Source organism: Dermochelys coriacea, chromosome 13 (assembly GCF_009764565.3).
Source record: "Dermochelys coriacea isolate rDerCor1 chromosome 13, rDerCor1.pri.v4, whole genome shotgun sequence".
Classification (NCBI taxonomy): Eukaryota; Metazoa; Chordata; order Testudines; family Dermochelyidae; genus Dermochelys; species Dermochelys coriacea.
The window spans coordinates 28,175,518-28,247,059 of record NC_050080.1 but is presented as its reverse complement, the minus strand read 5'-3'; the positions used below and the strand labels follow the sequence as shown (position 1 = coordinate 28,247,059).

General features: G+C 45.4%; 2 protein-coding genes and 1 long non-coding RNA gene across 3 annotated transcripts; 2 read left to right on the top strand and 1 right to left on the bottom strand.

The window, feature by feature from the left end:
* Positions 1-13,417: 13,417 nt before the first annotated feature.
* Positions 13,418-26,540, bottom strand: LOC119841965 (perilipin-3-like). Its single transcript, XM_038369811.2, has 8 exons — positions 26,411-26,540; positions 22,696-22,772; positions 21,202-21,397; positions 18,469-18,548; positions 16,977-17,232; positions 14,636-14,823; positions 14,247-14,375; positions 13,418-14,137 (listed from the first exon to the last, which is right to left on the bottom strand). Exons 2-8 carry the CDS (start codon positions 22,753-22,755, stop codon positions 13,778-13,780), a joined length of 1,269 nt encoding a protein of 422 aa, XP_038225739.1. The 5' UTR covers positions 22,756-22,772; positions 26,411-26,540; the 3' UTR covers positions 13,418-13,777.
* Positions 26,541-30,297: 3,757 nt separating this feature from the next.
* LOC119841946 (perilipin-3-like) lies at positions 30,298-38,597 on the top strand. Its single transcript, XM_038369780.2, is given in 10 exon segments — positions 30,298-30,321; positions 31,156-31,236; positions 31,669-31,864; positions 35,852-35,934; positions 36,483-36,711; positions 37,253-37,420; positions 37,423-37,442; positions 37,694-37,795; positions 37,797-37,841; positions 37,927-38,597. Coding segments are annotated over 9 exon segments (1,278 nt in total). The 5' UTR covers positions 30,298-30,321; positions 31,156-31,170; the 3' UTR covers positions 38,296-38,597.
* Positions 38,598-43,253: 4,656 nt separating this feature from the next.
* LOC122456447 lies at positions 43,254-46,564 on the top strand. Its single transcript, XR_006275382.1, has 3 exons — positions 43,254-43,468; positions 45,246-45,372; positions 45,470-46,564. It is a non-coding gene; the product is annotated as an uncharacterized LOC122456447 (long non-coding RNA).
* The last annotated feature ends 24,978 nt before the right edge of the window (positions 46,565-71,542 follow it).

Below are 71,542 nucleotides of genomic sequence, written 5' to 3'. Positions count from 1 at the left end.
CAGGTAACCCTCCAGGGATGCAGGAAGCCATCTTTCTCTAGCTGGGGCCTCCTGGCAGGGAGAGGACATGGAGAACTCGCTGGCAGTTCCACGTGGGCTGCCAGGGGATTGTTCACAGGTTCCATCTCAGGGTAGGGATCAAGGTGTATGGAAGGTTCCTGGAGTGACTCAGCAAATTGACATGGGTTCCAATGGGCTGGTTCTTATATGTGAGCACAAACAGCACATTTCTCTGCTCTCTGTTGTAGTTGTTTGCTTAGCCCAGGCCTCCAAACAGATTGTTAAGCTCTGTGCAGCTTCCCTGCTGTCCTCGCTGGGCTGGAGGATTGATTCTCTGTTTTCCTTTCTCCCTCTTTCTCTCTTGCCGGGGTCTGCTGTGATCTTTTGGGTCTTTATTCAGTCCTGTTCTGATACCTTGTACAGTTCACAGAGACCCAAGGCACCAGGGTGGAAGTGAATACCAACCAACCTACAGTAACTCCTTACTTAACGTTGTAGTTATGTTCCTGAAAAATGTTACTTTCAGCGAAACGATGTTAAGTGAATCCAATTTTCCCATAAGAATTAATGTAAATAGGGAGGTTAGGTTCCAGGGAAATTTTTTTTGCCAGACAAAAGACATTATATACATATACAGTATAAGTTTTAAATAATTTTAAACAAATTATGTACTACTGTACTCACTAATGATGATCGTGAAGCTTAGTTGAGGCGAGGCATAGTGGGGTCGGGGCGTGGGGACTTGCCCCACTCCACCTGTCTGGAGCGCCTGCCGGGGAGCGGGGTCGGGGGCTTCTCCGCTCCCCAACTGGAATGCCGGGTGGGCAGAGTGGGATAAGCCCCCGTGCCCCAACCCTGCTCCCCAGCTGGAATGCCAGGTGGGCAGAACAGGGCAAGCTCCCTCTCCCCGATCCCGCTCCGTGGCAGGAGTGCCGGGCGGGTGGAATGGGGCAAGCCCCAAGGCCCTAACCTCGCTTCCTGGTAGGAACACTGAGCGGGCAGGTGGAGTGGGGCGAGCCAAACAACCTTATGATGGAATGTTGCACTACCTTAAACGAGTATGTTCTCTAATAGATCAGCGACCTAATAACAAAACAACATTAACTGGGACGACTTTAAGTGAGGAGTTACTATACTTCATTTCCTGCTTGCACAGGCTTATGGACTCCCTGCTATGTGTCCCCTAATTGATCTATCTTGTCATAGTTAACACCACTGAAACAGAAACCCTTATCACTGTAACCTTTCAGAATGGGTAAGGTGTTACTAGGGAGATTGGGGCAGTCTAGGGGTCTAGAATAAAATAGTGCCACTCCCATACAAGCTGCATTAGCCTCAGCCTGGCATGTGCTGACATTTTCATGTAACTTAAAATGAAAATATTTTGGGGCAATCATCATTTCTCAAAGAAAAGGAAACATTTCCTTTGCTTTCTCCTGGCCTATTTTCCCACTATCAGACCTACTGAAATTTAAACCTATTTTGGGTAGGGGAGGAGGTGTCCCAAAGAAATGGGCTCTCCTTTTTGCCTTGCTGTATTGAGGAAAAATAGAAAATGCAGCTTTGCTTCCTTTATGATTCTCCATGCTTGATTCCAGTACATGCCTCTTGTGTATTCTATAAAGCAATTAGCCCTGCTGTTGAAAAGGCATCACAGCTCAGCAAATGCATGACTTGCTAAGGCAAACAAGGTATTGGGTGGAACTAATTCAGAAAAAAAGAGACTGTCTGGTCTCTTTTCTGCTGAACTATCTGTGCTGAGGGTTTTGGTCTCCCTTGGTTGCACAGAAGAGCATGTGATTTATAGAAACTGGAAAGCCTTGCAGAGAAAAAAGCTGTGAGATTATTTTGTATCTGACACTATCATTATTATTATTATTATTTATTCTGTATCCGGGCAGAACACTTATAAACTACCCAACAAAGTGCTAAGGAGTCTGACTGAAGATCTGATTTCAGAACCTCTTATTGCAGCCGATTCCTTGATGCTCTGCACATATTTCATGCTCCAGAATCTTCAGGTGTAAGTGAAGCAAAAGGAAATTTTTTATTGGTTTAGGGTCTCTGTCATCTCTGATTGACAGATGACCCTGTCATTGATGTTTCCCTTTTTTTTGTGTTTAGATTTTTTTCTCCAAATAGTGGCCTAAATTCCCTGCGAGACGAATTGCAAGCAGCAACAACTGAAATGACTGATGCGGTCTGAGCTGATAAGTTAGAGAGCAGAGAGACATTCTTCCCTGTTAGTTTATGTTGCTGCGGTGCTGTAACCCGAGACTCGTGCAAAGTCAAGTGGGATCACGTAGACCCTCGAGAGGCATTTCCCAGTGCTATAGTACATGCAAGCCCTTCAACAAGGACTTTGCACCCAAGTCAACCTGAAGAAGCAGATTGTTTATACAATGAGAGATAATAGAATTGTTTAGGTGTTTAGCTTATTCCCTCTGCAATCATTCTCCTTCACAGCTTTCTCTCTCCTTCAGCTTCTTCCAGCAATTAAATCAGAACCCTGTGTTAGTACGAATTCCAATCCAGTTAGATGGACTGAGAGTGGTTACCAAGTGACAGCAAAAGTAGCCTGTGGGAAACAAATTGTTGGCATTGTACCCAGCTATGTTACTATAGATATATGGGCATATGCTAAATAAGGTATAGGTATGGATTAAGGCAGTAATGCAAAAGCCTACAGGTTTCAAATCTGTAAGGACAATAACTTAGCCAGAGCAACTAAGGCCCAAGGCCTAAACACTTGACATAAGCAACTAACCAGTGTGTGACCCTGTATCACAAGATGTTGCAAGATAGAGTGCTGGTATAAACAAGTGGTGTTATATGGCTGATAGGGAGCCACAAGATGCCAGTTTATACCAGTTTTGGATATTTTAAGTTAGGAACATCAGCAGAAGTCTGACTTTATGGATGCCATAGTAACTAATTGACATACATACTGATAAGCTTGAGGTAAAAGGCCTGGTGACCTATGGCAGAAGGGCACCCTGACATTAGTAGGCTGAGGAATTACACATAAGAAAAGAGACACAAGAGACCCCTACTGAATATGCGTTAGGCGTAGTGGGCGTTACTGTAATCTGTGATAAAAAGTAGCACTCGGCCCATGCACTTACAGGGCTGGAACTAGCTACCAGACAGATGCGTCTGCCTTTGCAGCCATGACCATCTGCAACAGCTTCTATTCCACTAGAATCACAAAACAGACAACCAAAAGATGAGGCTTGTGAATGGATGAGCCAGAATCTTCACAGAACATTGTAGACTGAGCCCAAACTTATCCCCCAGAGATAAAAACAACCACATTGGGTTCAGAACCAATTTCATTTCTTTGAATCAGTTTCCCCACAATGAGTTTATGATGCACGCACAAATAGTCACACAACCCCGCCTTTCCTCCCAAGATCTTACAAACTACGCTATTTCCCCTACAACCTGGGAGCCAAGACAGAGATCATTATTGTTTTGTTTTAAAATAGTTGGGATGTTTTGGATATTATGACAAGGAGGACTCCATAAGTATGACAAAGAGGGATTGCTGAATGGAGAAGGTCAGTGGATTTGTGTTCCATCTGACAAAGTCTGTCCTGGTATAAACACCCTTTTCAGAATCTTTCTTTGAACTAGATGTGCAAGGGGATGGAAGGAAGTCCATCCCTTTTTTTACTTTGAGCATCAGCCACTTATTCTTCTTTGGTCACTGGTAGCAAATTATTCTACTTAAAGATTCACCGCTTCTGGGGTTGGTAGAATGCAATAGCACATGGCTCCTGTTTAGGCACAGAAGGCACAAGATTTAGCAGGTGTGATGAGGCAAGGCCTGATGGCTATAGAAAAGTAGTGGGAGATAGATATATTAGCTCCAGGCTAAACAAATCCCTGGTACCAGGATAAGTGAAATGGCAGCTGCTCCAGGTCAATTAAGAAAGCTGGGGCAAATTAAGAACTTTCCAGAAGGCAGGGAGAATGCTAGGTTGATTGGGACACCTGAAGCCAATCAGGGGCTGGCTGAAACTAGTTAAAAGGCTCCCAGTTAGTCAGGTGGGTGTGCATGTCAGGAGCTGTGGGAGGAAGTTGTGCTGTTGGAGAGGTTGAGTAGTACACACCATATCAGGCACAAGGAAGGAGGCCCTGAGGTAAGGGTGAAGTGGAGCTTGAGGAAGCGAGGTTTGCTGTGGGGGAAGTAGCCCAGGGAATTGTACATGTCATGTTTCTAAAAGGTCAGCTACCATAGCGGATACTATTAGGGTCCCTGGGTTGGAGCCTGGAGTAGAGGGTGGGCCTGGGCTCCCTGCCCTTTGCCCCTGATTAATCACTGAGACTGGGAGACAACAGAGACTGTGCAAGGAAGGATAACTTCTCCTCACCTTCCTCGCTGGCTTATGATGAAAATGGCTCAGTAGACTGTGACCCTTGTCTCTAGAGAAAGAAAGGTTACGTGGAGGGTCACAGTGAGCCTCTGAGGTTAGCGAAATCCACCAGGAAACGCGGGACCCACGGAGGCAAGGACAGAGCTTTGTCACAACTGGTGCCAGGAGTGGGACTTGGTTCACAGCGTGGCGGAAGAAAGAGATTTAAAAAAAAAGTGCACTGGGGTTTTGGATTTATTTTTTGGTTTGGTTTGTTTGTTTGCTTTGTACCACCATGGAGGAGGTGATAAGAGCTCTGGTACAAGCCACGGCAGCCCAGCAGGAGGCCACCCGGGTTCAGGCAATGGCACAACAGGAGTCTATGTGGCTACAGCAGGAAATCAATCAATTATTCATGAGCCACCCAAGATCGTGCCCTCTTGAGAGAGGTAGTGACCAGCTGAAGTTCCTCACCATCCAGGCCTGGGGGTCCAACGGGATGCAAACCCTGAGGGCCACTGGTTGTCTGCCAAAGATGATGTCAGGAGATATCTCCTCTCATTCGAAAGGACTGCTCAGCATGAGGCGTGGCCCCAGGAGTAGTGGGCCAGCATCCTCGCCACTTTTTTGTGTGGAGAGGCCCAGAAGGCCTACTTTGACTTGCCTGCCACAGATGCCATGACTATACTCGTCTGAAGGCAGAGATCCTAGGATGAACAGGGGTAACGGCAGCGGTAAGGGCCCAGAGGTTCCATGAGTGGAAATACCCAGAGAACAAACCCCCGAGGTCCCAGCTATTCAACCTCATACACCTCGTGCGGAAGTGGTTACAGCCCGAGGTGTGCAGGCTGGAGGAGATTTTGGAGACCCTGGTCATAGACCATTACATGCGGGGACTGCCGCCAGATCTCCGCAAATGAGTAGGCCAGAACGATCCATCCACGTACGATGAGATGATCATGCTGGTAGAAAGATAGATGACAGCCCGGGAACTGACCCGACTACCCAAGGAAGGCCCCTTTCGAAGCAAGCACCCAATCCCAATCCTGGAAGGTTGGGCAGCCAAACCCCCAGGGAGTCCCAGGTGGAAGAAGGAGGGAGCCGAAAACCAGCGGGGACCCCAGAAGGAAGGGATTGGCCTGAGTGGGGGGAACCCCGGGACTAATCTCCCTAATCCCTGGGATAGGGGAGTGATTAAAGTAATTATAGACGTTATGCATTTGGGGAGTGGGGACACATAGTAGCACAGAGTCCCAGCACCAAGGAGCCTATGCAATGTAACTTGGGGGATTGGGAGGTCCCATGTTCCCTTATCCACCTTGCAGGGGTCGCATTAGCCCTGCATAATTACACCAGGCCAGTGAGGATAAATGGAGCAGAGACTACAGTGCTTGTGGACTCTGGGAGTGCTATCACCCTCATATTGGGTAAGCTGGTAAAAAGTAGTTAGCTGCTACAAGCCAAATGCATTGCAGTGATGTGCGTGCATGGGGCCGAGAGCCATTACCCCACCATCCCAGTGGAGATAGAGGTTCAGGGAAACCTCACTGAGGTGACCGTGGGCATAATTCCTAAACTCCCATATCCTGTAGTCACTGGGAGAGACTATCCAGGGTTTGACTATCCCAGAGAGGCTGGAGGGAGGTGGGGACCCTGAGGACAGTGACTCGTCACTGGGGGAATGTCAACCCCCGATGTTCGCTGAGATTTCTCAGCATCTGTTCTCAGCCCCCCGAAAGACCCGGAAGACAAAAAAAGAGAGGAAGGCCTTGGGAACCCGGATCCTGACCCAGGGTCAGAAGACTTCCCTAATAGGCAGATGGACGTGAGCAGCCAACAGAGAAACTTCCACCACAGAACGTGAGCCAGAGGCCGCCCCCAGCCATGATGGCGGCGAGCCGTTGGAAGAAGCAGAAGCCGGCTCCTGGGAGCATGGGCAGGTTAGTCCCGGGAGAGAGACTTTTGGGCGGGACTAGGCGGAGGATCCCAGATATGATAATGCCAGGAAAGAGGTGGCCGAGATCAATGGGATACCCGTGGATGGGAAGGTCTGGGGTCCCGGACCTTACTTTATAGTGAAGAAAGAGCTCCTGTACCGTGTGGTGCAAATGCAGGAGCAAGAGATACAACAACTTCTGGTGCCACGAAAACATCAAAAAGCTATATTGAGTCTCGCCTACTGTCACCTGTTTGGAGGACACCTAGGGGTAGAGAAAACACAGGCACAGGTCCTGTGGAGGTTCTTCTGGCCAGGAGTACATGAAGATGTCCGGCGATACTGCACCTCTAGTCCGAAGTGTCAGTTCCATAGCCCTCACCCATACTTGTGGGCTCCTTTGATACCTCTTCCAATAATAGAGGTTCCTTTCGAACGGATAGCCATGGATCTGATCGGGTCCCTGGAGAAGACAGCTCGGGGCCACCAACATGTGCTTGTTGTACCGGACTATGCAACCCGGTACCCGGAAGCTGTTCCCCTATGCAACACTGCTTCCAAGACAATAGCTAAGGAGCTAGTACAGATCTTTGCCCGGGTTGGGCTACCCATGGAAATATTGACTGATCAAGGGACACCTTTCGTGTCCAAGTTGATGAAAGATCTCTGTTCATTGCTCCATGTACAAGCCCAACAGACCTCTGTACACCACCTGCAAACAGATGGCCTTGTGGAAAGGTTCAATAGGACCCTCAAGGCCATGATCAGGAAAGTGGTGAGCCGGGATGGGAAAGATTGGGATACCCTAGTGCCTTACCTCATGTTCGCCATCCGCGAGGTTCCGTAAGCCTCCACGGGTTTCTGTCCATTCGAACTACTATATGGGCGCCACCCTCGGGGTATATTGGATATAGCCAGAGAAGCCTGGGAAGAGGAGCCAAATCCTGGAAGGAACATAGTTGAGCATGTACTGCGGATGAGAGATTGGATAGCCCGAGTTACGCCCATTGTACGGGAACACTTGGAGAGAGCACAGGAGACCCAACGCACCCATTATAACCACCAAGTGAAGCTTTGACGGTTCCAATCAGGGGATCGGGTGGTGGTACTGGTGCCCACAGCAGAAAGTAAACTGTTGGCCCAGTGGCAAGGACCCTACAAAGTAATCAAAGCCATGGGAGAGGAGAACTATAAGGTGTGGCAGCCAGGCCACCAGAAATTGGAGCAAATTTACCACATCATTCTTCTAAAATCTTGGCACGATTGAGAGGCATGCTTAGTCATGCAGGAGACCCTTCCCCAGGAGGATAACTTACATGAGCAAGTGAGGATATCATCCGACTTGATGCTGATCCAAAAGATCGAGGCAGCCGACATGATTAATCGCAACCGAGATGTGTTATCTACAAAACCAGGGCGGACGACTGAGACCTATCACCATATCCGCATGATCCCCGGAGCCAAGGTAACATTGAGATCCTACTGAATCCCAGCGGCCAAAATAAAGAAAATGTTAGAATTAGGGGTTATTGAAGAATCTTACAGTCAGTGGTCTCCAGTCCAGTTGTTCTAGTGCCTAAACCTGACAGTGCCATGAGATTCTGTAATGACTTTTGCTGACTGAATGAAATATCCCAGTTTGATGCATACCCCATACCATGCATTGACGAACTGGTTGACCGACTGGGTAGTGCCTGATTTTTGACTACACTGGATCTGACAAAAGGGTACTGGCAGATTCCTCTGACCAAAGAAGCTAAAGAAAAGACAGCATTCTCCACCCCAAATGGGCTATTCCAGTACACCATCCTCCCTTTTGGGCTACATGGGGCCCCAGCCACATTCCAGCACCTCATGGGTAAGCTGCTGCCCCCCATACTAGTTATGCAGCTGCATACCTGGATGATGTCATCATCCATATGCCAGACTGGGGAACCCACTTGGAGAAAGTTGAGGCAGTACTGCGCACCTTAAGGCGGGCTGGCCTCACTGCTAATCCCACTAAATGCGCCATAGGGCTCATAGTGAAGCTCCAAACGAATAAGCTAGAGGCAATTCAAACCTGGCCCCGGCCGACCCGAAAGAGGCAGGTCCGTGTGTTCCTAGGTGTGGTAGGCTACTACCGACGGTTTATTCCCCACTTGGGCTAGTCCCCTAACGGACCTGGTGAAGGCCCAAGGTTCAGACATGGTAAAGTGGACCGATGCAGCAGAGGGGGCATTCACAGACCTTTGGATGGCCCTCTGTAATGACCCCGTACACACTTTAACAGGGAATTTATTTTACAAACCGATGCTTCCGAGGTGGGTTTGGGGGCAGTTCTGTCACAAATGGTGGGAGAAGAGGAACTCCCAATTCTCTACCTAAGCAGAAAGCTTCTCCCAAGAGAACAGAAATATGCAGTAGACAAGAGAGAATGCCTTGCTGTCAAATGGGTTATGGAGACACTGCGTTATTAGCTCTTAGGCCAGCGATTTACTCTTGTGATGGACTATGCACCCCTCCACCCTGCGGAATAAGGAAAAGAATGCAAGAGTCACCAGGTGGTTCTTATCCCTCCAACCATTCCAGTTCCACATATGGCACAGGGCTGGAGGCCACCATGGCAACACTGATAGTCTGTCACGAGCATACTGCCAGGTGTCCCAAGTTGCCCAACTCTATGGTGTTGAGTGGGGCGGGCGTGTGTGTGTGTGTGTGTGTGTGTGTATGTATGTGACAGGACAAGGCCAGATGGCTGTAGAAAAGTAGTGGGAGATAGATATATTAGCTCTAGGCTAATCAAATCCCTGGTACCAGGATAAGTGAAATAGCAGCTGCTCCAGGTCAATTAAGACAGCTGGGGCAAATTAAGAACTTTCCAGAAGACAGGGAGAATGCTAGGTTGATTGGGACACCTGCAGCCAATCAGGGACTGGCTGAAACTAGTTACTAGGCTCCCAGTTAGTCAGGTGGGTGTGCATGTCAGGAGCTGTGGGAGGAAGTTGTGCTGCTGGAGAGACTGAGTAGTACACACCATATCAGACACAAGGAAGGAGGCCCTGAGGTAAGGGTGAAGTGGAGCTTGAGGAAGCGAGGGCTGCTGTGGGAGAAGTAGCCAGGGAATCGTACAGGTCATGTTTCTAAAAGGTCAGCTACCATAGCTGATACGATTAGGGTCCCTGGGCTGGAGCCCAGAGTAGAGGGTGGGCCTGGGCTCTCCTCCCCCCTCCCCGCCCTTTGCCCCCTGATTAATCACTGAGACTAGGAGACAACAGAGACTGTGCAAGGAAGAATAACTTCTCCTCACCTCCCTCGCTGGCTTATGATGAAAATGGCTCAGTAGACTGTGACCCTTGTCTCTAGAGAGAGAAGGGTTATGTGGAGGATCACAGTAAGCCTCTGAGGCTAGTGAAATCTGCCAGGAAATGTAGGACCCCCAGAGGGAAGGACAGAGCTTTGTCACACATGGTTATGGATCTCATAGTGCTGGAGTCAAAGCTGATAACAGGAGTTAAGCAAGACTAGCCCATGGTGTCTTAGGGAAGACTTAGAGTAATTGTGGGTTTTATTTTGCATGTTTTTGGGGGTATAACTTTACAATTTATGTTTTTGAACAGCTCATTGAAGAGCAAGGCAAGTGATGGGGCTGACTAGAACTGTGACTGATGCTGGTAGGCATAGTCCAAGACTAGGAAGCACCTCAGTCCTGATGTGGGACAGTACTTGATCTTTTAGTCAAGATCCTTCAGGCATCGCTGCCAGTGAAGCGCATTTCCAAATTGCTGCACCCCCACTCTTGCTATTACGGACCCAAAGTAGCCAGTTGTACCAACTTCTGTGATTTATCAGCATTTCCTGTGACTGATCCCTCACTACCTGTGCAGGTAGATTCTCATGTCTCAACTCAGCAAGGCCCTTCAGCATCTGTGCAGTCCCGTTAAAGTCAATGGGTCTGCTCACACTTCAAATGTGGCATGCGTTCAAGCAGATTGAAATCAGAACCAAAATGAGCTCTCTTGTCCTAGACAGGAGCAAGGTTGGGGACAAAAGTTCTGATGGCCTCTGAGTCTAGTCACAGAATGTTCTTGAGTTGCTGGATTACAGATTAGCTTTAGTATGGCTCATAACAGTATCTTTCCAGTAGGAGCAAGGTAGTTTTCTATTAATACCTATCTTGCATACACTGCTTTTCACCCATAAATCTCAAAGTGCTTTACAAAAGGTCAGTACACTATCCCCATTGTATGGGTGGGGGAAACTGAGGCATGAGGTGGCAACTGGACTTTCCCAAGGTCACCCAGCAGGAGAGTGACCAAGCTGGGAAAAGAACCCAGGATGTGAGAGTTACAGTCTAGTGCTCTCTTCTGAGTCATATTTACAAACCATAAAAAAATTAAGGAATAAAAATTTAAAAACCCTTTTCAATCAGTATTTAAAATTTGATCACTATAGCAGGAGCCAAAGTCACTGCTGGTGTAAGGAGGACAACCCCAGATGGTGCTAGAGTTGTGCTCCTTTAAAATAGCAGAGAACCCAACTCTTTGTGCTCCTAACACCTTCAGAGGTCAATACAGTGAGGAAGCAGCATCTCATTATCTAACATCCCTTGGGTTTGTAATATACCATGGGAATCCCCAAGGACAATATGTCTAAGTAAATGGTTGGTTGCAGCCTTTCCTAGGTTATCTGGGCCTGATATGGTTCATTGGCTTCAATGGGAGCTAGAGCAGGCCTTTAGGACGATGCTTTATGTTGCTGGAAAGGCAGCCTTCCCTAAAAGTGAATTAAGGACTTAGACATAACCCGTGTCCTTGACCTCAATGATCTGACCATCTGCTTCCACAAGTGACAGACACTCAGCAGATTGGCACAGAGCTGACTAAAGTAAAAACATGTACAGAAAAGCAACTGGAGAATTTTAGCTGAGAAAATAAAAGTACAGTTGTTTGTCTAGAACTTTGAGATTGTAGCTGCCAAGTTGCTAATAAACCTACACTGACATCCTGTTCCTACCTCCTCTCTGAAGTAGAGGCAGGGACATGCAGAATGCTGCTACAGTGCTTGAATCATGTCATCTCCCTATCAGCAAGGAAGCTGGAGGCCTCCCTTTGTGGAGCTTGCTGCGTCTCTCCCTGGTTCAGACAAATCAATTCTGACACACTTTCCTTCCCGCCAGGAGAACTTACCATGGCTCCAGAGCCAACACAAAAACCTGTTCTGACAGCACACCTGGGGGTTGGTACATTTGGTGTTTACCTCATGCAAGAGCAACATAGTGGGAACAGTTACTCTGGGCCTCTTATGAGGAGGCCCAAGGCCTTTAATTAAGGGAACTGGTCAATTAAAAACTGAGCTGGTAACTCTGCCTGAAGGCAGTTTGGCCAAAACTGCTGTGGCTAGCACCAGACCCTGATTGAATTGTGTTGGAAAGGGACAGCATTCTAGTTGATCAGTTTGAACAGAGGTTAAACCCTGCTGGGCCCCAAATCAGAAGAAAAGCATCCCTGCTCCTTTAAACAAATCTAGGTCATGGTGGGTTTGAACAAACAAACAAACAAAAAAAAAAAACACCACACAACTTGGCTGTGCAGCCCGTCTGAGCAATGCTCAAACTCAGAGCTACTCCACTAGTCTATTCAAGATCATGGAGTGTTGGCATGCCAGCACCCACTGACATGGTAAGTGGCCAGCATCCCAGAGGGATTAGGAAATTGACTCTCAGGAGTACAAGGGTCAGTCAAAATTGCCTGGGCAAAGGATTTGAAACCAGGTCAGACTCAGCTGTGTTGAGAGTTCAGCTCAGGTACAAGCCTGGTGAAATAGAACATGACAAGGATTTGAACTGTGGATTGCAGGGGAAGAAGCCTGTGATACTTAAGCCAAATGCATCTGATGAAGTGAGCTGTAGCTCATGAAAGCTTATGCTCAAATAAATTTGTTAGTCTCCAAGGTGCCACAAGTATTCCTTTTCTTTAAGCCACTAATACATGCCTTTCAGCAGACTGTTGTGTCTAAACAGTCCCCAAGCTGTCCTACTCCTGCAGGGACTTTCCTCATATGACTGAAATATTAAAGCAAAAAAAATTAGACAAGTGAATGGGGGGGAAGGAAGGGGGAAGAGAAGAGGGCTTTGCAAGGGGGTACTGCATTGCCTACAAGTTGAGGACACCAAGGATTCTTTGGGCTTTTGAAAACTAGCTGCAGCAGCTGAAGCCTAGAGGCTGGACACAATCTTACCTTGCCTGTGAGCACTATTATGCTGTATTGGAATTCAAGAAATTAAGGAGCCCCAGCTGTGAGTCGGACAGACAAAGGAAATCTAGGAGTCTGACTCATCTCTGCTATGGAACAGTGGTTATGTGACCTGCAGAAGAGCAGCTCTGTAGAGAAAGGTTAAAGACTAAATTAAGGTTGCAAAATAGCCCTCTTGTTCTGTCTGTTGTGTTCTTATCTCACTTCAGAAAAGTCTGAAGGCCAGGAGCCATAAAGGGGAAGACTTAGTTTTCTGCCTCTGTTTTGACAGATCAGCTAGCATTAGACCCATGAATAGTGCAGGTCAGCTAGCAAGATTGCCACTAAAACTTCCATTACACAGGATGCAGGAGACCACTCTATCCATCCTTGGGAAAGCTTCAGCTTTATGGTTCTTTGCATAGAGGGTTACAAGTCAAAAAACTAATTTACAGGATTCAGACAGAACAAGCACACAGGTCTCTGCAGATTCCTCAAATGGTTTTTCTGTAAGCAAGAAACTAGTATCTTAGGGTCATTCTACCTGTTAGGTCCCAACAGAAGCACCCTTTAAAGAAGCCTCCAGTACTCTTTTAGAGCTGTAGAGTACAGACTTTTAAAACTGCCATTGGGACAGAACTAGCTATTGCCTGAATCATAGTTTGTTTATTGTGTAGTATGTAACCCCCCCCAATCCCAAACTAAAAATGCTGGTGGGTTCCCCTCTCCCCGAGGTTCCCCTTCCCCTATCTGAAGCTGCTGGGGCCATGAATGTAGGAGTAGTCAGGCAAGATTGTTTAGTGGGGAGAGCCCAGGTCAGAGGGCACAAGGTGTAGTTTCAATTAAGTGTTCTTACCAACATATGGCAGTATTTGGAGAATTAGAGACAATAGCCAAAGACTGACAGACAGCATTTAAACTCAATGCTTTATTTTTTATAATTAGAGATTCCACACCATACATGGTCTCTAGGAGACTTAGAGGAAGTTATTCAGTGTAAACCCTACCTACTTTTAAACAGACTTGAAGGGAGATTGCTATAAGACTGTTCTTGTGTCTAAGGCATTCTTGGGAGAAGAGCCATTGGCTAATAAGTTTAGTTACCTTATTAGCTCTTCCAAGGTATTCACCTGCAAACAGTCAACTGTGTTCAAGGTGTGATACTAGTGCTGGCCAGAGAAGTTAGTCCCCACTCCTCCCACAAAAGCTCTACCCTTTATACATTAGACACTTTCCAAAGACCTTGCTAGGTACAGCTATAACATGGTCCCTAGTCTTCCTCCTTCTGAGCCGGCTCCTCCTGTGATGTTACATAGGCTCTGCCAGATGGGGTGAAGGGTCCTACCAACCAGGAGAAAGGAGTGTTGTGCTCTACATACTCAAGTAGCTCATCTATGTACTCTTGGGCTTTGGTTATCTTCTCCTGGCTCTGGGTGGCACTTGGTAGGTCCTGGAAGGACTTGGCAGCAAAGAAGGAATTGTGGAGCTCTTCTATGTTCTTGAGAACCTGCTGCACCTTCTCCTGTAGGCTGGAAGGGAGGCCCTGGATGCTGGCCTTCAGGGTCTGACAGGTGTCCTGCAGCTGCTGAGTGATGCTCTGAGACATGGCCAGAGTATGAGACTCCACCTGCTGTAAGAAAGCAAGTTAACAGGTTTAGAAAACATGCTGAAGTGAGCTAGATCTATATTTTCTCTGCAGTGATGTCCTAGTCCAGACCTGCTCTCTAGTAGCCCAATACCTTTGGCTCTGTAGAGGCAGCATCATTACTTCCTTCTGGCTGCTCACTGCTCCAGTTGAGCCACATCTGGTGCAGCTTCTGCTGGCCATCATGAAGCTTTTGATCAACATTCTGCCTGATAGAGTTAATCTAGAAGGGGACAGAATCAGCAAGAAGCAAAGGATGACTACTACGAGAGCAACTTGCACATATTTTATGACTAACTGAGCCACTTATAAAGATGGCACCACCAGCATAAAGAGGCTGCTAGACACAGGAGTACTGCTGGGACAATACAGCTATTCTCCTGGATTGAGCTTCTTGAGGCCAGAGAAGCCAATAAGACCATTTTCCACAAAAGTAGCATTAGGACAGGATACTTAAGGAGATTAGGGAAACAGTGTTCCTACCAGGTCAAGGACTTCATGAAACTGTAGGAAGGTCTCCTGCATGCCCTGCTTGGCCTGTCTCATTTTGCCCAAGGAATGTTGGTAGGCACGTTGGCGGAGCTGAGCTGACAAGGAGCCCAACCGCACAAAGTAGCCCTGATGCTGGACAGCAGACCCTTCGTCTCCCTCCACAGATTCAGCTAAGCTTGCTGTAAGGAATGAAAACCAAGGTCAGACCCTATTGGATGAAGGGCATGGGGGTCAACATGAGCCATCTACTCTATCCAAGTCCCCACTGAGCTGAAGATCCACAAAATAGCCAGGAGCTTTGGTTTAGACATCTCACCCCCAAGAGAAGATTTTATTACCTTCAGCAGCTGGCTGGAGGCATCTGCCCCATGGGATTGTTTGGGACTGGCATGAGATCTTTTATACAAAGTTACTGCTTCCTAAATCATCTTTCAGGAGCATTTAAATTGCAAGTATACTTATGGTACCATGTATTGGAAACCTTGTCCATCACATCCCACCCAGAAGAAAGAAGAGTCATAGCTAAAGCCTGTGCTATAGGACAGGTGGAGTCACTATTTCAGCCAGGTGTTCTCAATGGACATGATCTCCCTTCATGCAGGGGTCCCATTGAAGTAAACAGGCCAGATACCTGGCATGAGGTGGGGTCTATACAGATAGAAATGCAGAGCTTTTCAGCACAGATAGGCATTTCCCTGGTAATAGGGAGTTCAGTATTGGTTTAACAATCTAGTCAATGGCCATCATCTTCAGGTTTAGTCCCCATGGAGACCCAGGTGGGAGTTACCAAACAGGGAAGATGACTGCATTCTAACTCTTCCCTGTTTGGTCATACCAATGGCACAGAATCAGCCTGCCTTCCATTCTCAGAGGAATGCACAAGATTAAAAGCAAACCCAGGAAGAACAGACATGTCAATCCAAGTGTGACTCCTTCTCCAGCCCTCTACTCAAGTGGTGATCAAAATCTCCCCACTGCAGGCTCTATCTGGTCTGCATCATATCTTTTGGGGCCTATCCACACAGCAATTAAACACCTGTTGCTGGCCTACATCAGCTGACTCTGGCTCATGGGGCTGTTTAATTGTGGTGTAGACATTCAGGCTTGGGCTGGATTCTGGGACCCTCACTTGCAAGCTCTGGCCTGTGCCCAAACATCTACACAGCAATTTGTAGCCATACAGTCTGAGTCAGCTTACCCAGGCCAACCACAGCCATGCTGTGGGTCTTATCCCAAGGACTTTTTCAAGTGTACATTTGCATTCATCAGTGTTATTTGTGAAGCGAGAAGAATCCAGATTTAGGCATCCAGAACAGAGGTCTGAATTACCCTCCTGTCAGTCACCTCATTTATCTGTTTTTAACTCAAGATGCTAAAAAAAAAAAGTCTGCCCCTCACAGGGAAACTGGCACACCAGATTTCTAGGTAGTTCTTCTAGTTGTGTCCAGTCACTTAGCTATTTGTACATGTGGCTAGAGGAAATAGCAGTGACATCTTGAATATTCTGTAGCTTTCAGCTTCACTCAGTGGGAACAAAACAATGGTTGCTTTACCAAAAAAAAGTTGTCACATGACAGTAACTATGGTGAAGAAGCAGTCCCTTTCTTTTAAGCACTAAAAGACCTTTTAGGGTCAAGAAAGCCATATTTTCCCTGAATTTACTTTGCTTCACTCCAGGGTCTCTACCTAGAAGGTTCTCCATCCCTCCAGCATTGCTTCCTGCTACAGATTTAGAGACAGTGCACACCCTCAAAGCTATTTAGCCTTCTTTCTGGAGTGACTTGAGGGTGCTCAGAGCCCCTGAGAATGTGGCCCTTTGGCCTAGTTCCACCTGCTATCTCAAAAAACAGGCCTTTTCCCCCCCTCAGTGACAGATCCAGAATGGAGTTTTGTACCTATCCTTAGCTTTGTGGGTCTAGCCCAGGAAGTACTATTAAAAAGTTGTGCCCACTCCAGAGAGAGTTTGGCCTCCTCCCTCCAAGAGGACCTTGAAAACAGGTGCATCATACAGGGCCTTTCCCCTACTGCTGAAGATTAGGGCAGGTACCCATCCCTATAGGGCAGCAGATATCAGTGTGGGAGTGACTATGCCAGAGCCCAGGTTAAACCCCTCACTAGCCTCATATGAGGTAGTGTTTCTTGAAGTTTAACCCGATTTAATCTGACTGCTGGTGCAGGTAACAGAGTGCCTGGGCCTTCATCAAGTCTGCTGCATTAATGCTTAAAATATCACACCTTCCCAGCCTTGTGTTCCCACTCCTTGTGGAAAAGCTAGTGGAGAGAGAGACAGAAGTGTACTATTTTTAGTTAGGGCTCATGCACATGTTCTGACCTAGTTCCTCATCTGTGATGGGGAGGTAGTGATCCACCAGATCCTCTGATTGCTCCAGCACAGCTTCCACTCCACTCATAGCAATCTGACCCACTGTGGCACCCATGACTGTGCTCATGCCACTGGTCACCATTGATTTTGCAGCCTCTACGCTGCTCTGAAGAGTCTCCTTGGTTACATCTACTACCTCGGTCATTCTGCTGCTCACAGCATCCACCTCTTTGGAGGACACCAGAGTTTTGGTGTCCAAGAGATCCTAGGGGAAGAAATAAAGTTTATAAAACTCCGGTTTCCACCTATGCCAGTGCTGTACTACAGGGGCCTAACCTTGAGGGGACTGTATCAACATCTCCATAGTTTGTTTTATATCTGGATGGGAGAGGAGTCTGGGCACCAGAATGAGTGGGAGCAAGTATTAGAGATTGTGGGTGGGTTTTTGACAAGCACTTAAGTGACTGACTGGGACTTGAAATCAAACTGGGAGGCACTTTCATGAGCAGTCAGGAGTACATTAGTAAATTTAACTTTGCTCCTCAGCTATATTCCCAGAGGATTTTAGTGGCAGGGATATTTATGGAAACAGCAGCTATGGAATATTTGCTCAGAGCAAGTGTCACATTAAGCTTTATAGCTTCAGGATCTCTGAAGACAAGTCATACACATAATTGATCAGGGATGATAAATATGCAATCTGACATATGCATAACCATGACAGCTTGTGTATTGAGTACTTCACATGAACTAAATCTAAGAAGTGTCCAGTAGAGACTAAGATGGGCTTGTGCCCTTTTGGCTGCTTTAGGATGCCTAAGAGGACTGAGGAGTTTAAAAAAAGAAGTAGGGTTTTTTCCTGAAATAAAAGGGAAGTTCAAGTCTCATCTGGCCTGAAAAGTTTAGTGAATCTCTGCAAGGCTCCTGGGACCTGAAGTTGTAGAGTTGAGGGGAAAATTTTTTTTTTTTTTAAAAAGAGTCTATTTAATGCTGAATGTTTTGCATCAACAGCTGCCTTCAAGTATTGATCCTGCCTTCCCCATCAAATGTTAGATCTCATGATCAGTCAACAATCTTCCAGCTAAAACTAACAGACTGTTTGATATAAAGGTAAAAAAAAAGTCTTGAGAAAAGCCTCAGTTCTTCATCCATTGTAAAACAGCAGGAGAGGGCACAAGTCTTTGCTGGCCAACTTTAACTCTGTAGGGAAGATAATCTCCATGTAATTTCAAGTAAAATGATCAAGGAACACTATTGTGGCAAATTCAGACAAGAACTAAAGTTTGCTAATTATGAATTATTTTTCCAGCTTCAACTAGCAGCTGAAAGGGCAGTGGTAAGAAGAGGAAGCCTTCTTGTGAGAAGAGCCTATTAGTCAAATTCTTTCTACAGAATAAAGTGTTTGCAGAGAATTACAACTAGCCTGAAGACTCAGAGGCAGCTCTGAACTAGATCTCTAGAACATTGACACCAGACCTCCCCACCCATGAGAGGTAATTACCTTATCTTCTGGCTCTTGGACTGGCAGCTTCTCCTCCAGTTTCTCCAGGCCCTTGCAGCCACCCACATTTGCAATTGCAACTAGAGACAAGATATGAAGCATGTAGTCTCCAGATTTATAGAGGGTACACGCTGATTTAGGCTAAAAAAGGTAGTCATTTCATATGTTGGAAAAGCATGTTTTGACCCCAGTTGGCATTAGACTAGGCTGTTTGAATAGAGCTGGTCAAAGTTTTCACTGGAAATTTTTCCTCAGGAAATGCCAGTTCAAACACAAATCAGAGTGTTTTGCTGAACAGATTGTGGAGTTAAAAACCCAACCATGTTTTGATAAGGATGATGCATTTACAGATTAGAAAATTTGCTGTAATAGTCAAAACATGCTTCTTTAGTCTCTAGTCTCTAATAAGGTAGTTTCAATATTTCTCAGAATTTCCTGCAGAAACAATTGACTTTTCATGCAATGATGCTTCCATATTGGAATGAAAGGAAACTGTGTCCCACATAACAGAACTGGAGTTCCATCAGCACACATGGCAAGTAAAAGACAGGCATAAATGGGCCATAAGGTAGGGAGCCACCCAGGGCAGTGTTATTTCAGGTAATATTTCCCCCCTCCATACAGGGTGTTATTCTTACCCAGCCTAATGCTGCTGCTCTGTTGTCTTTAGACTGAGTGGGTTAACGGGTCAATGCTTCAGACAGTCTGCAAAGAACTGCCTTTGAACTTAATGGAAGCTGTGTGGCAAGCAGCTATGGATATGGGACCCCAAGAGTGGGAATGTTCTTTATGCCTTGAGCAGCTGGCTAACCAGGGGTGTTTTAGGAGTGGTCATAAAAATAAAGGGAAGGGTAACCACCTTTCTGTATACAGTGCTATAAAATCCCTCCTGGCCAGAGGCAGAACCCTTTCACCTGTAAAGGGTTAAGAAGCTAAGAACCTCACTGGCACCTGACCAAAGTGACCAATGAGGAGACAAGACACTTTCAAAGCTGGAGGTGGAGGGCAGGGGGGAACAAAGCGTCTGTCTGTGATGCTTTTGCCAGGAACAGATCAGGAATGCAGTCTCAGAACTTGTTAGTAAGTAATCTAGCTAGAAATGTGAGAGATTTCCTTTTTTTTAATTGGCTGGTAAAATAAGCTGTGCTGAATGGGATGCATATTCCTTAACTTACAAGAAGTCACAAACAGGTTTTGCCTAGAGGGATTCTCCATGTTTTGAATCCGATTACCCTGTAAGGTATTTACTATCCTGATTTTACAGAGGTTACTTATCTTTTCTTTAAAATTCTTCTAAGAACCTGAATGATTTTTCATTGTTCTTAAGATCCAAGGGTTTGGGTCTGTGTTCACCTGTACAAATTAGTGAGGATTTTTATCAAGCCTTCTTCAGGAAAGGGGGCGTAGGGTTTGGGGGAAGATGTCTCCAAGTAGGCTTTTTGCCTTGTCCTTGAACCATATACTGCCACCACCAAGCATGTTAAAGAACAGGCAAAGTTTGTACCTTGGGGAAGTTTTTAACCTAGGCTGGTAAAAATAAGCTGGGGGGGGTCTTTTATGCAGGTCCCTATATCTGTACCCTAGAGTTCAGAGTGGGGAAGGAACCTTGACAGGAACCATCTCCAGAGAAAGGGGAGTGGTCTCCTCCTTAGGCAGCTCAGGTGTCAAGTGATCTTCATATGCCACTAGGAGCATTTGCTATCCTGAGAACCCTGTCAGCAAGGTCGGATGAGCAGCTGAGGAATTAGCCCTAACATGGGATGCCTGAAGCTAGAGCTGCCTACACCAGTGCAGTGAAGACCCAGAGAAAGGTTTGCCCAAGATATGCATCTAGGGCCAGATTTTTGGAAGAGCTCTGCATGCAGCAGCTCCGATTATTCTCAGTGGAGGCTGCCCAGCATTCAGCACTTTTAAAAGTCAGGCCCAGATGTGATGTTCAGCAGTTTGGATGTTCACCACTCCACACCTCCTGCCTCACCTCCAAAAACCATAAGTATTCCTCACCCCATATATGTGGGGCCTCCCTTACTGCACCCTCCTTCCCTGACCCTACCATTTAGCAGCCACCTTCTCTACATGACCTATTCTGACTTCTTTAATCTTCCTATATACTGCTGCAAAAGCCATCTATGTTGCTTACTGCTCTGAACAGTGGCTTCCCCTTCCTGTCCACATCAGATTTAGTCAGCTAGTTTTGATGTTCAGTGCTCCATACAGCCTCTTTGCCTCCAGTGCAAAGAGCAAAGCAATATTCTTCATTGCTACCTGGAGTTGCATGAATTCTCATGGGGGAGGGGAGTGTCTTACTCTACAGGCTTGCTACACCTAGAAGCCCTCCTTCAGTCTGCTGTGGTTTTAGCCTTCTGCTCTTTTGACTCTGACAGTCAACTACCAAGAAGTTCTGTACAGACACCCTCCTGGTACAAACATGAAGCAGGCAAGATGGTGAGCAAGGGATGTTCACCATCACAGCATCCCCTCTTTACTGTGGGCATAGTCCATTTCACATATAGTCTGTCCACATCAGGGACTTGTGCAAGCCTTTCAGAAGCTGCTAGCGCAACACAGTTGTTACTGCTCACTTGTAAGATAACTCCCCCCAAAACACCACTGAAGTCCAGAACTCTTCAGAACTGGAGCTATGAGGTGCTTCCCTCCCCTACACAAACAAGCTACCCATCACCAAACACACTTACAAAAGGGAAGGCCATTGCCAGCCCATGGCTTACTCACTCTGAGGCTGCAGGTCAGTTAGAGCCATCTGTGCACTGACGACAGTTTCACCAACCATGGCAGTCACTCCTTTCTCTGCTGCCTCACACACAGATTTGATTGATGGCTGGGTTTCTTTGGCAGAAGTCAGGGCAGACACCACCATGTCATAAGTAGACTTGAACAACGGCAGACCAGCCACTTGACTTGCTGTGGTCTAACAAGGCAGAACAGTCATGTAAATGAAGTGACAGTTCCTACCAGAATCAGTTCTCTTTTATAATCCTCACTAGGTAACAGTTTTGTTGCCATAGGTCTCCTACTGGAAGAAGGCTTTCAAGGCAGAAGTTAAGCAACTCTCCAGGTATTTTCTGTGATGGAAGCAGGGGGAAGTTTTATACACCTACCACAAGCTCCTGCCTTAGTCAAGCTCTCCTTTCCCACTTCTCCCTCTAGTTTTGAGGCAGAGAGGTGTGTTATAAGCCACACTGCTAGAAGCTATCAATGTACATATCACATGCCCTTCAGTTTGACAGGTCAGCCCTGGACCTCCCTCTTTAGCAGGGCGTTCTCGGGTAGCTCAGAAAACTAGTAACTGTGCTTTATGTACACCCTGACAAAAGGTTGCATGACATGCTTCCTTCAGAGCAGGGACAGCTCATAGTAGGAGTTGTCTAGATGTTCACCTGGAGTGGCCTGAATTCATCAGGCATGTCATTGCAAGATTACACCCAGCATACTCCAAGAGAATGTCCCAGAGCAGAGGATGGCCAGAAGACAGTTCCCAAGCGGGGGGGGGTGGGCTGGGGAAGAAGGCAAGTAGCATGGGAAAGTCAAGCATGGAGTGGCAGATTTAGAGACGAGTAAGTACTAGCTCACTGATAGCTAGCAAGCCAGGAAGAGTCACTGAGGCTTGTGTATTTTTTCCACTGTAAGCATCCAATGAAGTGAGCTGTAGCTCATGAAAGCTTATGCTCTAATAAGTTAGTCTAAGGTGCCACAAGTATTCCTTTTCTTTTTGCGGATACAGACTAACACGGTTGCTACTCTGAAACCTGAGGCTTGTCATTTCACCAAGGGCAGGCAATGGCTGAGTTTGAGCCAAAAAGTTATTAGGCTCTCCACAAGCCATTTGCATGTAGCATAAAAAACAAAACAAAAGTTATAGCACTGATCATTTCTGGTCTATGTGGCAAAGATATCAGGAGGAATTTAGATTAATAGGAGCACTGGCCAAGTTTTGGCTCACATAGCAGGCCTATTCCCCACTCATCCATCAGCATAATGCTGCTGCAGTTAATCAGAGAATCAGACCCATGGAGTTCCACTGACCACAGTGAGCACACATTAGGTTATGCCTCCTAAGTGGAGACCACCACTGGTAACAGACCATTTGGCACCAATTCAGGACCAAGAACAAACCCTGTGTTACTACAACAGGGGCAAGGACTAAGCTGCCCCTGTTGGTTGGCAGTAGCACAGATCAGGACCTTACACATGCTGTGGAGTAGTTACCTGCTGCTCCTTGCTGTCTGGGGCAGGAGCAGGAACAGTTGTTTGGCTCTCGTCAGACATCTTCTAGTTAGATGGAACTGAAAGCCAAGAACAAACCAGCAGTTAAGTCAGGACTTCTACAAGTTATAGCCTCCAACAGAGAGAGTACAACCCAAGAACTGCAACATGTTCACTTCCCCTTTCTGCAGGGTGGCATTGAGGCCAACAGGGTACTACTGAGAAGTCAGTCTGCAGGGCAGTCCCACTGGGAGAGCACAAGAATGATCTGGGCACTCAGAGGGAAGGCAGCCAAGTAGTGCTGGAGTCTGCAACCTGCACTGGATCACTGGGCCAGGCAGCTTTTGTTCAGTTGGTTTTCTGGTCTATACTCAACATCTCCCACCAGAGCACAGCTGCCATCTCAGATCAAGCCTCATGCTCCCAGAGCATAAACAAGTACAACTGCATCTTCAATTCTCTCCCCCCCCCGCCACCAAAAAAACCCCAAAAAGTTCCAGAGGCACCAAGATCCAGCTTTGTTCAGCAAAGGTCTCCTTCATCCCAAATTCTCATGGATTTCCCTTGAGACCTGTGTAGCTGGCCCAGCTCTGGGGAAAGCAAAGCCCAGCCAGGCCTACTCACACATTGCAGGCAGGATCAGGAGAGTTAGCCTGCATAGCTCACTAGTGCAGCTCAAGGCGGCCTTATGGGGAGCACCAGCCTTTCCAGGGCCCAGCCTATGCACCACTGTCCCCCCTGCCCCAGGGTCTGCTGCCCTTGGTGATTGTCTCCCCTCCACTGCCATTTTAAGCCTTCCCCTCCAGCTCCCGATCCCTTCTGCCATTACAGGATCTAGCTGCCACACGCCGACTGGCAGCTCAAGGCTCCTGGCATCTGGCGCTGGGGTTTGAGGCCTGGTGCGATGTGGTCAGTGCAGCACACCTCCACCAGCAGTCACCCCCTACTGGCACCCACAGCCTCAGGCTGCACAGTCCCGCAAGTCACAGCTTGTTCCCCAGGACACAGCTCCTACTGCCCCAAAGTGGTACCTTGTGAGGAGGAGCACATTTTTTCCCCCAGCTCACATGGCTTTGCCTGAGGGGTAGAGGAAAAGAGTTACACAGCTACCTCCCCCCACCCCATTTGTTCCATGACAGCCATGGCTAGAGTTTAGCCAGCTTGTAGCAAACTCATCCCCACTGCGCATTTCTGCGGGGGTCCCAGAGTCTGGGCAGCTTAAGAAACCTCTTAAAGTCTTATTTTAATATAAAAGTCAGTCCCCTTGTGTCATCACAGGGGCTCAAGTTTCATTTATACATGGCATATTTCCTCCTCTCTCCCCAAGTTTCACTTTCAAAGCAATGCTTCATTAACCAAAAATGAAACTAGAAAGGGGGCATTATTCACAAAGCTGGATGTTTGGGCAAGTGGAGAGGTAGTGGCAACAGGCTGGGGATATGGGGGAAAAAAAATCATTTCAGTGAGCCACAAGGGGAACAGAACTCTGAAGTTTACTGATAACGACACCCCTAATTGACAGCAGCACATCCCGTTACACTGATTTCTGGTTGTCCAGAGAGGTCACCAGTTCGCATGAAGGGTTTTCTTCCCAGACATGAGAACTGGATATGTAAATTCAGATTAAAGTTTCAATTCTGGAACACACAGTCCATGTGCTGGTAGATCCCATAGTAACATAAGGCCCTGCCTATACCACATGAGCAGCTGGCATTTGGGGTTTTTGCTGGGGGTTCTTCTTTTGGGGAAACACAGAGCTTCTCCATCTCTGCATATGTTCAGTCAGGTCACAGGAATTCAGCTTTCCTCTCCACCAATGGGTTTCACTTCTCTTTTCAAATTATAGACTTCACATAAATTGAAGTGCTTGACCTTTAAGTGTCTACTCAGTTTGACATTACCCATGAGCAGCATACAGAGAGCCTTCATCTTTTCCAATACAGCAGGAGAGGGGTACTTTTTCACCTATCTAGGCAAGTTGATTAGAGCTTTTCAGGGTGTTGTCACTTGTTTCTCTGGCCTCATCATGCTTTATAGTTTAAAGAGATACAGGCTTATGTAGTCATTTCCCCCCCCCCCCATTGTGCTAACAGTTAACAGTCAAAACACTGGTTTCAGAGTAGCAGCCGTGTTAGTCTGTATTCGCAAAAAGAAATGGAGTACTTGTGGCACCTTAGAGACTAGCAAATTAGAGCATAAGCTTTCGTGAGCTACAGCTCACTTCACCAAATGCATTCGGTGAAGTGAGCTGTAGCTCACGAAAGCTTATGCTCTAATTTGCTAGTCTCTAAGGTGCCACAAGTACTCCATTTCTTTTTGCGAATACAGACTAACACGGCTGCTACTCTGAAACCTCTCCTTACAGTGTTTATGATAAACCCATTGTTTCATGTTCTCTGTGTGTGTGTATATATAAATCTCCCCTCTGTTTTTTCCACCAAATGCATCCGATGAAGTGAGCTGTAGCTCACGAAAGCTTATGCTCTAATAAATTTGTTAGTCTCTAAGGTGCCACAAGTACTCTGTTTCTTTTAGTCAAAATACTGATTGTGTTAGCCTAGATAAGCAGTAAAGGAAACAAGGTTCCTTTTATTTAACTTATAAGCATATTTTGAAGCATGATACAGAGGTTTTGAGGACAGAATCTCCCACACAGATTTTGGGAGTACCCATTAGAGAAGGTTTTCTGGAGTGGTTTGGCCAGTCTGCTTTCTAGACCAGGTCTGGGTAGTCTCAGAGAAGCCAGTATTCTCTTCACTTGCTGCCTGTCTGCCCCTCAACCCCCCAGAATTCTAGCCCCATATCATGCAATTGACTGAATCTGTGTGTTAGAAAAAAGAAAATGAGTACTTGTGGCACCTTAGAGACTAAAATTTATTAGAGCATTACATATTTATTACAGCTCACAAAAGCTTATGCTCTAATAAATTTGTTAGTCTCTAAGGTGCCACAAGTACTCCTTTTCTTTTTGTGACTAGAGACTAACACAGCTGTTACTTCTAACACAGGTTTCAGAGTATCTCTAGCTCTGACTGCTGTGGAGGGAAAGCTGGAAGACCTGAACCCTGAAGGCTCAAAAACTCCAAATGCAATAAAAACCCATCAAGTTTATTTTACAAGTGTCAGGATTTTTTTTTAAGGACCTGGAGTGGACCTTATTAAGGCCTCATATTATGATACCTAGACATTACAAGAGGTAGGAAGCAGCTTAATGAACGAGAATCTTCACCACAGCTTTCATTGTATTCAATGCCCACCTCCAGGTAATTAGCATTTTTGCCAGCTCCTTCCTAATCAAAGGCTCTAGTTACAGTGAAAGCCACTTCCTTTCTTACTCAGAGGTGAAGAGAAGCAAACAGTAGCAGGTCAGAAAAGAGACCTCTACACTCTAGCCTTTTATCACTCCCAACCCAAATATAAAGTTAGTCCTGCTGTTAGACAAACACCCTGCAGCTTCTTTCCAGTATTTTACTTCCTATGGAGATTAAAAACTTTATTCAACAAGATAATACCTTTAGATTTAAGAGCATTAAAACAGAAGAATAGGTCTCTCTCTTAGTTAGAGAGAAGAAATAGAAAAATCACTACTCTGCTTAAAAACAATTACTCTTCTTCTCCCACCTTAGCACAGCAAGGAGAAACAACTGACTATATTATATTAAATAACAGAATCATCAGGGTTTAAACAATTCTAACACTTAGAAACCAACCCACTCACCTCTGTTCCTGCCTGAATTTCTACTCACAAATCCAAGCACTATACAGTGCACTCTTCACTCTGCCCTTAATATACAGCTACTGGCATCAGCAAATGGGTAGCACATGCAAGTCAGGTGCATTGCTTGTCCTGACTAATGGGAGATGGAATGTGGTTGCAGTCTTATTGGGATCCAGGAAGAGACAATCCTAGGTGGAAAGTGATTTGTTCACCACATGTGACACCAATTGAGACCGCCAGCTCTTTGATTGACAGCTATCTTTCATCCAGCTGGTCTGTCCTCTTATTGGTATCCAGGAATGCATCCGATGAAGTGAGCTGTAGCTCACGAAAGCTTATGCTCTAATAAATTTGTTAGTCTCTAAGGTGCCACAAGTACTCCTTTTCTTTTTGTGAATACAGACTAACACGGCTGCTACTCTGAAACCTGTCATCTTATATGTGTTATCTCTCTACATACTATACTTGGCTGTTGAAGGGGGGATGCGGAGTTGCCTTGTGGTTGGGGGTTGGGGTTGCAGGAGGCTTACCTTGTGGTGGGTTGTGACAGTTTTTTTGCATTTCAAAGATGATAACCATACACGTGGGACTGGCCCCACCGAACCCTGCCGCCCTAGCTGCCTGGCATTGCCGGCCTAAGCTACCCTGCAGCTTTGCACCTTGAGCAGCTATGCTGCTCACCCCAACCCGGTCACGGCCCTGTCCTGGGGTGATTTCCATCGGATCCTGCCCCCCTGGGCTTTACCTGCCTCCTGTTATCATGATGGCTGGGCCTAACCTGAGTGGCGTTGGGACCCCACAGGCTGCAGTGACTAGAGCAGGAAGGCAAGCCCAGCCAGCCCTGCGGGACAGGAGCCAGAGGAACTACCATGCCACCCTTTGAAACATTCTGGTGGGCCGAGGGATGTGCTGGCCGCTGCTTCCCCCAGCCCCCATTGGCCTGGAACGGCGAACCGCGGCCAGTGGGAGCTACAGTAGGCCGAACCTGCGGACACTGCAGGTAAACAAACCATCCCAGCCTGCCAGCGGATTTCCCTGATGGGCCGCAAGCCAAAGGTTGCCAGTCCCTGGTCTATGTCATCTTCCATCACTTATGACATTTTTTTATTTGTCATTGAAATGTCTTCAGCTATGTCAAACTTCATCACATAAGCTTTCCTACAACGCTTGGTGCTGGAACTTGTATTGCTGAGTCACGCATTCATAATGAGAAATGCTTTTCCTAACTAGCAACTGTTGTGACGTAGGCTATGCCTTCCAGGACATACCAGCTCTCTTGGCCCTGACTAAAGTGGCCATCTACAAAACCAGGGTGAGGAGGTTGGCCGATGGAGTCTTCTGTGACTGTGGAGCCTATTTCCGATCCTCCGTCCGATCACGACTCCGGGCAGAGTTCCTCTGGGAGGCATCCACTGACTCCCTTGACGCCTTTGAAGAGTGGTGGGCGCTGTCTGGGGTTCTCTGCTTGGTGTCTCCGTCCGTTTCCCTTCGTTTGACCCTTTGACCGCACTCCTGTCCACGTTGTTCATTAGTTGTCCCCCGTAAATATTTGGTTTTCCAGGTCCTGTGGACCCCCCTCTTAGGCTGGGGGAGGGAATCCTTTAGCAGTGGGCGGGCAAAGCCGATGCATCCGATGAAGTGAGCTGTAGCTCACGAAAGCTTATGCTCTAATAAATTTGTTAGTCTCTAAGGTGCCACAAGTACTCCTTTTCTTTTTACATATAAGATGGATAATGTTGCACATTTCCTCACTCTCTCATGACTCAAACCCTCTCTCACATACATGCGCTATGTGCTTATGTGTTGGTGGGTAGACAGCTGCTGTATTATCAACAGTTTTGATCTATTATTGCCTAAACTACAGAAGTGGGAACACTGCAGTATCTTTAGCTGGACACTGAAACGTTTAACATTAGAGATTCCAGTGTAGTGTGATAATAATGCAAATCTTAGACTCACGTAAGCCCCCACCCCCAGCAGATTAAATTATTTTTCTGGCAACTGGCAAATCAATAAAAAACCAGGCTAGGCCCATCAAATACCAGCCAGGTTGTAACCTTACCCATGCAGCGGGCTCAGGGAGGGCATTCCCTGACTCACCTCAGCTAGCCACCAAGTCTGTCTAAGTTGGGAGGGCACAACCAAAAAACCGAGGGGTGGGGCACATGAGCTCGTGTGCCCCCATTTGCCACCTCTGGTAGGGGGCATAAATATGCTTGCTCACCCTGGGTGCTAAAATGCCTAGTGATGGCTCTGCTCGAGAGCCTCCATCCTCAAACTATTTACTGGGTCACGACTGGCCATAAATACTTACAAATGGGTCCTGAGCCCAAAAAAGGTTGAGAACCCCTGCTATAAACAATGACACTGACCTAAGGCCCAGGCTAGGCAATAGTCAGGCTTGGACCAATGATAAGTTTTAGGATCAGTACTTTATGATTTCCCTTCCCCTCTCCTCAGGGTTAAAATAGGTAATTTGTTATAGCACCTCCAACCCCTCCTGGTATATTTAAGTGTGCCCAGGCCACAAGCTGTCACCTCACTCGGGATGGATCATGTGGTTCTCCTATTCTCAGACTGAGCCTTGGATTGCAGTTCCCAGGTGTTAACTGTGATTACCTTAGCACAGAGGTGCTGGAACTAGGGATGCTGGGGGGCGTGGCAACACCCCCTGGTTTGCAGGGATTTCTATCATTTACAGGGTTTACAGTTTTGTTCAATGGCTTTCAGCATCCCTACTATACAAATTGTTCCAGTGCCTATGCCTCCTCAGGCCTGCCTTGTGTTCAGTACCTGCAGTTCTGTTCCATTTTGTTTTGGGAGCAATGATAGTGGTAAACCAGTGACCAAGCAGCCTCCATAGAGCAAAGCATTATTTGCTTAGAACAAAGCTTTCAGAGCAAACAGATCTTAAAAACAATAGAACAGACTAGTCTACTTTTTCCTTAAGGCTGTACCATTCCCTGGATCTTGGAAGGCCCTACTGCTTAGACTCCCTGGGCAGAGTCTCTCTCTGTGTCCACATATCTCCCTGGAGTCAGATTCTGACAAGTGTCCCCCCACCAGGAAAGGATTTACATTTTTTTTTTAATCTCCAGGCTCTAACTTCAGCGAAACAAGGCCTGCAACTTGTGGAAGACAGGATCTTGGAATCTAGCAGCTTGCTCCATTGTCTTTTTGTGTGTGTGGGGGGTGGCCTTGTCTACATGTATTGTGTTGCTTTCCTGTTTGCCCCCCTGTTAACTTAGATAGATACAATCATATCAGAAATCCCAATAACCCACCATTGTTATACAGGTTTCAGAGTGGTTGCCGTGTTAGTCTGTATCAGCAAAAAAGCCAAGGAGTACTTGTGGCACCTTAGAGACTAACAAATTTATTTGGGCATAAGCTTTTGTGGGTTAAAACCCACTTCATCAGATGCAAGTCAATAATACCAACAACATTTAAAACATGCTCTAAGAAAAATCTGAGAAAAGTGACATTCTACAAGAGGGAAGGGGGGAGTGCAAAAATTTTTATTGGCAATCACAGGGAGCAAGCTCCTTAACTCAGCCATGGTATTGCTACTTGTAACTTTGCCACCCAGAAGCCATTACCATAAACATGTTAGGTGAGCCCTCTGTGTATTTTTAAAATCCATTGGCACACTAGGATCCAAGAATTAGAAGAATCAGCTTGAAATGCATGAGGGGAATGAACAATTGCAACTTAATTGAAGTCTGTATTTCTCCCAATTGCTCTTCTTTTTCCATCCCTCATTGGTCAAGGCACAGTCTGGTTCATTCTCATTGCTGCCCCAAGCTGTCAGTCCTTTGATTCCCTCCCATGATGACATCACTTGCTTGTACATAAAGGCGGAAGATGGGTAGTTTCTATGATGTTGAACAGAGACAACTTTTAGTCTGTTGGTAAGAGGTTTTCTTTTGCTCTTTAAATCTAAGGAAAAGATGTTTAGAAGTGGTATGGAAGTTGCTTTTTATTCTAAACTGATTGCTTTATTGTGAGAGTTTTGTTCTTATTTCTGTTCAAATTGAGTTGCTTGGAAATGTTAAAGTAAACAGTGGCAAAGGCTATCTTGCCACGTCAACTTGGCCTCAAATTCTAGAGACTCTAATTGGTGGTGAGGGAACAGCTGTTGATGTTACCACAGTAGTTATTATCAAGCTTGGATTCTATTCCCCTCATAACTCTTGGAGTGTCCTGTGAATGTTACTTACTAGCCTAAAGCCTGTAAGTGGCTAGGGCTCTGCCTGAGAGTTTCTTACTCAGATCTGCTCAGTAGTTCTACTAGTGCCCCCATGATAAACTAGCTGTCTCCTTTTTATATCAATGGAGACCCCAACCCTGAAACTAGGCAGGGGAAGTCAAACTACTCTCAATCCCATAACTGCTAACAAGGGGACAAAACTGCTTGAGAGTAGGGTGGGCAAGTCAAGACTGCTGAAGGTTCTATGGCTGATTGGTTCCTCTATCAGCTGATCTTGAGCACTTCTGGAATATATTGATTGCTTAGGAATGTGACTTGCATGGCTGTAAGATAGCCAGAGGTTTGGGTCAGTGCACTTGTATTTAATCTAAATGGATGAATTGCACTTGAAGGTCAGGCTCCACTGAGCCCTGACAAACTGGAAGAGGAACATATTACTGTCTTCATCCTGGGCTCCATTTTCACAGCCATGCACAAAAACTGTCTAGGGAAGGGCTAAAGCTTTGACTTGTAACTATTCTATCTCCTCCTTTAGTGGTCTGACTAGACAATGTCTGAAAACAAAAGCCAAACTCCTGTTGCTGACACCACAGAGAGCAGGGAACATGCACAGCAGGTTGGTGTGCTGCTGGGTGGTGTGAAAGGTGGGCTACCTGGCCACTAACAGACACCAGACAAATCTGCAGCAGCACCCTTCAGGGTTTATAAGCAGACTCTCCAAGGGTCTAGGGCCTTGTAAAACTTGCCTAGTCAAGAATAATGCTGCCAAACTTGGGAGAGGTGACTGAAATCACTGCTGTTTTTTTTCCCTGAGGCACATGTGGTCTAATTCTAGCTGAAATTTTGAGACCCTCAAATCACCCAGCTGTAGACAAGGGTATTACATTCCCTATTCAGTAAGGGATCAAATACAAAAGCCATAATTGGCTGGAGAGTCACTTAACCAGTCTATACAGGACTTGGAGTTAAGTGTGGGTGAGGGAACAGTCAAACCTTCCTTTATTCCACAACAGATCTCCTCTTGATGTGACTTGTTGCCCTTTGACAGAATTTGGTGAGCAGGGTGGCCAACTTGCTTTTAGTCAGCTCTGCCGGTGATCTGGTTTCAATGGCCTACACCTCTACCAAAGAGAGCCACCCCCACATCAGATCTCTGTGTGATGTGGCAGCTAAAGGAGTGAAAACTATGACTGAAGCTTCAATCAACTGTGCACAGCCAGTTCTGACTAAACTTGAACCTCAGAGTGAGTAAACTATGGCATAAAGCTGTATGGGCGGGAGGGGGTGTCTCCAAGTGATCACACAGGCTTCAGTTGTGTAATATCCCACATGAGAACCTCCTGCTGGCTCATCTCCTAGGCGGAAGCCACTCCCCTCCATCTAGCTGAGTGACTGAGGACAAGTCAGAGTTTCTTTCAGCATCTGAACAATGCAGCTCTAATGGAGACTTACCATTATTAGGCGTGACTGATGTAGTGTCTGTACCTATAAATGCAGTTCTCTTTGAATGTGTGACTGAGGTACAGGTGATTGGAAGGGGCATGTACACAACTAACCTCACTGCAGTGGGTGACCGGTCTCCACTATACAAAAGCTTGATCCTCCTTAGCAAGTGCAGCTTTGTACTTGCTAAAAGATTCATTCAGAGTACTAAAATCCCACTGAGTAACTCTGATCTCCAACCCAGATCACTACTGAAAAGTAACTGCAAAACAGCTGTGCAACACCTATCTGTAATAGGGGTGGGTGATATCTGATCACACTAGTAACCCTTAAGATGTTTGGTGGCAAAAGCCTTCATCTTGCAGGGACAATGCCTCATGCATGACATAAAGTAACTAGGAGGAAAATAGTCAAAATGGCTAACAAACATGAATGACTGGCACTGCCAAGATTGGGTTTAGCTGGCGAAAGCTGGCTTCAACCTCGTGACACTTTTGCCACATCTCCAAATGTGTGAATCCAACCTGGAGTTTTTCTACTAAATATCCCTTGGTTAATGGGTTAAAGGGACAGGAGCTACCTTGCCACTCAAACAAAACTCTTACCACGGTGACCATAGACTTGTTTCCAGTTGCACTGCATTTATGCTTGAGCTTGGGCTTAGTATAAACTGCCCAAGGCAACTTCACTGGATGACTTAAACCATTCACAAAGGCTAAGGAATTCTACCGTGGACAATCCTTCAGAGAACCCATGGAGGGAGAAATTGGCAGGGTTTGAACCTTCAGTCCACACTCCTGGCAAGTATGCTAGTGGAGTAATTGTTCCCCTCTGGGAACTCCACTGGAGGGGGATGTGGCACACTTTACTGGGGTGCTACACAACTATTGGTCAGACAGCACTAAAATGCTGGGAGTTGGACTCCTGGATTCTATTTTAACCTTGCAGGGTAGTGTCCTCTAGTGGTTGGAGGACGTAGTAACACAGATATGGATGGGAATGGGGTCTGCCCTATTAAGATGGCTCTTTTCTAGAAATCAAGTATTTTCCTCCAGTTACAATAGACTTCATTTCATCATGCCTTTTGGCTTTCAGTGTGGTGTGTGGCTTTTTTGCTTTGCTTTTAAAAAAGACCACTTTAATCAAGTTCTGGGCTTTTGACAAAGGGATAATTATGCATAATGCACATGCTTCACAAAATCCCCTTCGATCGATACCCTGATTCCGCCTCTTTCTCTCCCTCTTCTTCCCCCCCCCCCCACCCCAACAATTTGACCCTGCACTATTACATGCTACTCCTAGCAATGGCCTGGTGCAGCCTCTCCATTAATTCCATTGTAAAATGGTATGGCTAACTATTGCCTCCTGAAGCAGCAGTTAGGGCTGCCAACTTCCTGATTACAGAAAACTGAACAAACACACCCCTGCTCTTCCCCTTCCCTGAGGTCTCACCCCTGCTTGCTCTCGCCCCAGCCTGGCAAAAATGAGCGAGGCTTGGGGCAAAGGGGTTGGGACGTAGAAGGGGATGAGGGATCCAGCTGGGGGTGTGGGCTCTGGAATGGAGCCAGGGATGAGGGTTTGGGGTGCTTTGGGCTGTGGGTGGGGTGCAGGAGGGTGCTCTGGGATTGGCGTGCAGGCTCCAGGCTCAGAGGGAGGTTGTGTTTGGGAGGGGGCTCAAGGCAGGGGATTGGGGTACAGGAAGGGGTGAGGGCTGGGGGTATGTGTTCTGGAGTGGGGCAAGGGATGAGGGTTTTGGGGTACAGGAGGGGGGCTCCAGGCTAGGGGTGGGACAGGGGTTTGGAATGCAGGAGGGGGAGCAGGTGACCCTCTGGGAGGTAGTTGGCTTGCAGGAGGGGGTTCAGGGCTAGGGCAGGGGGTTTGGGGTGCAGGCTCCAGCTGGTGCTTATTCAGGTGGCTCCCCAAAGTGGCTAGCATGTTCCTGCAGCCCCTAGGCAGAGGCATGGTCAGGTGGCTCCATGCGCTGCCTGCACCAGCAGCTCCCATTGGCTGCAGTTCCTAGCCAATGGGAGCTGCAGAGCCAGTGCTGGGGCAGGGGCAGCACATGGAGCCTCCCTGGCTGCATCTGCATCTAGGGGCCTCAGGGACATGCCAGCCACTTCCAGGAGCTGAGCAGAGCCTGCCTTAGCCCTACTGCGCTGCCAACTGGACTTTAACTGGCCGGTCAGTGGCACTGACCAGAGCTGCCAGGGTCCCTTTTCGACTCTGTTCTGGTTGAAAACAGATGCCTAGCAGCAGTAGGAACCCTTCCTCAATAAGGACTGCATTAGAGCAAAAACCATTAAACAATAAAAGAATCTACACATGCTGCAAGCTTACCAGAGGTCACCCTCAGCTCCATCTTAGGGCTCTGATAGGTTTTTAGTCCTCAAAACATCATGGGTGGGTTCCTCTGTGGCTACAAGTTCATCTCAGATCCCAAACCAGAACAAAGGTGGAGTGGAGCAGCTATTTGACATTCTGTAACAGGTAACATCAGAAGCTCAAGCGTACAATCGGCAGATGGGTGTCACTCCAAAGTGGTGGGTTTTTGCATAATGCAAATTCCCTAGCTGTGACTAACTTCACCTAGAGATTTCTCCAGGAAATCCACTTGTCCCAAAAGTCTGGACTTGGCTGGCATACTCTCAGTATAGCCCCCCTTGAACTCCCAGGTTTTACATCTACCCCTAGAGAGGTTAGGTCCAATCTTGGTCCACAATTGCATATAAACATAATACAGTAAGACCAATTTCCCATAATATTATTGAGACCAATCTGTCACAGTGAGCTCTGTTCTCCAACTGGATGTCAGTCAGCAGCTTCCATCATGGAAGGTGGTCACCCCATGTCTTGTCTTTAGGCAAGTGAAGTGAGAACCACTGCTTAGCCCAGGAGTGAAATCTAGGGTTACTGGGTGAGATGTTCTGGGCTCCAGCACTGGCAGCTCACTAGCCTTCGAAGATTGCACACTGACTCTGAGGACCTGCTGCTGCCCCCCACAGACCAGATGCAACATCTGCAAGGTTTTTCCCGGCTGCTCTTGGTTTTCAGACACCACTGATGTTAAAACCTAGAGATGAAACAGCTGGGCTCCCTGCATATCCCCACATGCCAGAGGAAGGTGGGAGGCATCCATGCCTTTAGAACTCCCCTACACTTTCTATATTAAAATAAGAAGCTGTGAGCAAACTGTCTTAAGGGATTACGGTTGGGTAAATTCCCTTGGCAGCATCAGAGCTTCCTTCTGCCTTTGACAGATAAGGAAATGTACTACACGGTAATCTCCCTCCTGGAACAATGAAAACCTCAGTAACACTTGCTAATAGTCCGCATTAACAAGTGCCGTGTCTGGGGAAAGAATGAGGTCACAACAGAGGTCTTGCATTATGCTCAGAATCTCTCGTCTGGAGACGTTTCCACTGAGTAATTACATGTGATATTGGCACTGGGTTATAGTAAAACGCTCTCATCACAGGAAAGGAGATGCCAAGTTAAGGTTTTTCCTGGGGTTGGTTAATGATCCTATAAATGAGGCTTGTCCATGAAATATAATTGAGAAAGGGGAAGCGTCTCTGTGAGAGAGGCTCTCTAATCAGAGACACGCTTCCTACAATAGCTATAGGCTAACACTTGAGAGAGAGCCTGTGTCTTGGCCTATGACAAGGCTATTGCAGAACCGGAAAATCAAAGGTCAGGAAGGACTCTCCACAACTAGAGTTCATTTTTTTTTTTTTTTTTTTTTTAAACAAAGATTTGGGAAACTTTATTCGTGGTGTCAACTTTTTCAGTTGCAGCAGCAAATGAATTTGCCTGCAAAGGACTGGATACGCTGGAGGAGAAGCTGCCAATCCTTCAACAGCCAACTGATGAGGTAACTCGCTCTTTGAGGGCCCTGGTCTGCTAAATATTTCTATTTAGCTAAATGCTGTCAATCCCTTGAGTTTCAAGGCTGTGTATGGTGGGAACTGACCACTTCCTCATTGCTGTAGCTAGCTATACCTTATGCCAAAGCTTCCAAACTTGGATGGCTAAACTGAGACCACTAACTAGAGTAGATTGGTTTCAGAGTAGCAGCCGTGTTAGTCTGTATTCACAAAAAGAGAGTACTTGTGGCACCTTAGACTAACAAATTTATTTTGAGCATAAGCTTTCGTAAGCTACAGTTTACTTCATTGGATGCATTCAGTGGAAAATACAGTGGGGGAAATTTATGACCCTCTCTCCAGAGAGGCTGTACATGTCTGACCCCTGCTGTGGCCTTCTGATTAGTTTAGTGGTGTCTACTCCATTGACCTGGTGTCTTCTCTGTAAGCATCCCTTGAGGGGTCACATCTGCTTCTATCCTGTAACTTTAGTTCCCTCCTTGAAATAGTCATGGATGTTGAGTAGCATGAAGTGATTACCTTTGACCTTTTCTAGGCTTTTTTGGATGCCAAAGAGTTGGTGACAGGTACCAGGGATGCCATGAACAGCAAAGTGACTGAGGTGCTGGACAAGACCATGCAGGCAGCAAAATCAGCAGTAACCAGTGGCATGATCACAGTCATGGGCTCCAGAGTGGGGCCTGTGGCTGTGAGTGGAGCAGAAGCCATGCAGGGGAAATCAGTAGACCTGGTGGATCACTCCCTCCCCCTCACAGATGAACTAGGTTGGGGAAATACTTGGATGATGCTAATACACCATAGCTGTTGGACTTCCCAAACCAAAGCATAAGTCTTGGACTCCCCTTGCACTAGTTTTCTCTCATGTGCCAACAATCTAGGTCTCAATCCTATTACTCTGACTAAAGGGTTGCCAAAACATTACTTAAATACATGTACCCAGAAGAATGATTCCCAGACTCTGCTGTGGAAACAAATGTAGATAATGGTCATCAATAAGGGTAACTAATTCCCTGAATCTTCAGTCAGTCTCTCTTCCAGGCAACCTACATGACGCTGGAAATGGAATGTAGTGAGGCAGGGGGAGGCTCCCAAGCAAGTGGCAAATACCACTTAGATTGGAGAACACCTACTTTCCAGGGAGCTGATGTATCTTCACCCTCATGTTCCTATCTTGGTGATTGTACTCTTAAGGGAAAAGACTGCTGACCCAGATGTTAATGAGGGCTCTGAAATAGCCATGGTCTTGCTGACTGAAGCCTCTGCATTGGCAGGGCTGCCTAAATTGTATCCTCTTCTCTCCCTTAGCTAAACTAGCAGCATCTGTGAAGGGGTTTGAGGTGGCTTCTGTGGAACAGCAACAGAAGTACTTTGTACGTCTGGGGTCTCTGTCCACTGAACAACGCCAGCACGCCTACCTGCAGTCTGTGAGCAAAGTGAGACTGCTCCATCAGAGTATGCAGGAGAACCTCTCTCAGACCATCACACCATTGACCTGGTAGGCAATCCTTAGTCTGTGCTAGCAGCTTTTTGGGACAACCCTGCCCCAAAGGGCAAACCACAAAACTTTCCTCTAAAGCATTCTGTTCTGGCTTAACCTACATGATTGCAATCCTCTCTCTGATATCCATAAGAGCCATGTCTGACACTTCTGTCCAGCAGACTCTCTGTACTGGTACCATTTTTTTCATAGGCTGGTCCTCCTACAGTAAAGTTTTTGAAAACACCTTGTTCTTGTCCCCACTTCAGATTGAGACTGTCAAGGAGAGTGTGGGTAAGAAATTACACAAGGGTCAGCAGAAGCTACACCAGTTATGGCTGGAGTGGACTAAGAAGGAGCTTGCAGTAGACTAAGAAGGAGCTTGCAGTAATTGACAATGGTTATGCACAGCCAGAGGTACTTGTGTACTAACTCATGTTGGCAGTGGCGCTCTATCCTGCCCATTAATATCTCAAACACACGCTGATTTGCTTTATCCCAGCAGGCGGATACCCTGGTTCTGGCCATGTCTTGGAGAATCACCCAGCAGCTGCAGACCATATGCTTGAACCTAGTGATTCTAGTCCAAGGCTTTCCTACCAGTGTTCAGGACAAGATGCAGCAGGCTCATCACAACCTACAAGAGGTCCATGCTGTCTTCTCCAAGGCCAGCTCCTTCCAAGACCTGTCAATCTGTATCCTGACCTGCAGCAAGCAGAAGCTGCTCAAGGCCCAGGAGTATATGGATGAACTATTTGAATATGTGGTGCATAAGGCTCACCTATCCTGGCTAGTGGGGCCCTTTACTCTCTGTGGCAGAACCTCTGCAGAATTGTACCACCAGGAAGATCGCAGGGCAGAGATAGATTAGAGAACCCTGCTAGCATTCTTGTCAAACACAAGCATTACTTTTCTAGTCATAAGGCAGCTGAAGGGGGAAGAATAACCTGGTGTCACATAGAATTGCAGCTCTCCTCCAAGAGGAGGCTGAAAGTCCACCTATCCAAGCCTACTATAGAATCCTAGTGCTGCATAATCTTGCAGGAAATCAACTGAAGTGGTATTGATGAGCCGTATGGGCTCTGAACTACATTTCCCTCACCCACACTTACCCAATGCCATGGATTAGATAAGACCCCTTAAGCTGGAATGTCCCTTAGTGTTTAGTCTTGAGACCTTTTTAAGGTGGTTCTCCATGCAAATGGTACATAGCAATCATGTATTGTATTGCTATTCACTTAATCAAAGCTGCGTGGGAAGGAATAGAGTACTAGGAGACCTAACCCACTCAGTGGTGCTTCAAGCATTTTCTAGATCTATTTCACAGCCTAGTACAAATTTCTTGGATGTGGAGGGTGTAAACATTGAATTAATAGTTCTATTTTTATGGCCTGAGAGACAGCTGTTATGCAGGGGTCTCGAGCAAAAACTTCCAGAGGATTTCTTTCCAGTGCAGTAGTGAGGTGTTTGTGAGATACTGATATCCAGTCTCCCCTATACAGACCTTTTTTCCCCCAAGTTGCCTAAAGTTAGGCATTGTGACGCTAGGTAACCTCACACTGAAGTTTTTCTGTGATTCTAACCCATAGTCCCTAAAAGCACCCCTGGAGAGGGATGCAATGAGGTGTCCATACTGCACTCTGGGCTTGCATAATGGAGCTCTTGGCTCCTAGGGGGTCATGAAATCCTGTTTGAGAGAGCACCAGCTGTTGTGGTTCTTCACTCTCTGAACAGTGAAACCTGCCTGGCATGGGTTTTATCTGTTCAGTCAGCGGCAGTGCTAGAACTTAATGATGAGGTCAGACATGAGGATAGTCTGCTGCACTTCTCCATCTTGCCTTTCAGTTACACTGGACTGTACAGTGCCTGATAAGGAGATGGAAACACTTACCAGTCATATCTTCATAGATATTAAGGTCAGAAGGGACCATTATGATCATCTAGTCTGACCTCCTGCACAATGCAGGCCACAGAATCTCACCCACCCACTCCTGCGATAAACCTCTCACCTATGTCTGATCTATTGAAGTGCTCAAATCATGGTTTATAGAGTTCAAGGAGCAGAGAATCCTCCTGCAAGTGACCTGTGCCCCATGCTACAGAGGAGGGTGGAAAAACCTCCAGAGCCTCTTCCAATCTGCCCTGGAGGAAAATTCCTTCCCTACCCCAAATATGGTGATCAGCTGAACCCTGAGCATATGGGCAAGATTCACCAGCCAGACACCCAGGAAAGAATTCTCTGTAGTAACTCAGATCCCATCCCATCACAGGCCATTGGGCCTATTTACCATGAATGTTTAAAGATCAATTAATTGCCAAAAACATGTTATACCATCTGCTCCATAAATGTATCTAGTTTAATCTTGAAGCCAGATAGGTCTTTTGCCCTCCACTGCTTCCCTTGGAAGGTTATTCCAAAACTTTACCCCTCTGATGGTTAGAAACCTTCGTCTAATTTCAAGTCTAAACTTCCCGATGACCAGTTTATATCCATTTGTTCTTGTGTCCACATTGGTACTGAGATTAAATAATTCCTCTCCCTCTCCAGTATTTATCCCTCTGATTATATTTATAGAGAGAAATCATATCTCCACTCAACCTTCTTTTGGTTAGGCTAAACAAGCAAAGCTCCTTCAATCTCCTTTCATAAGACAGGTTTTCCATTCCTCGGATCATCCTAGTAGCCCTTCTCTGTACCTGTTCCAGTTTGAATTCATCCCTCTTAAACATGGGAGACCAGAACTGCACACAATATTCCAGATGAGGTCTCACCAGTGCCTTGTATAATGATACTAAAATCTCCTTATCTCTACTAGAAATACCTCGCTTGATGCATCCCAAAACCGCATTAGCTTTTTTCACTGCCATATCACATTCATCCTGTGATCAACCAATACTCCAAGGCCCTTCTCCTCCTCAGTTACTTCTAATTGATGTGTCCCTAAATGCATGACCTTACACTTCTATTAAATTTCATCCTATTACTCCAGTTTACAAGGTCATCCAGATCTTCCTGTATGATATCCCGGTCTCTCTCTAAATTGGCAATACCTCCCAGCTTTATTACTTTATTAGCAAACTTTATTAGCACACTCCGCAAACTTTATTAGCGCACACCCACTTTTTGTGTCGAGGTCAGTAATAAAAAGATTAAATAAGATTGGTCCCAAAACTGATCCCTGAGGAACTCCACTGGTAACCTCCCTCCAGCCTGACAGTTCACCTTTCAGTATGACCCGCTGTAGTCTCCCTGTTAACCAATTCCTTATCCACCTTTCCATTTTCATATTGATCCCCATCTTCTCCAATTTAACTAATAATTCCCCATGTGGCATGTTATCAACGCCTTACTGAAATCTAGGTAAATTAGATCCACTACATTTCCTTTGTCTAAAAAATCTGTTACTTTCTCAAAGAAGATCAGGTTGGTTTGGCACGATCTACCTTTTGTAAAACCATATTGTATTTTGTCCCATTTACCATTGACTTCAATGTCCTTAGCTAATTTCTCCTTCAAAATTTTTTCCAAGACCTTGCATACTACAGCTGTCAAACTAACAGGCCTGTAGTTACCCAGATCACTTTTTTTCCCTTTCTTAAAAATAGGAACTATGTTAGCAATTCTCCAATCATACGGTACAACCCCTGAGTTTACAGATTCATTAAAATTCTTGCTAATGGTCTTGCAATTTCTTGTACCAATTCCTTTAATATTCTTGGATGAAGATTATCTGGGACCCCCGATTTAGTCCCATTAAGCTGTTCGAGTTTCGCTTCTACCTCAGATATGGTAATATCTACCTCCATATCCTCATTCCCATTCGTCATGCTACCATTATCCCTAAGATCCTCATTAGCCTTATTAAAGACTGAGGCAAAGTATTTGGTTAGATATTGGGCCATGCCTAGATTATCCTTAAACTCCACTCCATCCTCAGTGTTTAGCAGTCCCACTTCTTTCTTTGTTTTCTTCTTATTTATATGGCTATAGAACCTTTTACTATTGGTTTTAATTCCCTTTGCAAGGTCCAACTCTACTTGACTTTTAGCCTATCTCACTTTATCCCTACATGTTCTGACCTCAATAAGGTAGCTTTCCTTGCTGATCCCTCCCGTCTTCCACTCCCTGTATGCTTTCTGCTTTTTCTTAATCACCTCTCTGAGATGCTTGGTCTACAACTCCTTCCTATGAATTTTTTCCCCTTTATTGGGATACAGGCTTCCGATGGCTTCTGCAGCTTTGACTTAAAGTAATCTCAGGCCTCCTCTGCCTTTAGATCCATAAACTCTTCAGTCCAATCCACTTCCCTAACTAATTTCCTTAATTTTTGAAAGTCAGCCCTTTTGAAATCAAAAACCCTAGTCGCAGATTTATTTTTGTTTATCCTTCCTTTCAGTTTGAACTGAATTAGCTCATGATCACTTGAACCAAGATTGTCCCCTACAACCATTTCTTCTATGAGGTCCTCACTATTCACCAAAACCAAATCTAAAATGGCATCCCCTCTATTCGATTCAGCAACTACTTGATGAAGGAATCCATCAGCTATTGCATCTAGGAAAATTTGAGCCCTATGATTATTACTAGCACTCATCCTCCAGTCTATATCTGGGAATTTAGTTTCCCATGATCATGCAGTTTCCATTAGTATTTACTTCATTAAAAACATTAAAGAGGGCTCCATCCATATCGAAATTAGATCCCCCAGAAAGCAGGGGACAGGAGCAACAGGTGGGTTTGGATCTGCACTTGTGAGCTTCCAGGTGCGTCAGTGTAACCTGGGACAGCCATGTGGTCCTAGTCACCACCATGGCTAGGTCGGATCCAGAGCTGCATTCACTCGTCCAACAAAGGGAGGGTGGTATCTTTGTGTGTTGATCAAACAAACCTGCTCCAGGTTTCTAGAAGACAGTTGCTGGCCTAATTCTGAACAATGTGCTATGTATGAGGCACTGCTGCTACTTAGAGGTGATACTTCACTCCAGGTTTCCAGTCCATCCTGTGTGTGATCAATCCCCTATACATGCAGCAGCAAGCTGGACTTCAGTGCTACAGCAGGCTCCCAAGCTCCTGGTGTGCTAGGCTGGAAACTCTGCAGCAGCTTCTTCTCATTAAAGGGCTATTTATTGTATCCATTTTCTTACTGAATTCAGGCAGTGTAGTAATCCCCGGTTACTTTGTTTAAATTCTATTTATTTAATGCTGTCTCAACACTTTCAGTTCCCAAAAATCCCAGCAACACTTTGAGTATTGAAAGTGTATAACTGCTCTATAGAACAGGTTTCAGAGTGGTAGCTATGTTAGTCAGTATCAGCAAAAAGAATCTAAGGTGCCACAAGTACTCCTCATTCTTTTTGCTTTATAGAAGTTACAGAATCTTCAGCTTTCCCAATATCTAGGCATTGGGCCCTAGATTCTGCTGGTCTCCCATATGAGACAACTAGGTCAGTGTAAATATACCTCAGAGCTATTGGCTTCGGGCTGTCTGCAAACTGACAGGCATCATTGTCATTGCCTTATGCTTGGTTCATGTTGCAAGGACTTCCTTCCCAACCGTAAGTGCTAGATGGGGAGTTTCACTCTGAAAACGAGAGGTGCTCTGGAGCATAACTCTGTACTAAGGGATGGCTTCTGCAACATGCCCTGAGGCCAGGGGGCTGGGCATATTACCCCACTTAGCTGTCTCCAGAGGCAGCTGAAGTGCTGCTTAGCTCTTGCTATTTGCAGCCTGAGTCCTCCCCCAGAGCATGTTTGGGGGTACGGGGAGGAGTCTCTTGATAGTATGAAGGGGAAGGCAGGTAGGTCTAACTCAGCACTAACAGTCTCTTGTCAGCCTGACTTCTCCCTTTCCTTCTGGCACTCTTAGAAAGTGGTGAGCCGAGTGGCCAGTCTTCCCTTGGTCTGCTCTACCTACAACGTGGTGTACATGGCCTACTTTTCCACCAAAGAGGCACCCCTGCATCAGATCTGTGTGTGGTGTGGCAGAGAGAGGGGTGAAGACCATGGCTGAAATGGCAGTCTGCTGTTGACTCGAACCTCCTGAGTGAGTACACTATAGAACGCTTGGTATCTCTGGTCACTGGCAGCAATGTCCATGGGAGTGTGGAGATGGCAGCATCTCCTCTTCACATACGAAAGCTTGATGTCAATTGCTTTCAGTCTCCTTCAGACCAATTAACCCCAGTGCATTGCATGGGAGCAGACTAGTGTCACTTAGAGTATCCATGAGATATATATACTGCTGTCTGTGGTTCTTTCGCGCTCTGCTGAAATGGCAAGTCTAAACATAGACACAGGCAGCAAGTACACAGCCTCTAGTCACAGCCTGGCCCCACCCAAGCCAAGGGGAGTTTCTCCAGGGACTCCAGTGGGGTATGAATGCCACTTTTTGAGTCTGCCTGCGTGTTGCTCTGAGTGCACCATCCTTAAAGCCTTGCATGGGGATTCTCTTTAGCTTGTCAATGCACTTTGACACCTTGGGACAGGCGATCAGAGCACCCCTCCCTGAGCTGATGGATTTACAGAGTTGGGAAGAGTACCATGTAACTGTCTGCTGCATCCCATCTACCGCTAAGGTCCTAGCACAGTCTGGGAGGGATGCCAAACCTTTTTGGGGAGAGGCTGCTGTCAGCTACAAATGGGAAGCTGGTGGTAAGTGCTTTCACAGATGGGGGATGGAATAGCATACAAGCCTGTCTGTAAGGAGACACCCATGCTAGGCTGGTTCCACTAGACCCTGAGGCAGCTGTTGGGTTGAACTGAACTGAGATTTGATTCCCCGGAGACGGCCAGCACCTGTTATAGAAGGAACATAAAGTGAGGGACTTCTTGGTAGTGGACTGCTTTCTGCTCATTCCCTGGGAGTCTGGTGTGTTTCTGCTCACATTACAGCAGGACCTGCAAGTGACAAAACCATCTTGAGAATATTTAAATTCCATACAACGTGATAGGGATAAGCTATTTTAAATGTGGCGTGATCTGACTCAAGATTTATAATAAAGGCAATGAGTCTGAGCCATAGGATGTCTGAGGAGAGCGGGGCAAACTTGGAGGAAGCATTAACTCTGTGTATCCTGACTGGCTTCATGCAATATGGCCCTGATGCTGTGCTGCTTCTATAATTTAGGTCTACAGCTGGCGAGACTTTGTCCCTCAGAAAACCTATTTATGGTGGGTGTGGGAAGACAGATTTGGGAACACTTTGCAGATGTAGACCATTTTGAGTTCATGTCAAAATGTTTCACTTTGACCCTCTTGAAACAAAAGTTGTCTTGAACTGAAAACAGTATTTTTTTTTTCAGTTCAACTTCTATCTTCACCACCACTAAACTCTCTAAAGCAAACCATTTCACGAAGGGTTGAGCAAAATGCTTCATTTGACAACTTAACTTTTTGGAATTGCCAGCACTGCTGCTGGAGAGCCAAGTTTAGTGTGATCAACTGTATTCTGATGAAAAAAGAAAAGGAGGACTTGTGGCACCTTAGAGACTAACAAATTTATTTGAGCATAAGCTTTCGTGAGCTACAGCTCACGTTTTCATCGGATGCATTCAGTGAAAAATACAGTGGGGAGATTTATATACACAGAGAACATGAAACAATGGGTGTCACCACACACACCGTAATGAGAGTGATCAGGTAAGGTGAGCTATTACTGGCAGGAGAGCTGAGGTGATGGGCACCTTTGCTCTTGCTACTTTTCAGTCTTCCCATTGTGCTGATGTTGGCTTCTTGATAACCTGTTGTCTCCATCTGATCTTAGTCATTGGCATAGAACCTTTCTTACCTAATTCCAAGATCTATGGCTCTTCCCGCTCCAGGTTGATTCTGTGAAGCAGGGAGTTGATCATAAGCTTTCGGTGCAACTTTTCCTGGCCATCCTAACGTTGGTGGATTGGAGCAGGAATCTTCCAGAAGGGAATGTAGACCAGCTGTACAAAGCTTGAGGTATCAGGTTACTGGGTTCTGGCTTGGTTGGGAGACAACCTATACCTAGTTATACATAACAACCCCACTCAACCTCTCCTAATCATCTTCCTTCCAGAAGATGGAATCTTTGGCTCTTGTCATGTCCCACAAGATCACACAGCAGCTGCAGGATACCTTTCTGAGCCTAGACTCCATGATCCAAGCTCTTCCCTCCAGCATTCAGAACAAGATGAAATGGGCCTATTGCAATGTTGCAGAGCTTCATGCTTCCTTCTCTGCTGCCAGGTCCTTCCAGGATCTGTCCAGCAATATCCTGATCCAGAGCCAAGGGAAGATGGCCACGGCCCAAAAATACATGGACAAGCTGCTGGTATATCTGAAGCATAACACCCACCTCTCTTGGCTTGTGTGACCAATGGTCAAAGCTTCTGCTACCTTCCAGGAAGCTGACCAGGTGGAAGAGGAGTTGGGACTAGCCTGCAGATATCTCCATGTAAGGACTTGAGTAACACATCTGTTCATCACTGCCACATCCATGTAATGAGAATGTCCTTGTGGCTTTAATCACTCAACCACATACCATGTGTGGCTTGCACTGGAAAGGCAGCTCTGGGTGATGAGACAACTCCTGCAAACTGTTGTGACTGACTTTGGCAAAGTGCCTAAACATCACTGCATTCAAATAGCCATGCTGGAGTAGCTTTCTGAGACCAGGGCTACTGTGGCCATGGTGCACTTGCGTATGAAGTACCTAAAGAGAAAATCCAAAAGGATGTAGTCTAACTATTCTAGCAAGTTTAAAGAGGAATTTAATACTGGGGTAGAGACTGTACTTGGTGTAGTACTAAATTGACTTATCAGTTCCGCTTGCCCTCCTTCTAAGGTGTTAGCCAAGTAGCAAGGGAGTAAGCAGAGGCCTGTACTTTCAGCAGAATACAACAGAAGACTTTTCCCCTAGAACACTGCTATCCTGGATATGGTAGAAGCAGAATTTAAACTGAATTTGTAACCATTAACTTTGCTGTTGGGGATGTCCCATCCCTCTGCTAGTCTTAAGCACTTGTTGAAAGACTTGTTCCCTTAGGGGAAGTATTGTAGCTAGTAGCAGAAGGTCTATGATTCAGGTGTAAGAATGATACTGATCAACGGAAAGTGGATGTTTGTTTTTGTTTTCTTTCTGATATTTCTACTTCACAGGATACAAACATTTCTTGGCTAGATTTCCTTGTTCTTCCCCTTCCCCTAGCTAACTAAGAAAGAGAGTGCTTGACCATTGAAGAGATCGTCAAAGACCTAGTATATCCCATCCAAAGCTTGAAATAATAATCAGTGTAGTTATGGAATTCTAGTCTAATAAACCAACTTCTAGTACTACATCCAGCATAGTTTGGGAATTGCACTGCTGAGTTTATAGGGGATTAGGTAAGAGCCTTTTGGCAATTCATCACATCAAATTCCACTTTCCGACCAACTCTACTGGTAGGAGATGGGAAGAAAAGAATTATGGGTTCCAGCCGGGTGAAACTTTTTTGAGTAACTCGTTTAATAATCTTCATCCAAGAATATTAAAGGAATTGGTACATGAAATTGCAAGCCCATTAGCAAGAATTTTAATGAATCTGTAAACTGAGGGGTTGTACCGTATGATTGGAGAATTGCTAACATAGTTTCTATTTTTAAGAAAGGGAAAAAAAGTGATCTGGGTAACTACAGGCCAGTTAGTTTGACATCTATAGTATGCAAAGTCCTGGAAAAAATTTTGAAGGAGAAATTAGTTAAGGACATTGAAGTCAATGGTAAATGGGATAAAATACAACATGGTTTTACAAAAGGTAGATCATGCCAAACCAACCTAATCTAACTTTTTCAAAAAAGAAGATTAACAGATTTTTTTAGCTAAAGGAAATGCAGTGGATCTAATTTACCTAGATTTCAGTAAGGCATTTGATACCGTGCCACATGGGGAATTATTAGTTAAATTGGAGAAGATGGGGATCAATATGAACATCAAAAGGTGGATAAGGAATTGGTTAAAGGGGAGACTGCAACGGGTCCTACTGAAAGGCGAACTGTCAGGTTGGAGGGAGGTTACCAGTGGAGTTCCTCAGGGATCGGTTTTGGGACCAATCTTATTTAATCTTTTTATTACTGACCTTGGCACAAAAAGTGGGAGTGTGCTAATAAAGTTTGCAGATGATACAAAGCTGGGAGGTATTGCCAATTCGGAGAAGGATCGGGATATTATACAGGAGGATCTGGATGACCTTGTAAACTGGAGTAATAGTAATAGGATGAAATTTAATAGTGAGAAGTGTAAGGTTATGCATTTAGGGATTAATAACAAGAATTTTAGCTATAAGTTGGGGACGCATCAATTAGAAGTAATGGAAGAGGAGAAGGACCTTGGAGTATTGTTTGATCATAGGATGACTATGAGCTGCCAATGTGATATGGCTGTGAAAAAAGCTAATGCGTTTTTGGGATGCATCAGGTGAGGCATTTCCAGTAGTGATAAGGAGGTTTTAGTACCATTATACAAGGCACTGGTGAGACCTAACCTAGAATACTGTGTGCAGTTCTGGTCTCCCATGTTTAAAAAGGATGAATTCAAACTGGAGCAGGTACAGAGGGCTACTAGGATGATCGGAGGAATGGAAAACTTGTCTTGTGAAAGGAGACTTAAGGAGCTTGGCTTGTTTAGCCTAACTAAAAGAAGGTTGAGGGGAGATATGATTGCTCTCTCTATAAATATGTCAGAGGGATAAATACAGGAGAGGGAGAGGAATTATTTAATCTCAGTACCAATGTGGACACAAGAACAAATGGGTATAAACTGGCCACCAGGAAGTTTAGACTTGAAATTAGACGAAGTTTTCTAACCATCAGAGGAGTGAAGTTTTGGAATAGCCTTCCCAGGGAAGCAGTGGGGGCAAAAGATCTATCTGGTTTTAAGATTCTACTCGATAAGTTTATTGAGGAGATGGTATGATGGGATAATGTGATTTTGGTAAGTAATTGATCTTTAAATAATCAGGGTAAATAGGACTAATCCCCTGAGATGGGATATTAGATGGATGGGATCTGAGTTACCCAGGAAAGAATTTTGTGTAGTATCTGGCTGGTGAATCTTGCTCATATGCTCAGGGTTTAGCTGATCACCATATTTGGGGTCAGGAAGGAATTTTCCTCCAGGGCAGATTGGAGAGGCCCTGGAGGTTTTTCACCTTCCTCTGTAGCATGGGGAATGGGTGACTTGAGGGAGGCTTCTCTGCTCCTTGAAGTCTTTAAACCATGATTTGAGGACTTCAATAGCTCAGACATAGGTGAGGTTTTTTGTAGGAGTGGATGGGTGAGATTCTGTGGCCTGCGTTTTGCAGGAGGTTGGACTAGATGATCAGAATGGTCCCTTCTGACCTTAATATCTATGAATCTATTTACCAAAAGAAGGCCACTTAAGGCTGACAACAGCTATTTGTGAGTTCAATGCTAATCCACTGTATGGCTTCAGCAACCAATTGTTTGGGTAGCCTCACCAAACAGGTAGCGGCAGAGGAGCACCTTCAACCAATAACTCTGTGGTTAGGTCACTTGCCTCACTCATTTGTGGCTCTTGGGTATTTAGCCCTCTTTCCTTAGATATTTTTTTTTTATTTTAAATCTTTATCCTGTTTTGTGTTCAATGCAACACTTCATTTTACTCCCATCCTTCCCCAAACAACTCTTCATATTTATTATAAATGAAAGAGACCCCCAAAACCTTGGTTTTAGGTTCAGCTCAACCTGAATTTGTTTTCTTTGTTTTAGAACTCCTGAACTGAGAAATCATTTAACAGCAGAGCTGTAATTGCATTACTATGCAGAAGTGAAGGTAGGACTAGCTTGCCCTGGAGCAGTGTGATAAAGATATCGGCTGTTTCTACTGTCTCTCTTTGTCACATGAGAGGTGTATTCTCATAAGGTGGAGAGAACTCTTCTCACAGAAACAAAGTCTGACTCTTGAAGTCAATATGGAATAATTTTGGTTGAACAATACCAAAGTCTGCAGTGTCCTTTTCATAATACTTCCAAAAGTGCCTAAAATCCCATTGACTGGTCAGTAATTCACAAACATGGGAAGACAACTTAAATTGCCCACCCTTCTCTCAGGTCTTGCATGAGACAAAATAAGCCAATCTGAGTTGCCAAACCAGTGCTGTTAGACTTGAACTAAAACCAGAGAGGTCCTATCGCTCCACTGCCCTTCTTGTCCCATTATCACCACATAATTAGACTTTGCCAAAGAACCATAAGCAAATCTTGGTGGGGTGAGTTGGGAATCACATTTAAGCTCTTAGCAGAACTAGTCACACTATATAAATAAGAAACAGTGACACCATAAGGAACTAAGCTGCATTTAAGTGTAACTGTTCCTGGGATTAAAATGCTTGTTTTGGAGACAATTATGGCAGATCTCTCATGTATTTTACCTCAAACAGCTAGTATATTCTCAGCCTTAAATCCATCTTAACCTAGCTCTCGTCTAGCAATCCAGAACCATTTACAGACCAGAAAACAGGCTTAAACAATAGAATATCTTCTACAACTGGGGCCCCTAAGATATTTTGTCTTGGGGAGCCCCATACGCTGTGCTCTTGTCACAGAAGGCTAATCTAAAGAGCGTTTCATACCAAGATTTGCTTGCAAGCTGTTTCAGTTTATGGGGAGAGGTCTGCAGGATACAGTAACACTAGCACAAGACTTCATGTGAAAACAAGTTAGTTCCTTTTGTGGAGACAAGGGTGCGTACATGCATACGGGTGCATTAGCTATAAATTCTAAGTTGGCTCAGAGTCAGAACAACGCAGACAAGATGACTCCACTCCATGTTCATAGGTCGTAGAGAAACACTAATGAAGAATATATTTTATGTTGTTTAACACTTTATCTATGACCTGGAAAAGAAAACAAAGTCATCACTCATGAAGTGTGCAGATGACTAAAAAATGGACTGAGTGGTAAATAATGAAGAGGACAAGTCACTGATGCAGGGTGATCTGGATCACTTGGTAAGCTGGGCCCAAGCAAACAATATGCTTTTTAATAGGGTTAAATGTAAATGTATAGATCTGGGAACAAAGAATGTCAGCCATAGTTGCAGGATGAGGGAGCTTAGAAAGTAGTGACTCTGAAAAAGATTTGGGGATCATGGTGGATAATCAGCTGAATTTGAGGTCCCACTCAGATGCTGTGGCCAAAAGGGCTAATGGAATTCTGGGATGTGTAAACAGGGGCAGCTTGAGCAAGAGAAAAGAGGTTATTTTACCTCTGTATCTGGCACTAGTATGACTGCTGCTCGAATCCTGTGACTGGTTCTGGTGCCCACAATTGAAAAAGATGTTGATAAATTAGAGAAAGATCAAAGAAGAGCCATGAGAGTGATTAAAGGAGTAGAAAATATGCCTTCTAGTGAAATGAGCTTCTTGAGTCTGTCTGCTTAGCTTAACAATGTGAGTAGTCAAGGGGTGACTTGATTATAGCCTGTAAGTACGTATGTGAGGAACAAATCTGATAACGGGCTCTTTAGTGTAGCAGGGGAAGGTAAAACATGATCCAATGGCTGGAAGTTGAAGCTAGACATATTCAGAGACAAGATTTAAATTTTAAACAGTGAGGGGAAATTACTGGAGCAACTTACAAAGACTTGTGAATTGTCCATCATTGACCATTTTAAAATCAAGATTGGATGTTTTTTTTCTAAAAATCTGCTCTAGGAATTATTTGATGGAAATTCTGTTGCCTGTAGCATACAGGAGATCAGACTAGACGAGCACAATGGTATCCTATAGCCTTGGAATCTATGGGAAAAACTTTCAAAACTCTAAGGCTCGGGTGAAATAGCTCAGTAGCATGATTTCCCTGATTGTTTAAATCTTGCAGCTTAAACAAATTCCTGCTTGTAGAGGAGGAATCTTTGCTTGGTAGTTTAATATTATTTAATGGAATTTACCCATGTAGAACAGGTGGAATTTTAAGGATCCACCACTGTACAAGTCTATTTTTACCTCCATTCATCATTATTTCCCATAAGATGACTTAAATAAAGGAGATAAAATGAGGTACCAAGAAACTGAGGACATGAGCGTGAAAGACTAGCTAGAGATTAGAACTGTGTGGAAGTCAAAACATTGGGTTATCAGTGATCCCCACACACCCTGTAGTTTTGCTGGACTAATCTGTTCACCCTTTGAATTTCACGCAAAGCAAAACTCAGCTGTAAGCACCAATTTACTCTGAACCATAACTTGGCTCTTCTGTGATGAAAGCTTTGCAAACCCAGTCTGAGATTCAGCTTGTAATGCAATCTGCAGCTGGGTGAGTTTTGACCTGAATGGAAATTTTTTCTCTCTCTCTTCCCCCCCACCCCCCAAGACATTAATAATGTTCCCATATCTCCAAGAGATTTCCCTATGCTCTGGTAAGCATGAAAATAATCTACTTAAATCCCATTTTCTTTTCAGTGGTTAGCAAATATTGTCTGTGGAAAAAGTAAAACTATAGGTTAATATAGTTTTTTTTTAAATGGTCACAAAAATCCAGATCAGAAATAAAAATACAGCACAAGGACTTTCACTGCAATATTTCCGACCTTTATTAGCTGAGGAAGTACTCGAGAGTTTTTTAGCAAGATTTCCAGACTAACATCTTGATAAGATGTAGTGAAGCATCTGAACTTTAGTAGGTTTATCTAAACAGAACTGAATCCCCCGTGTTTTAATTTGTTAAAGTAGCTCCATCACTTGTTGTCCCTTTCTCTTCCTCTCCTTCCCCAGTAAGAGTCTGTGATGATCCATTTTAATGGCTCCCATCCAGCACCCTCAATGGAATATTTTCATATCTATGTTTTAAGTGCTCTAGGCTGGTGGCAGGAGTGTTGCAAAACATACAATGAAACTGGAAAATTTCAAAGGTCCTAATACACTGCCCCAACTAGAGTATCTGAGCCAGTGTAAAGAAACCTTTCACATCAGTCAATTGACCCATCACCCTAGAGTAAAATATCCCTCCTTTGGGGTATATTGTAGCGATAGAGCATGCTGGAGTTCTGAGCCTTCAGTGGAGAAAGCCCTGCAGCCTACCCTGTCCATACAATAGCATAGGAAGGTCTCAATGATTGCAGGTCAGGATGTCAAACTCATTCATTGGAGAGGAACAGCTTCCATCCTGAGTTGTAGTCAGTGGGCCATGATGTAAATATGGCATGACATACTTCCCTCAATTCATCTCCCAGGAGGAGGCTTACATAAATATAGAGCCATTGTTCCAGGAAGTCTGCAAATGCAGGAAGACAATGCTGCATCAGTTTCATTGAGGAGGTTTATCCCTCATGGCTGAAAAAATAGAAATGTACTCTTTTTAAAGAAAACTTACTCTCTGCACAATCTGCATATGTGGGCTAATAAAATATACCTGATGGTGTAGGTCTGGCCCATCATTCACTTGACACATCTGCTACAGGTTTACACTGTAACTGACATAGTTACTCCACTTTAACCCTGGTGGGGAAAGCAAAATTCTTCCCAGCTGATGTTTGTTTCAACCCTTGTTTTTCACAGGATTCTCAAATATTTCACCCTCTGTTCTTTACAAAATCTCCAAGGAGGAAAGTCTGGAAGCAACTCTGATATGAGCATTACCCTCCCCCCAAAGGACTTGCTAGGATTTACTCTGCCACTGACCATTGTGCTAACCAGCTGTGAGAAATAAAAAGGCCTGAGAAGTAAGTAAGAAATTTCAATCCCGTGGTGGGGAGGGGATGCTTCAAAGAAGTCAGCTTCACATCTGTAAGGGCTGTTTCAAGTCTTAAACTATTGAGAGACAATGGTAATGACCTATCCAGGTGTGAATTCAACATATGATCTGGTGGTGATAGGCTCCGTTTGCATGAAGCATGTCACTTCTTGACTCCCCTGGACAGACTGTAGAGGGCCTAAGTTTCATCAAATGATATTGATGAATTAACCTGTTATACAGAGTCATATAACTAGAACTATAGCTGTAGCATTATGACTTCTACCCCTTGGAAAGGTAACCATTTTTAGGATTTTTTAACTATTTATTTATTTTATTTATTTTAAAGGAGCCAAGTTAATTGAACTAGGAACTTAGGCTGAGATTTGGAGTCAAAGCCCAGGGGGCTTGGGGCAAAAGATGCTTTTGTGTCTTCCCTATTCTGGGTTGCTCAGGGTTCCAGTGTGGTCCCCAGTGTACTTTAGAGCAGTGGTTCTCAACCGCGATTGAGAACCACTTAGAGGAGCCAAGAGGTGCTTGTAAGTTACAGTGACCCATGACCCAACCTGCCCATGAGATGCTTTTTTAGCCCACCTCACTGGAGAATTTCCATAACTGGGTAAGTGATTGGGACTCCCCTCCTGCCTCCTATGCTGGGGCTTGTGAAAGGGCTTGCCCAGGACAGCCTATGTCTGGGGGACTCCTATGGCTTCTGTATTCCACAACAATGTTGTACATGGGCTGTTGCAGGAAGGGAAATCCCTCCAACAGTATCTACCAGGAGCTCTTCAAGCTGCACCTCGGTGGAGTAGGCTGAGTGGCTGGAGATGTGGTGCCAATTAGAGCTGGGCAAAAAATGTTCCACAAATAATAACTAAGCTGAAAAATACATTTTTCAGGGCACCAAAACTCCTCACAAATTTGGGTTGTATTTGGTGAATAATTTTCAGCAGGGGAAAAAAAGGGACAAGGTCAAAACATTTTGACCTTTTTTGTTTTGAAATGACATTTGCTAAATGACATGTCATTTCAAATCGATGTTCGAAACTTTTCATTCAATACACCAATTTTTGTTTTATTTCAGGGGAATAAAACGAAACAAGAATTTAGTTTTGGTTTGAAACCAATTTTTTTTTTTTGGCTCCACCATTGAATTGAAAAATCAATTATTTGCTCCGTTCTAGTGCCAATGTAGATGTCATGTGTGAGTCTCCACATGTATCATTTAAAGTCATATTGAACTTCACAAGGTTCAGAGAAGCACCTAAACCCCTTGGCTCTGCAAAGCAGAGCTAAACTCACTAGAACTAGCTTTAGCACGAGGTATCTCATACTCTTCCCCCTCCCCCCCAATAGCTGGAAAGTTAAACACTCACAGTTCTCTTTATGGGATGTTGGCATTTCCCTTTCTGATCTGGCCTATGACATTGCAAGGGAAATGATGGGATGGAGGGGAAATTGAACTGAACTTCTTTGAACCTATGTGAAGCTTTAAATTGGGCTCAGTGTGAACGACAGGATGTTTGGGTTGCTTCTGATTTTATCCAAACCCATTTGCCCCTCTGTAATTATATTGTTTAGCCATGATAACAACCAAGCTCTTTATTCATATCCAAATTAATAAAGAACACCAATGGAGCCCCCTAAAAGAGGATATGCTTTCAGATATCTTCTCTGGCTCTTAGCAGCCCTTCGAAATGATGTAGTGCCTCCTTGTTTCTGATAATTATAATGTAAGTGATTACACCTTATCGCCCCCTACTACCACTCCTATGCATTTGAGCAATGGATACATGAGCTAGCACTGTTTTACGCTGATTTGAATTTTAAATGCAATCATGGTGACACTTGTCTAGCAGGAAGTGAGGGACAATACCTCATCTCCTTTCGTTGCCAATTGCCCTAATGTTTTAATTATTTAATTCTCCACATGAGTTTACTTGATTTTTTTTCCCTCCATTTGTCCATTTTCTGCTTCTTACAATTCATGAGTGATATGCCTGGCTTTTACAGCATGAGATTTGATTTCAGTGCAGTCTTGGGCCAAGGACACCCCTGGGTATCTGACAGGAACCCTGGGGTACAACCTGGAACTGGGGTACTATTGTGCCCCCTTAACTCTCCAGCCTAGGCTGTCTGTCACAATGCTTTCCTAGTGACAAGCAGCAAACCCCTTCAGAAGCTGTGATCACTCAGCACAACAGCATATTGAGCCCCACACCCAGCTAAGTTGCATGAATGCTCCCAGAGCCACTCACGAATCACACAGAGAAAAGTACCAGCCAATCTCCCAAGTCCCCAGCCTTACACCCCCGGAATATACTGTCTTGCCCTGGTCAGAAGTCTGATCAGTGTTAGTTTATTACCCAGTCCACCCCACCCTCGATGTGGAGAGGACAGACACTTGCCTTTGTAAACTGAGCTGAGATTTTTCCAAGGACTTCAAGCAAAACATGTTTTAGGTAAAATATAAAACAGATTTATTAACTACAGAATGTTGTTTTTTTTTAAAGTGATTATAAGTGGTAGGCACTAAAGGTCAGAGAGTTACCAAAGCAAATAAAAAGTAAGCACACAGGCTAAATCCTAAACCTTATTGGACTAAGCACTATTTGGATCAAGCAGTTTTTTTTCTCACCGCACTGGATGTTGCAGGTGGGTTGCAGTCCTTAATACCTAGCATTCTTGTTGCTTGCAGCATAGGTGGGGGAGGAGAAAAGGTAAAAGCATGACGCTACTGTCCCCTATTTTGTATCCTCAGTCCATGGGCCTAGAAAACACTAGCCCAGACATGTCCTGGTGGGCTTTGCCACGTCGGAGTAGAGCAATCCCCCATTGTGTGCAGCCCTCTTACAGCATTGTAAGCAAGGGATTTACAACTTCCCTACTGATTAACGGTCATTTAACACCCACCTGGGTGTGGATCACCTCCTTTGCTGTCACTGGAGAATCGGCAGTGGATGACTCCCAAATGTACAACGTATGTGAATAGCAACCAAACAGCAAAATCTCATAACTTTATACACACCAACAATATACATATTTTGACAGAACACTGGGTTTCAGCAGATCATGACCTTTCATATGATATCTTACATGGCATGCTTTGTGTGAAATATCACAACTGTATATGAATGATGAATATGGGGGTTACAGGGTTCTTTTTGGGGTACACTGTGTCACAGTATCTTTCCTACTGTAGTTTTTCCAGGTAGAATGGTTTGAGGTGTTAGCTGTCATTTCAATGCTGCTTAAGCCACACGAGACTACTAAAGGTATGCTCTTGGGCAGGGTTTCTCAGGCTGTTTTGTACTTTGAAAACCATCCTGAGAACCATTCTGGGTCTTTGTCCCATATTTAGACTTGAGCAGGATGGAGGTATTGGGTCAAACCATGACTGGTTTAGCAACTAACCTGAAGGGCACCTGTTTGTTGGAAAGAGAGACAGCTTCTTCTCATCAGCAGTAACACAGCGGTATCTAGCAGCTACCCACATTCACAGTAAGAGAACAGTGGCAGCATCAGCATTCTTTCCTGACTGGAGAGCTCCACCGCATTTGTGTGTGACTCTGCCCTGTGACAGATGCCTTTACCAGCCATTATTGACAAAGCTCAGAGCAGGGCAGTTCCAGCAGAGCGAGTGTTGGGCAGGGTCTGCTGAGGAATTGGACAGCAAGCTTTGCTTTGCTTCTCCACCCTGAGGGCAGAGGGGTTCGATTAATCTTGTTCAGTTTTGCTTACAAACAGAGTATGAAACTGTGACCACTCCAATACAGCCTCTGTGTGACCTTTTTAAAGCCCCAGGCCTCGTGCGGTGGGGAGTGCGTCTGACCTGATTGATAACTTTCTGGCCCTTTAATGCTGCAAAACGGGCGAAGTCCCCTCCGTGAATACACCTCACTGTCATCAAATAATTACACTGGTTTTGGTGGTCTCTGGGCATCAGAGACTGTGACCAAGGTAATTAAAATCCATTTGCAGAAGCAGTTAGCTAGCTGCATCGACCTGCTGGCCTCCCATCCATTCCTATATTTATTTTTAATTCAGAAATGGGCTGGGATTCTGCAGCTGTGAAGTCAGGAGAGGTCTGTGCTGGGGGAGACTGAGGATAATTAATGAGCCTGGGCCGATGTGTTATATTTTCTGCCATCCTTTTTATTGTCACATTTGTGGGCTGGCCGTACTAAATTCACTTCCTTACATTACATTGCAGTGATGGGAACCAGTGTAAGTAGATAGATAGACAGAAGAGTGTTTATGGCAATGGATGGATGGATAGAATGATAGCTGGGTGTGTATGGGGTTGGATGGGATAAGCGATAGATAATGGGATGGTTTTGGGGATGAGTAGATAGTGGGGTGTGGATGGGGATAGATAGCTGTTGTACCCTCTAACCTTTTTCTCACCCTTGCTACCCATTTTGGGATTCCCTCCAGTTTATCAGGCTCTCCAATGGTTTCATTTCTCCTCTTGCTGCACACTGTCAAATGCTGGGTTTGTCTCACTTGAATGCGTTTCTCTCAAAGGAAGCTCAGGATGGTCCGCACCGGTTTCATGTCTACCGAAGATGGTAGCAAACTGACTCTGACTCTGTAAACCAATTTCCGATTGACTAGCTGCTCGCATTTTCCTCCCTCTTCAGCACTGGGAACGCTGGGCAGAAGAGGCTGAAGGGTCAGCAAAATCAAACTGCTAGCGTTAAAGAGTCTGGAGCAAATTTTCATCTCAGGATGTGCCTGTAAAACATGCACAGGCAGCTGCTGGCAGATAGTTTTGCGGCAGCCAGGGGAACTGTGTGTGCAAAGAGATGAGGGTAAGGGCAGAGAGGAGGGTGTGCAGCTGCTTCAGTTGCTAGCGCCTGCACTCCGGCCCCCATGGTGCTGCTGGTCCCTGGTAAGAGACTGTTTAGGTGACAGAATGAGGAGTGTTGGGGACTAGGCGAGAATGAGATGAGGTTGGGGAAAGGGAGAGGAGAGAGAGAGAGAGAGTTTGGGGGGTTCTGGTAGAGAAGAGACTGGCTGGAAGAAGGAGAGTCTTGGCAGAGGGGGTGCTGAGGGCCAGGAGGAGACATTGGGGGAGTCTGTGGGAAGTAGAGGAACAGGGGGATTTCACACAGAGGGAAGTCTGCAGTAGAAAGAGGAGAGGCTGGGTTATTTAGGGCAGTGGTTCTAAACCAGGGGTCCAGGACCCCCTGGAGGGGCCACGAGCAGGTTTCAGGGGATACTCCAAGCATGGCCAGCATTAGACTCACTGAGGCACAGGGCAGAAAGCTGAAGCCCGACTGCATGGGGCTGAAGCCTGGGGACCTGAGCTCCATTACCCGTGGCTGAAGCCAAAGCCTGAGTAGCTTAGCTTTGTGGGGGCCCCTGTGGCATGGAGCCCCAAGCAACTGCCCTGTTTTCTACCCCCTAGCACCGGCCCTGGCTTTTTTATGCAGAAAACCAGTTACTGTGGTACCATGGAGTTTTTATAGCATGTTGTGGGGGGCCTCAGAAAGAAAAAGATTGAGAACCCCTGATTAAGAGGGTGGGTGGAAACTTGGCAAGCTGCCCGAAGGCTGCTGCAGCACAGGGTGGGAGCCACTCAAGATGGCATCAGAGGTGGAGAGATAGGAGGCAGCCAAGGTAAGTGCTGGGGGATCTTGTTTATTTAAGGGAAGCAGGGAGACAGTCATGTGTGGTGTTGGGACCTTTTTCAGGTGGCAGAGGAAGGGTGGTGATCTTGGGGTACTGCGAGGTTCTCTGCTGTGAGTGGATGTATGCAGGGGAGGCTTCAAGGAGTCTTGACGTGCATGGAAAAACCTCTGAGACCGTGCCAGGGAGCAACACCCCTACATGCTTCATTCTTGCAATGACAGTTGGAACCAGACCAGCCAACGTTCCTCAGATATTCTACTGTTGCAAAACAGCTGGTGTATCTGAAATCTCCCACCCGGCCTTTCCCTAGCCAAGACACTGAGCCATTCATCATGGACATTGCTGTCTCTTCTACCACACGGCGCTAGCTTTGCTGTAGTCAGTCCCAGGCTGTCTTTGCAAAACCCGCTGATTCGGGAGGCATGTATGTCTGCCATGTTCACACTGCATCTCTCCCCTTGGTATGTCAGAACCACGTTCTCATCCCCATCTCACCTTCTACATGAGGACGCTTATTGCAGCTGGAAGCTGAAGGTCACTTAAAATGTAGTTTCCATTTAGCTGCCTTGATGGGGTAGTAATAGCTGAAAACAAGGTTTACCAGCCAAATTACAAACCCATTCCAGTGTTTTCCCCTGTAAGAACCTGATTGGAAACATCTGTCATTTGTGGGACAACTAGAATGGCCTCTTTTGATTTCCCAAATGTTTCTGCCTGAAAGTTGTATCGTTTTCCCCCAACCCTTCCTTTACTCCTAGGGATATCTAAGAGGTCTTTATGGTGAGCTCCTGCTGTTTATTCCCCACCTGGAATCCCCTCTTTTGGCTACCGTAATCCATGTACTGGGGGCATACTGTAAGGTCATGGAGGGACTCTGGGCCTGAATCACAGACCACATGCAGGCTTTTACGTGCGGTGATTGTCCCATTGGCGATTCAGGCACTAGAAATATGCACTTAGGGTGGATTAGATCCTGCACATTTCTGGGTGCTTTTAACCTCCACTGGACTCAATAGTAGGGTTGCCAATTTTGGTGGGATGTATTCCTGGAGATTTCATCACATGACATAATCGTTAATTTCTTGAGACGCCAGGCCCATCCTGAAGTGTTGGCAACCCTACTCACTAGGAGTTGAGAGCACTTACTGGAGGGGGTCAGCACCATGCTGGATAGGGCCAGTCTGGGAAAGAACAACAGGAGCTGGTGATCTTTTAGGCCTTATCTACATACGCAAGTTGTACCACTTTAAGCAATATTGTTCAATCAATACAGGCCTCCCCTCCCCCTTGTGGATGCAGTTATATGCATATAATGGTGCTTACACCAGTAGATCTTATTCCCATATGGGAAGGAGAATAAACTAGAAGATACCTTTATAACTGTCTCCATACTAGGGATTGTACTGATGTAACTATATATCAGTTAAAATTCACACCCCTCACTGCCATAGTTACAGTAGTACAAAACCATTGTGTAGACCAGTCCTTAGAGTCTTATTCTGCAACCTGTATTCCTGACAAATACTGCTGCTTCATGCAAATGCTCTGTTATGACTATGGGGCTACTGTTGGGAGCATGAGTACAGGCTGTGGCATCAGGCCCCGAAAAGTAAAGATCCTGCTTTCACATAAATGATGTATAATAATAATTAATAATAAAATCCTAAAAAGCAAGGGAAAGGAATGGAAATTACAGATGCCATGAAAGCAAAGGAGTTTTTATTTGATCTCTATTTTCCATAAGCCACCAGCTACTTTTTATATATGTGCAGAAGCTGGAAAGTTAGACACAGAAATGACCCAGGACAGAAGGCTGCACCGTCTCTCAAAACAACCTTTGAAATGGACAAGCTGTGAGTGATGGGCCTCCTAGACTCTAATCATGATCATCTAGTTTGACCTCATGATCCCTGCAGGCCACAGAATCTCACCCATCCACTCCAGCAAAAGGCCCATACTCTGGCTGAGACTACACTAGCGAGCGTACAGAGGCGCAGCTGTGATACTGTAGCTCTGCTAGTGCAGACTTTCTAAGCCAACAGGAGAGAGCTCTCCCATCGACTTAATTAATCCAACCCCAACGAGCGACAGCAGCTATGGCGGCAGAAGCTCTCCCACCGACAGTGCTGTCCACATTGGTGCTTAGGTTGGTGATAACTTACGTTGCTCAGCGGGGGTTGCTTATTCATACCCCTGAGCGACGTAAGTCCTATCGACCTCAGCTGTAGCGTAACCATAGCCTGAGTTACTGAAATCCTCAATCTTGATTGAAAGACTCCACTGTTTACTCTGGTAAAACCCAGCCTCCATCCCTGCAGCTAGGTGGCATCATTTACACCTGTGCAAAGTGGGTGTCAAGTGCTCCCACCGGTGTGCGGGAGTGGAGAACTCTGGCTTGGTAGCACTTGAGACCCCACTCTTCTCTTGCTGTGTGTAGGTGTGCATGACTGGGCACAAAGCAGCACCAAGCCATGTAATTTTATTGGGAATCTCATGACTTTGAGTGTTTTCTTAAAGCCCCTAGCTGCTGGTGTCAGATTACCTCCTGAGAGTCTCAGCTGCATTTAACAAAATAAATACATTCATTTCTAGCTCTCCACTATAAATGCTGCAAAAACCAGCTGGCAAATAATAATAATTAATAAAACCCTTAACACTTATTTTTATTTTTTTTTTAAATCGGGGGTTGGGGGTCTGACTCCTGATTTTTGAGCCCTGGGTTTGGCAATACAGCTGTGAACAATCAGGCTCAATGAGTGAGGTTGACAAACAGCAGGGAGGGATGGGGTAAGTGAGGACAAGGGTCACAGCAGTATGGTATAATTCTCTTTTATCTCCAATATTTAAATTTGCTGTTCAGTGAGATTCCTGGTAGGAATATCCACAGGAATAGCTGTGGGAAGCAAATACAGAAGGATGAACACACACAAAGCAAGTTCCAGAATAGGGTGGGGGTTTTTTCTTAGCCAATATTCATGGTAAGCTTCTTGATGTATTTGCCTTGCAAAAATCATGTGTAAAGTGGAACAGATTCCTTGCTTCTGAACAAATGTGTCACTCCTCTACTGAGATGTATGTGGACTAGGCCTCCGGGATGATATCAGATCATTAAGGATGAAGGATTCAAGAATTTGTTACTCTGGTGTTGACTTTCTGCTCTCGCCTTGACTAAATGTGGCAGGGGCTCAATAGTAGGATTTAGTAGCCAGTTTATCAACTACATTTTTTTCCTCCCCTTCCTCTTTCCCTTTGATTATATTGTGGTACAGAAATATATTCCATGTTTTGCACCCACGGGCCTGATTCCCATCTCACTCATGCCTATTTCATATCAGAGTAACTGAGTGGAGTTAGTGCTGGTTTGCACTGATGTGAGACTAGGTTCCTTGTCCTAGCAGAGGCACCATGTAGAGTTTGCTTTAATATTTATTATATTATGTCCTGTATATATTTCTTGCATTTGCTTAAAACCCCCATTCCACAACTATTGTGCAAGTTCTCCCCCTGAATCACCCATCTGACTGTTTGTCTGCATAGGCATTTATACCTCAGTCATCATGTGTAGAACTCTGCCCCAGTGCGGTTTGATTTAGCATGGAAAGGTCATTGCCTAACCAGCTTTTGGGAATTAAAAAAAATGTCTGTTAGCAACAAATGTGCAGAGTCCAGTCGAGGAGTGTTGCAGTATTAACCTCGCTCCAGATATATGAGCCTGAACAGCAACATTCATTTTGCCTCTTGAATTAAACCCTAGGGCTTTTTCTTTAAAAGTCTTTCTTAAATTGTAGGAGAACTGAACAGACTTGGCCTTACTCTGAAGTATCCTACAGAGCACTTAGGAGATGTCTCTAGTGCTGTGGAGGAAGACTTAAGCTCACAAGTCCCATTATGCAATCTGCTGCACAAAATATTATTTACCCTTGAGCTTGTTTGAAGCCTGGCATGCTTTCCACAGAGAATATTACATTTAAGCTCATTTGCTTTTATATACTAACGTCTTCCAGATTTAGCTGTTCTAATGGATAGGAAATACCAGCATATGATATCTTCAGATTTTTGTAATGACACCCACTGTAATACTCTACTGAGTCAGTTCTGAGCCAGTGTGCCAGCTTGGTGTTAACCTAACCATGCGGTTTGAGGTGCTGTCTGTCAGAAAAAGTATAAAGCTGAAGTTCTGACCATGGGCAGTAATTAATGAGCCTGGGTCACTTTTCACAAGCACTGGGGTGTATTAATCTATTGCACAGGCCAAATTCCATATTCTGTGAGTTCTGTGGGAGTTGGGCTGGGGATTCTGGCCTGCAGAATGTGGCCCTAGAGCATTTGTTTCTGCCTCCCCAAATTCCCTAACAGCTTTCATTCGCCAGAATTGAAATAAATATACCTTAAAGCAGAGCACAGATGCAGGGTTGACCAACCGAACCAGATGCTTTTGTTGTGATCAACAAAGATACTATCTATATCTATCTCATGTGTTTCATATGTGGCATTCCTCTTGCAGAGCTGTTTTGTGTTTGTGATGAAGATTCTGCTGTAATTAAGAGACGGCTCACCTGAGAAGGGGCTGAGGCAACAGCTCAGTGGACCCCTAGTGAGCACATATGTTAACTAGAGAGATGGCGTCTGACTGTGCTTTTCTGGCCTGTCTAGTAGATGAGCTGGGGACGCTATTTGTTAATCAAGTCAATGGAATGATGATTTCCCCACACCATTCAGTAGCCTCAGCCATTCTTATTTTGCTCTGTTGCCTTGAACTGACTGACTGTTGTATACGTTCATTTTCCTTTCTTTTCTCAGCACAGGAAGCTGTCTTTCCGCTGATGCAAGTGCTGCTCTTACAGGTGATTCCTCAGGAGAGGCTAAGGGGCCGAGTATTTGACCGTTTCCCTCCCATTGATAAATTGGCCTTGAGACATCCTGCTGTTGCCTCAGATTCCAGGGCCCTGGATTGTGTCTGAATGCAAAGGAACGGTTCATACTCCTGGGTGAAAAAAAGATACATATTCCTTTTCGACTAGCGAAGTATTGTGGGATGAATGACATGTGGCAACCTCATTCTTAAGAGGGATGGATTGGATCTACTGGTGCATTAAGCAAGAGCAAGGACGAACACATGAAGCCCGGACTGGAATCAAATAAATACTAATTTGGGAAACATAGATTTCCAGTTTATTTTCCTGTGGTAGGGGAATGCATAAACAGCCCCCTGTGGATTTGTATTGTCACTGAATGCATTGTGCTGCTGGACCAGCTATAAATTAATGGCAGCATGTCTACCTGGTCTCATTCATTATCTTCAATGACCCTCCCTGGGTCGTCTTAACTCATTGTGCTCATAAAACTACTTCTGAATTGAAGTGAACAGGAGGTAGAGTCAAAGGAGAACTGACAGGCCAATATTGCAAACTAGCAGCTTCTACTCATGGGTTTTAATTACCTGTGCCTACATGCTGTAGAAGGAAAAGTATTTTTTAAGCTGCTGTCAATTACACAATATTGTCACTTGTCCAGGGAAGGCAATGGCACTGCCATGGAGGATAATATTGCACTGGTGCAGGAAGACTGACGAGCTGATTCAGAAGCACTTTTGTAACCCCGCTGGCCATCAGATTGTATGGGGCTGGTTGTTAGAATAGAGTGGGAGGAACTTAATACAAGTTTCACGTTGTATAATAGTCACATGCACCCAGCAAACTGTCTATATAAACAACTCAAACCAAAGCTCCCTATTGGGTTTTGTAGGGGTTCCCAGGCTATTCTGTCCCACGCTGGATCCTAAGCAGGCTGGACATTGTGTCTGGAGGCTCTGGAGCCACTGTTGCTGTAGTCCAGAGGGTATGACCCCTATTGTTCCAGGGGCTTGTAAAATTGGAAGGGGGTCACATGTATTACCGTAGCATCTAGGAGCCCTAGTCATGGGCTAGGACCCCATTGTGCTAGGTGCAGTACAAACACAGAACAAAAAGTTAGTCACTGTCCAAGGATCTTACAGTACTGAGGGCTTGTCTATATAGTGCTGCAGTGTAGACTACAGGGGTGTAGTTTGTAATTGCCCTGTGTAGAGCCTGCTGGCTTGAACTAAAAGGCATCTAGTTTGTGTTAACATGGTTCCAAGACTCGACCCATGCAAACTAGGTACCTATTAGTTCACAGCAGAAGCACCTATATGGGGCAGTTTGAGCACAGCTTGTTCGAGAGCTCTACAAATCACACCCTGTGGCCTGGACTGTGGCACCGTGTAGATAAGTGTTAAGTTTGAGACAAGAAACAGCTGATATAGACAGACATGGGAGTGCAAGGAAACAATGACACAATATGTGCCAGAAGCAGAGAATAGGAGGTACCGAAGCCTGGGACTATCCAGCTTAGAAAAGAGATGACTAAGGGGGGATATGATAGTGGTCTGTAAAATCATGACTGGTGTGGAGAAAGTAAATAGGGAAGTGTTATTTACTCCTCATAACACAAGAACTAGGCGGTCACCTGATGAAATTAATAGGCAGCAGGTTTAAAACTAGCACAAAGAAATACTTCACCCACTGCACTGCCAACTGGTAGAACTTGTTGCCACGGGATGTTGTGAAGGCCAAAAGTATAACTGGATCCAAAAAAAGAATTAGATAAATTCATGGAGATTAGGTCCATCAATGGCTATTAGCCGGGATGGTCAGGGATGCCACTGTTGGAAGATAATGGGCTAGATGGACCATAGGTCTGATCCTGTAAGGCCATTCTTATATTTTTACGAGGTGCACTTGCCCCCGAGGCCCCCACAATGGCAGGGAACTGATTAAAGAGATATACCCAGATAATTCTGGCAAGTGACCCACACCACATGCTGCAGAGGAAGGTTAAAAGTCCCCAAGGTCATTGCCAATCTGACCTGGGGGAGAATTCCTTCCCAATCCACACATGGTGGTCAGTTAGACTCTCAGCATGTGAGTAAGAACTAGCCAGCCAAGCACCTGAGGGGAAGAATGCTTGGTGCCCCCCTCTGAATCCTGCCCTCCCCATCCAGTGTCCCATCTCCAGACAAAAACACCCCCCCCCCCGACCCCACAAGCAAACATACTAGAAGATTGCATTTGTCAAGGCCAGAGAGAAAGATGTTGCAGTAATTGTGACATGAGAAGATGAGAACTTGGATGAGAGTTTTAGCCATGTGGATGGATAAGGAAAACTGTATGATACCTAAGATGGATCCAAAATAAGTTGACAATGTCCCTTAAGACCAGGGATGGGCAAACTTTTTGGCTCAAGGCCCACATCCGAGTATAGAAATTGTATGGCGGGCCATGAATGCTCATGAAATTGGGGGTTGGGGTTCAGAGGGGATGAAGGCTCTGACTGGGGATGCAGGCTCTGGAGTGGGGCCAGAAATGAAGAGCTCAGGTTGCAGGAGGGGGCTCTGGGCTGGGGCAGGAGGTTGGGGTGCAGAGGGGGTTAGGGCTTCGGCTGGGAGTGTGGGCTCTGGGCTGGGGATGAGGGGTTGGGGGTTCAGGAGGGTGCTCTGGGCTGGGACTAAGGGGTTTGGAGGGCAGGAGGGGATAGGGGCTGGAGCAGGGGATTGGGGTGCAGATGGAGGTCAGGGATGCAGGCTCCGGGTGGTGCTTACCTCAAGCATCTCACAGAAGCAGTGGCATGTCCCTTCTCTGGCTCCTATGCAGAGGCATGGCCAGGTGGCTCTGCATGCTGCCCTATCCACAGCGCCGCCCCTGCAGCTCCCATTGGCCACGGTTCCCGGGAGCTGTGGAGGCAGGGGCAGCATGAGGAGCCACTTGGCTGCCCCTACACATAGGAGTCAGAGGGGAAGACATGCCACTGGTTCTGGGAGCCACGCAGAGTGGGGCAAGCCCCCGACCCCGCTCCCAGGTGGGAGCTCGAGGGCTGGATTAAAACATCTGTAGGGACGGATGCGGCCCCCAGGCCATAGTTTGCCCACCCCTGCTTAAGATGTAACACAGGAACTCCAAGCTAGTTCAGTTACCACCACAAACTGCCAGCAAGGAAACAAAACAGCCACCACCCTCTTTCTTTATTCTCATTCAGATGTCTTCTAGACAGAATAATCAATGCCTTTGGATCAGGCTAACTGGGAGTAGTTTGACCTGAACTCATTCAAGTATTTATCTCTGCCTGTCAAAAGAGACCTGGAGGAGACTGAACAGGGGTTGTTGTTGTTTTCTGTAGCTGAGTTCTACCCATCTGATGACTGCATCAGCGTCTCTGCTGTTAAATTGGATGATAGTTTTCCCATTCTGCCCGTAGAACCTAAAAAGGGCAGGGGATGCTCAGTGGAAAACATTCTGTCTAGAAGCAGTTCTGCTCCTTGGTAGGTCTGCTTTACCCTTTATCACTAAGGAGGGGGTTTGCCTGAAAACAGGAGGTTTGTCCCTTGGGGGTTCATTGGCTCTCATTGATTATTTGCCCCCTTGTGTCACAAGCTGAAGTTTATGCTGTGAGCCAGATTCTGTTCTCATTTACCCCAGTTCAAGTCACAGAGGAGCTGTTGTCAGTAGGACTACATTGCTGTAACTTGGAGCAGAATGCAGCCAGGGGACTTAGTGGAAAATGGGTAACTCAGAAGTCTGGTGCTGAGGAAGAGAGTTGCTCACATTTAGCTATTAGTATGAACCCAGGAAAGGGCAGTACCAACCACAAGCAGTTTCCATCTGATACCTATGTATTGTGCAGCATTTGGAGACATGAGTTGGAGATCTCAGCAGAAGTCCTAGGCAATGGGTATCCACGTGAGAAAAAACCATCATAGCTGAAATGAAGAAGCACTGCTTCTGTCTCTCCATTTATTATTCTCTTTCTCTACATCTCTTGATACTTACGCTGCCCCCTTCACTGCAGTATCATGCTTGTAGCCAGTATGAGTAGAGAGGATAGAGACAGAATAGACAGCTGGAAACTGAGTGAGCCCTGCGAGTGGTTCCTCGAAGAGAAGATGGAATCATACTGGTAGGTGCAGGCTCACTCTGTCACTGCTCATGTTGTACCCTGTTGATGGATAAACAAGAGACTTCAGTCTCCGGGCTTGTCAAGCAGGCAACTTTCAAAGAATTCCTTTCTGGGGTGGTGGTGGGGAGGGGGGAAAGGAAATGGCTGCTTTGTGTTTTTCAGTAACAATGGCATGTAGTCCCATCACTTCAATAATGGAGAAGTTCAAGAATAAAGGATGTAGAGAAACTGGAAAGGACCCAGAACTGAACAACAAAGAAGATCAAAGGAATGGAATGCCAGCCAGATGAGCAAAGGCTGAAGGAACTGGGTATGTTTAGTTTGGAAAGGAGGAGATTAAGCAGGGGACATAACAGTCTTCAGATACTTGATAGGCTGCCATAAAAAAAGATGGAGAAAAGTTAAATTGGAGCCCAGGAAGAGAGCTGTTGGCCGCAAAGGATTCCCCCATCCTGGGCATTACATTAGCTTTTTTTGCTCTGCCATAATGCTGCAAAATGACAGGTTTCAGAGTAGCAGCCATGTTAGTCTGTATTCGCAAAAAGAAAAGGAGTACTTGCGGCACCTTAGAGACTAATAAATTTATTTGAGCATAAGCTTTCGTGAGCTACTGCTCACTTTATCGGATGCATCCAACGAAGTGAGCTGTAGCTCACGAAAGCTTATGCTCAAATAAATTTGTTAGTCTCTAAGGTGCCACAAGTACTCCTTTTCATAATGCTGCAAAGGAGCTGTAATGGGGCTAAGGATGTGGTGCAGTGTTTGTACGCAAACTCACATATTTTGAGAGTAACATTAGGACAAGTCCACAGTCCAGCCTCTGAAATTACACCTCCTGTCCATTGCATGAGCAAAATCACAGGCACCACAACACGGAGGTGCAACTTGGAGCTGGGGGAATAGACATACATGTGCTAGGTGGATGCTGCAGTATCATGAAGGGAATGAGCAGCGGCATGGGCTAGATGCCCTGAATACAGACACACCAGGACTCCATGGGTACATACGCGGGGCGACTGCTCGTTCTGCCTCTGCCTATGCTACTGTGGCTACACTACCAGTGTTAATGTGCTAGCTTGAGGAGAGCTAGTGTGACTATGTCTGCTTGAACTGGGAATCACACCCCCTGCTCCAACCATAAATGTAGCCTCAGGGCTTCCCTGAAGTCAATGGCAAAACTCGCCATGACTCAGTGGGGCAGGAACAAGCCCTTACAGTCTTATTGCTGAAATATGAAAGGTTTTTTTCCCATTCTGAATAGCCAGTGCACTACACAGCAATGCCACTGGGCTTGGTATATATGTAATGCTGGCAGGTCCCTGAATACAACCCCCCCATATCTTTATGGGTATTTAGCAAGCTCGGTTAGTGCAGGGGTGAAAGTAAGATAAAATCTTAGGGGTAGGGCCTCTGGAGGAAGGGGCGGAGCTGGGGGGTCACCCTCCCCCAGCCAGCCCTTCCATGCTGCCCAGCCCACACTGCCTGGGGCTCCAGCTGCTGCCACGGTAGTAACAGTGGCAGCCGGAGCCCCGGGCCCTTTTAAATCGCTGGGACCCAGGGCAGCTGTCCTTTTTGGCCCCCCCCATTGGCAGCCCTGGTGGGGGGCAGGCAAAAGGGGCAGCAATGTTAAAGCGCTGTCATGGCAGCGCTTTAACGTGGGCTGTTTATGGGCTGGTCCCGGTGGCCACTTCTTACCAGTTCACCAGATCAGCCACTTTCACCTCTGGTTTAGTGGCAATATCCATAGGAATCTCTGAGAGTTATATTTAGCACTTTACTGTCACTAATGCAAAAACCTCTCATGAAACAATCCATCAGCACATTAGAGTTGATACGTTATTGCAGCCAAACTGGTATTCCACCAAGAGCAGCATATCCTACCTACAAACTAATAAATCATGGCTGCATTTAAATCAGGGCTTCATGCACAAAACAATATATATTAAATGTAAATGAATATAATTTAAATGGAAACAATATGATTAACACAAAGTAGTGTGGTTCTCAGAAAAAACAAATATACAGCATTACAATCAAAGGAATATATTACATATTGCTAGCAATCAACGTTTTTCTTGCACAAACCAAGGATAATGTTATATTGAGCCTTGCCCTGTTTACGTGCATATGGAAGTGGATCTGTTACTGTCCTAGTGATTATACAAAATAATTAATTAAAGATGTTTTTAGTAACCAATCTGAATGATTGGATTTTTAATTGCCTTCTGGAAACCAGAAGAGATTATCCAGCAATTTTTGAGAACTTGGGCTCGTTTGGAGGCTCTATTTTCTTTAACTTGCAAGTAGGTTAGCTGCCTGACAGGTGATTCATCCTCTGCCCTTGCTTCTTTGTCAGCTTGTTTTTTCCCCTTAACAATGTTCAAGATACAAGAGACCTGCAAACATTTCTTACCGAGTGACCGCAACTCATCACAGGACAATTTTAATTCACTCTAGAAATCCTTGAAAGGAAGATAAGCCTGTTTAAAAATGGCCAGTGAAACATCTCACCCACTGAAAGCTTGAGTCTGCAGGTTTAAGTTTGCTGAGTGTAAACCTAACTGTTGCAGACATGCACATATATGGCACACTGGCTGCACTGAAAAAGCTGGTTCTAGTGGTACTTCTGTTTGTAGGTCTAGAAATCAACTCTTAAACTGATTATAAGAATAATTTAAGTGCAACTGCTGCAGACACTAAAGCTGATTGAATGACACAAAAAGTGAATATTTTCACCAATAAATGTGATGAGTTTATGGAGCTCACAGCTTCAGAATGTGGTGCAGAATGTCTCCCTCTAGTGGTGGGTAGACATAAGAGAATCAGACCCTACTAGTATATCCTGTCTCCAATAGTGACCAGTATCCGATGCATAGGAGACTTCATTTTCCCCATATAGGACAATTAGGGAGTAACCTGCCCATATGAGAAGTTTCTGGCTGACCCAATGCAGTCGGTAGTTGGCACAGGCCCTGAAGCATTTGCATTTATATCCCTTATAAATTTTATCCTATCCAATGTAATGGTGAATATGAAGGTCTAACTCTAAAAAAAAATCCTGCTAAATTCTTGATCTCATTGGTAAACTGTGCAAGGGATCTCCATAAGGTTGTGGGGGGGAGGGGGTGGACTAGATGACCTTCAAGGCCTCTTCCAGCCCTACATTTCTATGATGTTATGACTATTTGCGAAAGAAAGTTATTGGCATTTCATGATGTTCCTTCTCAGAGTACTTTAAAGAGCAGCATTTAAAGTTCTCTTTCTGGTTGTTTTTCTTTTTAATGGGGGCTTCAGGATGTTGCTGGACTTAGAAAGGAGGCTCCCAGGAAGTTGTTTTGCACTGCATTTTGTTGAAGGCTCCCTTTTAGTTAAGCTAAGTGCTCATAAGAATGCGGCCTATTACAATTGATGGAAGAGGCTTGAAAGTTTGATTTAAATAATGTTCAGGCATGTAGTCCAACTACTTGGGCCAGAGATCTCACAAGAACAGGATTTTCCAGGTGATTTTTAATACATCTCACTTTCAGCTGGGGCAGAAATAGCACAATAACAATCTGTGTGGTAGTGTTTTGACAATCAGGCTTCCAGCCTTGACGAGCAACTGAGTTGTGAGGAAATAAAAAAAGTTTCAAAATAGTTGACAGAAAATGTTTCTAACTTCAGAAGGGTGAAGGCTTGAGTTGGTTCTTGTTTTATTTGACCCTGTTGATTGGCTTTTAAGTAGGAATGCTTGATTTCTGGTCAGGAGACAGTATTTTGGATTTAGAACTCTCCTGATGGATCCTGTGATTCCATAATGGGGAGTGGAAAGGAG

Excerpts from the sequence above, each read along its gene's own strand:
- LOC119841965 (XM_038369811.2), bottom strand. The coding sequence starts at position 22,755 with ATGTCTGACGAGAGCCAAACAACTGTTCCTGCTCCTGCCCCAGACAGC. Across the intron at positions 17,233-18,468 it reads TCCAAGAGCCAGAAGATAAG|GATCTCTTGGACACCAAAAC; the intron begins GTAATTACCTCT and ends TTCTTCCCCTAG. Across the intron at positions 14,376-14,635 it reads TTCATGAAGTCCTTGACCTG|ATTAACTCTATCAGGCAGAA; the intron begins GTAGGAACACTG and ends GTCCCCTTCTAG.